Source organism: Alexandromys fortis, unplaced genomic scaffold, assembly GCF_014885135.2.
Source record: "Alexandromys fortis isolate MF-2015 unplaced genomic scaffold, M_Fortis_MF-2015_v1.1 scaffold_73, whole genome shotgun sequence".
In the NCBI taxonomy this organism is placed as follows: domain Eukaryota; kingdom Metazoa; phylum Chordata; class Mammalia; order Rodentia; family Cricetidae; genus Alexandromys; species Alexandromys fortis.
Window position 1 is genome coordinate 6,956,710 of NW_026067959.1, and position 72,089 is coordinate 7,028,798.

General features: G+C 42.4%; 1 protein-coding gene across 1 annotated transcript; it reads left to right on the forward strand.

The window, feature by feature from the left end:
• The first annotated feature begins 15,115 nt into the window (after positions 1 to 15,115).
• Emb (embigin) lies at positions 15,116 to 54,095 on the forward strand. Its single transcript, XM_050152851.1, is given in 10 exon segments — positions 15,116 to 15,410; positions 26,416 to 26,505; positions 39,730 to 39,922; positions 40,128 to 40,216; positions 46,929 to 47,056; positions 49,900 to 49,972; positions 49,975 to 50,178; positions 50,940 to 50,973; positions 53,318 to 53,372; positions 53,874 to 54,095. Coding segments are annotated over 10 exon segments (993 nt in total). The 5' UTR covers positions 15,116 to 15,301; the 3' UTR covers positions 53,892 to 54,095.
• Positions 54,096 to 72,089: the final 17,994 nt, after the last annotated feature.

Below are 72,089 nucleotides of genomic sequence, written 5' to 3' on the forward strand. Positions count from 1 at the left end.
ACATCAGGAAGTGAGTCAAGGCTCTTGGGTCTGTAGGAATGTAGAGGAGTCGTTAGAGCATAGTACTGTTAGGGTGAAATAGTCAGAAGGACGTTCAGCTATGGAATCAAAAAAGTCCAAGTTGGATGACCAGGAAGCTGAGGAAGGTATCACAACAAAGTTCAAGAATCTTTGCTTAGGAATTATCCTCAAGTATCTGCGACAAATGATTCCTGGTCCAGATTTGCCTGACTGCTAGAATCTGGAGATCCAGCTGGCAATCAGTCTCTGAATGCATAACTGTAATAACCTTATTTTGCTTTGACACAATGCCTATGCTAGATCCCCAGGCTTTGGAATATGAAGATATAAAAGGGGAGGCCCAGTAGAAGCCAGCCAAGACGGTACATCTAGCTAGTACCACTTCCTAGGATAACAGGCACCACGGTCACTGGATTCCACTTACTTCCCCAGGATTCCCGGCACCCTCAACATCAAACAAACAAACGTGTGATACCTGCAAAGTGGCAGTGTATCGTGACATGGCTGTAGAGATCATCTTAATTGCAGCTACAGTGTCCCATGGGATCCCCAAGCTAGAACAGATTAACAGGATCAGGCGAGTCCCTTGCCATGCCACGTAGCTGTTTATGTGAGCCAGTTGGAGATACCAAAACAGCACAGACTGGGTCCTTTAAACAAGAGTGTGTTTCCGAGTTCTGGGGCCTGAAAATCCCCAATCCCGGTGTTTGCTTCTGCCTGCTATCTCTCTCTTTGTCCAGCAGATGGCGATGGTCTCCCTGTGCTGTCTGTCTCTAATTTCTCCATGAGTGCCCATGCTTCTCGGTGTCTCTTGCTCTTCCTCCCCCACCCCCCTTCAATTACATTTTATTTAATATGGCTGTGTGTATGTGCGTGGGTGCATGCGCGCGCGCGCGTGTGTGTGTGTGTGTACAGCTCATGTGTAGAGGTCAGAGGACAACTTGTGTCATTTGGTTTTCTCTCTTCACCATGTGAGTCCTGGGATGACACTCATGTTTTATAACAAGCGGTCTTATACACTGACTCATCCCGCTTGTTCTTCCTCTTCTTGTAAAGACATTAAGGATGAGTGGGCAGGAGAAAAAGTCATTGTGGACACACAGGAAGCAGAGAATTCATACTGGGTTAGGACTCGGTCTCATCACCTCATTTTACCTTAATTATCTTTTAAAGGACCCATCTCCAAAAAATAGTTACATTTTGAGATACTGGTAATAAAGCTCCCATGGGAATCTTAGCCCCCACACCCAGCTTTAGTATGACATCACCTTGAGTAATATGTAATGACCAGTCTTGAAAATCACAGTCAAGGGTACTGGAGGTCAGTTCTTTAGCATAGAGACTTTGAGAATCCCCACATGAAGGTGGGCAGACATGGATGACAACACCAAATTTTCCACCTGTCAAGGCAAAGGCAAGTGATGTGTTTCTGATGTGGTATGGTCATGTGACATGGCCAACCAAATGGATTATGTTGGTCACTTTTAAGCACACTAATATTTGAATATGGCTTTGTCTTTCTAACTGACAGAGTCCAGCCTAGATATCTATTCTTAGGCTTATAGCCATTTGACCCACTGGCTGAGAACAAGCAATGCTGTGATGGACAGATGGGATGCAGAAATGGACATGTGGCCATAGATCCTCTGACGGTACCAGAACCACATCTCCCAAATCTGTCAACTTTGACATGGCTGAAACTGACAGTTTGAGAAATGGTCCCTTGAGCAGGCAGGAGGCTGTCTTGCATCTGTGCACACTTTAACCAGCCTCTTTAGATGAGCCAAGTTACCGTAAGTCAGGAGAAACCAGGGATTTTGTGGTTCTAATTCTTGCACCTCTGTGAATCTAAAGGAAAGACTTACCCAGAGTTCCCACAAAGAGTGTCACTAACTCTGAGGCATTGCTGTCCACTGGACACTTTGCCTTCATCATGATGAGAAACTGGAAGGCAAGGAGACAGTCACCACGTTGGCAAGGGTGACACTCCAGTGATCCACTCATGGTCAATGGGCTGAGAAGTCATGGGTCCTAAGGACAGTGTAGCAGAAAGGCCTCCTCTCAGATGGTTTGTGTTGTGCACTTTACGAAGAACCTGGAATCAGAACAGATGTCAGCTGATGACCAGAGGAAGTCAGATCATAGAAAATGGAGAATACAAATGTCAAGGATGCTGCCAAAACAGTGCTCTCTGCTTCCAATACATTCTATTTTACATAAATACCATAAAAAGGTTGTAGAGTATGTGTAATTAAATATGCTGTGTAATAAAATCTAACCTGGATGAACTTTGTGATCCCTGCATGCTGATGAGAGCTGAAAGCATCCCTTAATTGCTCTAACAATGAGAAAACTTTCATAGGCTAGATCATGGGTCTATACATTTGTGACTATATTAGGGCCTATATACTTGTGATATTTCATGCTGTGCACTTACTCTTGGTGCCAAGTGACACTAGAATATCAAGCCCTTGTGTTTGGCATGTCACCTATGGGTAGAATGCCTACACACAATGTTGGGTACATCACAGCAGAAGTTCTATGTGTACTGGCCATCTCTTTGCTGCACTGGAACAAGTTCCCTCTGCAAAAAGTGACTGCAGAACGCAAGTTTTATTACAATAAACTACTAGCTTTATCCTTAACTCCCATGAAACCTAACATGTGGTGAAACACAAGGAAGGGTAGCTTGGTGGGATGGTTGTTTTTAACTGTCAAGTTGGCAGAGCCCAGGATCACCCTGGAAGAGCATCTCACTCAGGAATTTATCAAATTAGGTTGATTTCTGAGCATTCTTATCAGGTAGGCATTTTGGTTTGTTTGTTTGTTTCTGATAAAGTTTGGGTGTGTCTTCTCTGTCCTGTAACTCTCCAGGTAGAACAGGCTGGCCTCAAACTCACAGAGATCCATCTGCCTCAGTTTCCTGAGTGCTGGAATTGAAGGTGTGAGCCACTGTGCCAAGCAGGGATTTTTGAACCTGGGCTAAATGAGATGGAAGGACTCACCCTGAATGTGGGCAGTATTACTTCATGGGCTGGGTCCTGAACTGCCTAAGAGTGGAAAAAGTGACTTGAGCAACTATGTATGTGCGTATGCTCCCTCTGCTTTTACTGTGGGTGTGACTAGTTGCTTCAGATTCCTGCCTTGACTTCCCCACAACAGACTAACATCTAGAATTATAAGCTAAAATAAACTCTTTTTTTCCTTAACTTGCTTTCTGTCAGGGTGTTTTATTACAGTCACAGAAAGAAACTAGGGCAGGTACAATAGACATAAATAATTTAACTAAATGGCTGATGTGAGCAAAATTTGCAAAAGCAACTAGCGAAAGAATGCATTGCTAGTTCAGGATGCACCTATACAAGCCATGGTCTCCTTTTCTAATTATTTCCTGGATCTAAGGAGATAGTTGTATTGGATGTGAATGGAAAATGTTACGGGCTGGGGAAGTATCTGCTGTTGTTTCAGAATTGAAGACAAGGAGAGTTACTACTGACAGTGTAGATACTAAGGCAGATTCCTTAGTATCTTCCTATTTTTGAGGGAATTTTCACATTGTGAATCCTGCTTTCCCCCATGGGGATCACTACTTGCTGATCAGCCTCTCTTGCAGCTAGGAGTCAAGCATGTGGCCTAGACCCTGGCTTCTCTTGCAGCTAGGAGTCAAGCATGTGACCTAGGTCTAGGCCCACAGGCACACCCTAGTGAGACTACTTTAGAGATGAACAAAGCTCTGTTCCCATCTTACTGGTGTAGGTGGTAGCAGGAAGAACCAGGTGTTGCAGCCAACAAGCAGCATCTGAAACAGAGACAGCTGTGATGCTGGCCATCAGTCTCTCTGCACTCCATGTCTGATGGAAGAGGCACCAAGGTTATCCCTTTCAGTATACTACTGTGTGATTTCTGGCTTTACTGGAAGTTTATTTTTGTATTAATTTCTTAACAATCTCAAGTGATGCCCAATTGGCTCTAAGGTGGCTCTAGTTCTGGTAGAACTAGCCAGACTAGATCTTGTCTGCCACAAGATTTGCACATAGTATTATACCATACAAAAGGTGCTTACCCTGACTAATCATAGCAGACAAGCAAATCATGCCATTATTCCATTTATAATGTTGACCAAGACCAAGAATCTGGACTGTAGGCATCAACATAAAGAAGCAGGCATTCTTTATTTTTTTTTAATTTCCATAGATTTATTTACTTTACTTTCAGAGTATGAATCTTTTGTCTGTGTGCAGGTATGTGCACCACATGAGTGTCTGTTAGATTCCACGGAACTCAGGTTATTATGGATGGTTGTGAGTCTCCATGTGGGTGCTGGGAATTGAACCCAGGTCCTCTAGAAAAGTAGTCAGTGATCTTAATGGCTGAGCTGTCTCTCCAGCTCCCAGAAGCAAGCATGCTTAGTGTTGGCAAGAATGCAAACTGAGACAAGTTTGATGGAAGCTAGTGTGGCAATATCCTTCTGAATTCAAAATACAATCATTTTTTTGGGAAAGGATTATTTTTATGATTATATTCCATATGCATATTCATATGGCCCACTAAGTAGATTACAATGGTTTAGTTCTGAATTGTTTCTAAATTAAAAAACATAAAAAAATCAATGTAAATGCAGTCAGTTGGGAACTGGCAAATAGACACTGAACAGTCACAGAATGGAGTGATATTTAGTTGTCTAAAAAGGCAAAGGTCTCTGCGGGAATCAGTAACCATATTGTTAAAGGGGAAATACAAGCATGGGACCGGAAGCAGGGTTTGCCATTGCCCTTGGGAAAGAGAGACGCACACATCAGTGTTTGCACTGACTTGGAGGAAAGCGGGTGAGCGGTGGATCCTTCTAGTCTAGGGTGTGAGCACTGTGTGGGGGACTTGTTCTTAGGAGATGGGAGCGTCTGAAGGACATGAGTCTACAGCGTTTAGCTTTTTTCCATTTGCTATGTCACGGAATGTGGCCCACCAAGGCTAGCCAGATCCGATCTCAGCATTCAGGGAGCTAAATGACAGAAAAAGTGGACAGTTGCAACCTCACGGGTTAAGAACCAGTTATATTAGCTTTCTCTTACAGTAACAAATATTGGAGGGAAATGAACTTAAAGGGAAGAGAGGTTTGGTTTATGAAGTGGCTTCAGCAGTTTTCATCCAAAGCCACGAGGCTCTGCTGCTTTGGGCCTGAGTGATGGCAGAATATCCTGGCAGAAGAACCATGGAGGACATGGTTATCTCATGGTGGCTGCGAAGCAGAGAGGGGCATAGATGAGGGGCTGAGGTACCAACACTGTTTTAAAGGACCCACTGCAACCTACGTTCCTTCCATCGGCACTCACTTCCAGGATGTTCTACCATTTTCTAGTAACTCTCAAGTCACCAGTGCATGGACTTTCAGGACGTTCTAGAAACAGACTGCATCATAAGCAACAACAGGAGGGTATGCATGTGACGCTGTGGAAGCCAGGGGAGCCTGTGGAAGGGGAGAGTCAGCGATATTCTCGGAAGAAAAGGCCATAAAGAAGTTAGAACTGAGAAAAGAGATGAAGTCCTGGCAGCAGGAGGAGGAGGAACAAGAGGAGGAGGTAAAACAGGGGGACAAAGGTGATAATAGCGGATGTTATCTGTAGAGCAAAGGTTTTGTTATTGTTTTTATTGAGCTATATATTTTTCTACGCTCCCCTCCTTTTTTCTCCTCTCGCCGTCTCCCATGGTCCCCATGCTCTCAATTTACTTAGGAGATCTTGTCTCCTTCTACTTCTAATCATGTAGATTAGATCCAGGTATGTCTCTGTCAGAGTTATTTTTGTTGTCGGAGATTGTGAATTGAAGCTGGTTTTCTTTACTTTAAGTCTAAAAGTCACCTATGAGTGAATACATGTGATAATTGTCTTTCTGGGTCTGGGTTACCTTACTCAAAATGATGTTTTCTAGATTCATCCATTTGCCCGCAAATTTCAAGATGTTATTATTTTTTTCTTACCGTGTGATACTCCATATTGTAAATATACCACATCTTCCTTATCCATTACTCGGTGGAGGAGCATTTAAGTTGTTTCCAGATTCTGGCTATGACAGATAGTGCTGCTATGACCATAGTTGAGCACATGTTCTTGAGCATCCTTTGGGTATATACCCAAAAGTGGTACACCTGGGTCTTGAGGAAGGTCATTTTCTATTTTTCTGAGATATCGCCATACTGATTTCCAAAGCAGCTGTATCAGTTTGCAGTCCCATCAGGAATGGGACTTTACCCCACATCCTCTCCAAAATAAGCTGTCATCAGTGTTTTTTACTTTGGAACCTGCCCTGAAACTTGCTCTGTAGAACAGGCTGGCCTCGAACTCGCAGAGATCCATCCACAGAGTCTCTGCCTCCCAAGTGCTGGTATTAAAGCCGTGTGCCACCACCGCCCGGCTATAGCTGTGTCAATTTAGTGTCCTTACTCTGCGAGGACTCCAGCTTGTATCAAGTTAACATAACACCAGCCAGTGCACATGGTAAGGAAGGTATAAAATAAAATGTTTTCCCTACGTGAATTTTCTAGTAAGTTTTTAAAAAAAAAGACAACACAATAAGCCAAGAACATTATTTTGAGAACATTTGCTGTTACTATAAAGAGTTCTATATTACTTGTGAAACAAGATAAAATCACAACAAACTGAGTAATAATGAAATATTTAAATTGAAATTCAAGGCAATAATAAATAAAGCTCCAGTCACAAGGCTGTAAATTATTTATCATCAAGTTAATCTTACAGACACACTGAGTTTGGAGGAGAGGGCGCAGGTTATTTATTGTGACGATACAACCACTTCAAAACACTGTGTGTACCTCGCTGTGCTCTGGGCTGGGCCTGTGGTTAGGGTTCAGCTAGCGGTTCTCCCGTTGGAAGGCACATTAACTTCACCGCGCTCAGCTGAGAGCAGGCTTTCTGTGAGGGTCCCTCACAAGGCTGGCAGCTCACTGCTGTCTTCCTTTGACTCTCCAGATGGCAGTTTATCATTTAGGGCTATTTCAAAAGTCAAAGCAGAGGCCAACATTGGTCATTTTCTTACCAATGCTTAACCCATCACGGCTTAAAAAAAATGCAAGCTCTAACCATAAACAGAACTGACATTTCTCTTTTTGTCAATGCGACAAGATTGAAAGAGTCAGTGGCAGGCGAACGGTTTTCTACAGCTCCTCTTGTCTTGAAAGGAATGTGGTTTTTAGAGTCAGTCTTGGCGCCAGGTCGGTGTACTTCCTCATTGTTCTGTGACTCTTGTGAGCTATGCATGCTTTATTCTTACCACAGCTAATGTCCCCCAGCTCCCAGATTGTTCCTTAGTGTGCACAATTGTAGTCTTCTAGTCCCCTCTGCTTCATCTGATCTGATTCTTCAGTGTCTAGTGTCAGAGGTGAGATCCAAACCGGCCTCGATTAGGCCCTAAGGCTCCAGAGGGTGACTGGGTGGATGCCGGTAACCAGAGACATTTCTCCTCACGGCTTTCCTGCAGATATTAAGTTCAAGGGCAAGTGTCTTGGGCACTCCACAGCTCCAGCTCCCAACTTCATTGTGTATACTGTACATGTTCTTCAGTAAAAAGGTCTTGGTAAGATGCCTCTTTGTCTAGAAAATAATACTTATAATTCTGTAGGGCGAGAGCAGAGTGTGGCAGAATTACCAGGTTACCAAGCAAGCTTTTAAGAAAGGATAAGATGGGGCTGGAGAGATGGCTCAGTGGTTAAGAGCACTGCATACTGTTCCAGAGGTCCTGAGTTCAATTCCCAGCAATCACATGGTGGCTCACAACCATCTGTAGTAAGATCTGGTGCCCTCTTCTGGCCTGCAGAACACTGTATACATAATGAATAAATAAATCTAAAAAAAAAAAAAAAGAAAAAGAAAAAGAAAAAAAAAGAAAGGATTAGATGGGCCAGAGAGATGGGTCAACGGCCACCAAGAACTTCCACCCAACTGTTCCCCAGGAGCACTGACTGGATCCTAACCTGATCCTGAAAAAGTACACAGAATAAATCAGCTGTGGCCTGCCTGCAGGAAAAACACAGCCATTTTAAAGGAAAGGATGACCTGTCTTTCTTGCTAATGGATGGTGCACAGGAATAAGTGACTTAAGGAGGAACCTGAGTCAGAATGGGAGGTGACCAGACAGCAACAGCTAATAGAACATTCATTAAAGAAATGGCTTCCAGAAGAAACCGTCAGACAAAAATGTGATGTCCCAATAATTATAGAGTTTTGCTGGGACCTTGACTAACTTTTCAAACCTATTCCCAAAGTTGCCCTATTGATAGAGATGCCTATGGTTACTGTAATCAGGATAGGTAGGCATTTGGGGGTGGGGAGGGATGGTGTTTGCTGAATAAGAGGCAGCTGGAATAGCCTTCGCTTTTAAAAGTCTGTGTTAATTAGGCTACAAGCAACTTCTTGGTAAGCTCCTTCCAACCATTCCAGTACATTGGCGAGGAGGAAATAAATGCAAACGGAGAAAACTGTACTGCTTTGATAAATGGAGGGGATTGTACTGATTTCAGAGATAACACAGCGTTTTTGTTTTTCCTCTTGAACATTGCCGTAACACATTAAGAAGCATTCAGAGAAGTAAAAAATACCTCAGTGGTTGGGTTTTAAGCAAGGCCAAGGCTTTTCATTACTGGAACATGTGACTGTCATCATTGCCCTGGTTTTGAGCATTAACAAATTCCTACTATGTGATCTGTCCCTGCCAATCTCCAGAGGAGACTTCTATTTTCCTAATGGAGGCTAAATAACACACTCCTCTGGAGAAAGGAGCTTAGCACTTCAAGATCCATCTGCTACCGACACTGGACTTGTCTACAGGCGACTATTAAGTCGCACAGATGCACAGACACACACCATTCTGAAATTCCTGGTGCTCCTCGAAAGAAGGCTTCTTGTTGTAGAGACGCGGGAAACGTCAGAAACACCAAAACCTCTGCAGCTCTGATTGAACCTTTAAGCAGCTTCCTAAGTTGCTTCAGTAGCTTTTGGTCCCTGAAACAATGTAAGCTCCAGTCTGGTAAAAAGAATCTAAACAAGGACTAATAACCACATGTGCTAATCCTTGAGCTCCTTCACACTTCTGTCCACAGAGCAAGGAGGGGTGTGCGTGGAGTTCTGCACAGGTTCAGCCATCAACAAAATTAGAACACCAAGATTCTCAGGGTAGAAAACCAAATGTTTTGCTGGCAATGGCAGCAGCCCGGTCAATCGTTGACAGGAGTGGGAGGATGTTTTCCTTCTTCAAGCGTTCCTGTAGATAAGACCACTTACTGATTGTAACTGAAAATGTACATCATGCATGCTGGATAGAGATGCCAGCAGGGTTATATAGTGAGTCTCTCTCTAACAGATATACTGCCCAAATAACATATATATTTATAACATGTGCACTATGTATTACTTAATTAGTTTGGACAGTAATTCCTCAGAAATTAACCAATGCTACTTCACACCTTTACATGGCATCTAAGAAGGCCTCAGCATTTGATTCTGTTCAGGGTTTAAGACTAACCGTGATGAGCTTTACTTCTGAGGAGAAATGGGGCCTTATCTATGCCTTGACATCAATCAAGGAAGCCTTTCTGTCTTCTGAAAAATATGAATATCATCCAACTGCGACGGAAGGCAGCACAGAAGATTCCTTGGACTTCCATGCAGTGTATTGAGGGCCTTCTGTCCCCAAGTTTGTACTGACCAGTTCACAAACTAAAGAGAACACACAGTCAGCTTCTCTTCAGGAAACAAGACACAGGAAGGTCCTTGATAAATTTAAAAGAGCATTGCAAAGTCCTCCTGGATTAGGACCCCCCCACACACTCTAACTCCTTTGTTCTGCCTGTGAATGAAGCAAACACACCAAGGAGACACATCCAGCCTCACATCTGAGAGATCTAAAGGATCAGATGCCAGTCTTCCGTGGAGCCAGGAAGGCACAATCACTTATCTCTTCGGTTGGCTAAATATTGGCTTTGGGATCTTGGTTTGCGATACCATCAGACTCTTGGTCCTATCTAGCTCTTGGTTCTAGTGATAACGTTTGTTGAGCACCAAGGGCTATCTCTGAAGAGTCTTAAATGCTGGCCAGTAGCCATGGACTCAGCAAAGGATGCCCCTGAGCACTGACAAAAAAAAAAAAGCTACAGGGAGTAGCAGTTTGGAAAGGCCTATTAAAATTCCCCTTTGTTATCTGCAAGGGCCTGAAGCACTTGGTGGTGACAGAACTGGTAATAGTCTGGTCACATTCTCAGATCAGCCCAGAGCGGGGACTTTAGAATATAGTAACAATGGGGGCCACAGTTTGGTACACTCCTAGGCCATGCCTACCCCTAGGAGAGGCACAGAACAGAAACTGGGCCATCTTAATTTCCTTGAACTGTGAGCTCTAATGAAACATACTTAAGCTTCTTCTTCTTGCCACCACGACAATTTGAAACAGCTAGGTTTGGACAGATGAGCTTGTAAAGCTCCACTTGCTTCAAAAGGATACAGATTTTTTTGGGGGCCAGTCCCAAGAGACATCAGCGAATTGCTTGCTTTAAGCCTTATAAACTGCGCAGAAACTCTTGAGAGTCAAACTTTGCTTCTCGTCGTCACAGACTGCCCTGTGTGTACAGCGCATTCTTTTCTCCTTTAGGCCTGGTGTGGTTTTTCAACTGTGCCTTTCTCACTGCAGGGAGGGTCTCAGGGTAACTCCTCCTCACCTGGCAGCTCTCCTCAAAGAGAAAGGAAGTGCAAGTCCTTGTGTCCTAGATCCGAAGGTTCCAGTGTGTGAAGTCAGTCAGGGGTTCAGCTCAAAAGAGAAGGCCCGCCCACCATCCTCTGATTCGCCACACCAAGAGAGCACTAAAGCATTTGTGGCTACATTTCTTTCTCTCAGGCAGGGAAAGGCCAAGTCTAAATGGAAAGGCCAGAAAAGCTGTACGGGGAAACTAGTCCATTATCAGGCTGTAAAAGATACCAAACGTTTGAAAACGTGTAACGGAGACAAGGCCAAACCAGAATATACCTAATTATAACAGTGTAACAAAGGTGCGCAGAGTCTCCAAACGCTTGGCGAAACAAGAATTATGTGTCTTTCTCGACTTCTTTTGCTCAAAGGACAGAGAAGGACCAACAGGCATTAACCTTGGGTTTTGCAAGTCACTGCTGTTGTTGATAAACGGACAGATTCGACTGAAACAAAGATGTTCTATTCGCGAGGGTCAGCTCCTGTGAAGGAGGGTGAATTCGAGACAGAGTTTTGTAGGACTAATTGAGAGAGGTCAGATGAGGTCAGGGCTGAGAAGGGCTTGCAATTAACCTCTCCCCAGGTGCAGGGAAGCGCCTGCAGTTAGCACCACTGGGCAGCTGATTGGTGTGAATTGGCCTTCACTACTCAGGAAATTTGGGTTTAGCTAGTCCACCCCAGGCCCTGGGAAGGTCGCAGTGTGTAAGGTACAGGCCTCGGGGTCTTCATCAGACTTGAAGAGGGCGGCTTAGTTATTATAAATGCACCTTTTCTGACTGTAAATCTATTCGTCCTTTCAGGAAAGAATGAATACCCTCGTGTCCCTCCCTTGGGCTAACAGACTATGGAAAATCTCATCAAGTAATTGGAATTTTCCTGGGATTCTCATGCTAGGAGAAGAAACTTGTCTCCTGGAAAGAGATTTTACTCCGTTTTGACAGCGGGTCAGACGATCTTACAGGAGATACTGGAGCTGAGTGAAAAAGACTGCAACTTAAGTCCCTTAAAGGGTCTGCTTAATTATGCATACCTCCTGCCCTTGATAGAACCCTAAATCTCAAATCAGAACCTGGGTGGGTCACTGGACCTCTTTTGTTTCTCTTCACAGTGCAATTCCATTGACTAAATAGCCTTTCTCTATTCTATGACTTATGGAGGGCAGGAGGTTGGGGCTGCCTTTATTGGGTTCTGACTGTTACTCCAATGACAGGAAGAGTCCATGCATTTGTGTGCACAGGCAAACGGCTGTGTAAGTCAGCTATTGTGTGTTATGCATTTTATGTGCAGTCCCTTTTAAACACAGCCCCTGGTACTCAGCAGATATGTCTTAATATTGTTAATATTGCTAAATGAGCTGTTTCATTCATGTTCTTCTTTTCTTTTTCAAGACAGGGTTTCTTTGTCGCTTTGGAACCTGTCCTGGAACTAGCTCTCATAGACCAAGCTGCCCTCAAACTCACAGATATCCATCTGCCTCTGCCATCTAAGCACTGGGGTTAAAGGGGTGTGCCACCACCGCACGACTGGAAGCCATATTCTTTCCTGGATTTTCCTTAAGTAATATTAACCCAGAAATATGGCTATTTTATGTGGATTACCAATTAAAAATTAACAGTGGCTCCCTAGAGTAAGCATAGTCTCTTGTTCAGTAGTGAGATAAGCTTCTTTCTGCAAAAAGTGTCTGTCCTTTTTGGGAAATCTTTCATTTTAATCTGCCTTGAATTTATGATGATCAAACCTAGCTTTATTTTTGAAGAATAAGGGGGTGTGGCTCTGAAGAGATGGCTCGGCGGTTAAGATGACTGGCTGCTCTTCCGGAGGACTAGGGTTTGAGTCTCAGGATCCACGTGAGAGTTACAACCGTCTGTAACACTAGTTCCAGGGGACCCATTACAACTCTTCCGACCTCCATGGGCACTGGGAACACACATGGTTCAGACATACATTCAGGCAAAACACCCATACACAAAATAAAAATAATAAAACAAAAAGATCAAAGTGGGGAAGAGCACAGTTACACACACACACACACACACACACACACACACACACATTGTTTCTGAGACAGGATTTTTCAGTGTACCCCTGGCTGTCCTGGAACTCACTCTGTAGACCAGGCTGACCTCGAACTCACAGATATCCCTTTGCCTCTGCCTCCCGAGTGCTAGAATTAAAGTTGTGAGCCACTACCACCCAGCTACCTGAGAACTATCTTAAACACACACACACACGCACATACACACACACACTTTTTAGGGTTGCCTTGCTGTGGTGGGAGGCCGAGGTAGAGGGATTGCTTGAGGCCTGGGACTGGAGGAAAGCCTCAGTTATACAGGCAGGTGATGTTCAAAAAAACAAACCAACAACAACAACAAAAAAAAAACCTCCAAAACAATGGTTTTTCTGTTTTGTTTTGTTTTCTGTGATCTTTACTGTGTCATAATATCCCACAAAGTCTTAGGGGCCATGATAGGAAGATAGAGAAAATTAGGAAGACAGGGGAAGGAAAGGATGCCATTCCCTTGGAGTCTGAGGAAGCCTCTCTCCAGCTAGGAGTCAAGAACTGTCTCAATTAACATTTGATGTGAAAACTGTCTACACAGGGAAAATACTGCTTTCATATACAGAAGAAACCCCCATGCACAGCAGGGGGCTCCCCGCCTCCTGGGTTAGGCATCAACAGTACCCAAACACCTGTCTTCACAGAGATCCTTTATTAAACGGAAAGAAAAGTTAAAGTGGAGGCTTCTTGAGTCAGGAAGAAAACACAGCCAACGACCTTGCAGACATAATTTTTAAGAAGAGAAAAAGGGGAGGTCAGTGTTAGGATGGGCTAGGATGGTATACTTTGATTGGATATGCCAATTGCATGGAGGCTTTTGATTGCTGGATGTCAATTCTTTGATAGCTATAGCTTGGTAGTCAGTCTCAGGAGGAGGAATTGGCCAAATAAGAGAATAGGCCTTGGGAGCTTGCTTTAGGGTTATAATCTCTGGTTTACAAGGAGAGGGAAGGAGGAAGGGCAAGGGCTGCTGGAGCCCTGTTTGCCAAGCCTGGGCCTGCTTGGGTCCTTCATACACCTTAAAGGAAAATGTAAAAAAGAGCAGCGTGTCACCTTTAACGCCACAATGTATATGGCCGTTCTCATTTTCCACGTGTAAACCTTACGCTTCCCAGGAATTTCACTCCATATACCACAAAGAGTGGCTTAACTCTCCAGTGGACTGCGTGCAGCCCCTGCTTTGATCTTATCACGTTGTCCTTCACCCAAGGCGCCAGTGGAATCACCCTATAATTCCATCTAACAAAAAAGCAGGATAAAAGAACAAGAAAGTTTCTTACCAGTCCTTTGAGCTGTAACTTTGTTAGCCACCAAGATGGTGTCTAACATCCTCCTGCCCTTTATTTAACAGCCCTGAAACACACACACACACACACACACACACACACACGGTTTTGAATTAATCCTCATATTTAAATCTGTCTTGAGAAAAAATGCCTTTTTAATACAGTCCACCGGTGCTTGATGAACACCGGTTCATTCTCAAATTCCTTCCTGCAGTGTTGCCCGGTGAAGGTCCCTAAAGGACAAAGGCCTGCTAAGTAAGGCTGCTGCGTTAAAATATAGGTTCCTTCTCTCCTGGCCAGCAAAACAATCGTTTTTAATTATATTAATTTATTTGGTGTGAGAGCAAAAAATTCCAACCTCAGGCCCCTCATGGATAAGAGATAACATTGTATTCCACAAAGTTCGACAAAGGTGAGCGGCCTTCTGCCTTTTACATAGTATTCCCTTTACTTAGTTTTTTGTTTTTGAGCTCTTTGGCGCCAGGAAAACTGTTGCGACAAGCAAACAAAAGGAGACACACTATGGGGCCTTGGGACTCTGAAACCTTAATCCGGAGGGAACTATCTAAACCTTCGGAGATTGGGTTGGGGGAGGGTGTGCACGACTGATAGGAAGCTCTGAGGAAGGCTAAGTACCGGGCTCAGGGCCAGTGGATAGCGCCTCTGGTCTGGTAAAAACAAACCTATGTAGATTTAAGATGCACAGGAGCAGAAGTATCCACTCTTTTTCACCTGCTTCCTCAAAGTAAATAAGCGAACCCATCCAATGGACGCAAACTACAATCTGTAGGGAGTTGCAACACGTCCCGGAGGTGATGGGCTAGACATCACCTGGCTGACTCGGTTAGCAAGCTGCCACCCCAACCTGGGCAAGTCGAGAGAGTGGGGGCGGGAGAGGATGCGGCGCCCGGGTTGCACAGCACATCCGGGCGAGCCAGCAGCGGGCTGCGGGCTGCATAATTGATGAGGGCCGGCGCAAGGCTGGGCTGGCCTCGGGTGCGCCGGGAGCGTCTCGGGGGAGGAGGCCAGGGCGGCCGGCCCCTCCCACTCCGCTTTTTCTCGCGTGTCCTGTCCCCGGGACTGGCAGTGGGCGCCCGGTTACCAGCAAGTGTGCGTAGGAATAAAAGGGAGACGGACCGCAGCAAGCCGAGGGCGCACCAGCGACCAGGACCGACCCGCCCGCGCCATGCGCTCGCTCACTGGCCCGAGGGCGTTTGTGGCGCCTGGCTGCCCGCTGGTGCTTCTGTGCCTTCTGGTGGCGACGTGCCCGCATCGGGCAGAAGGCGATCCCGCAGGTGCCTGGGGTACAGGGACCGGACCGGGGAGGGCTCTGGGCGCACGAGTAGGGGCGCAGTGGTCGCGACCCTCCATCCGGAGGACATCCCTTGCCGCCCGCGCAGGGGCCGCGGGGATGCGGGCGCTGGCGGCAGCGGAGCGGAGGTGGCCTCTCATTGGCTGGGTGCGGGTTACCCTAGGAGGAAACGTGGGAGAAGGGGCGGCTCCAGGTCCGCTCTGGGGGTGATTCCGGTTCCAATATATCCCAGTTTGATCCCTGGGGCTGGTACTGGGACAGGATCGGGTTTTTCCGACGAAGTGGGCTAATAGAGTGCGTGGGTTTGTGCGGGGGATGCTGGGGGCTTGACCTCTGCTACTGTGGCTTTAGGAGTCCACATTCCCCGAGGCCAACTCCCTTCACTAGAGGCCACATCGAGGCCCTCGTATCACCTTTCCTCCTGGCAGGTGTTGGCTTTGAGGATGTTTTTTAGAGCAGATGGTTAAAAAAAAAAAAATCACACCCAGCCAACTCAAGCCCATATAAGAAAATTATCCCTGTATATCTTGTCTTTACATCATGGTCTTTATCAAAACAAAACTTTTTCCCCCTAGGGTGTTGGGTTTCGTGCTTAAGGCTTGCCAACAGAAGGATTTATCTGAAAAACATTACCTAAAGTCAAGATCGAGTTTGCCGAATTAGCTCACCTGTTTATACTTTCTGTGTCGCAAGCGGTCCTTGTAACCTGTTTTTCAGCGCAAGTTCTGTGTCAGTGAAGGGTTAGCTCCCATTTAAATCACCACTAACGGCTCAAGCAATTGAGACTGGCCCACTGGGAACTAAGTCCAGACATTCTTCTACAGAAGGGTTTCAGCTATTATAGATTGTTTTCATGAGCTTATAACCTGTAGATTGGTTCAATATACTATTAAAAATGATCAAAGGGACACACACACACACAACTTGCATAAAACCTTTTGGTTTTGGATTCCTCCAGTTTCTGGATTTTCTTGCTTCACATCTGTTTTCCATCATAAGACTTAAAAATAATTGTCCAGGGCTTGACCCGCTTCCCTGCGCCCCTCCTCGGGTACACCTGATTCTTCTGTCTTCATCCATTCTAAATACTGTTTTCTTTTTTTTTCCCAGCCCACTTCCCTTCCCTCTTCCCGTTTTCTCACCTTCCCTCCTCCCTCTCTTTTCCCTCCCTTCCCTTCTCCCTTCCCCTTTCTTTCTTCTCCACTTCCCTCTCCTTTTCCTCAGTTGTGAGTGTGTAACTCTGGGCCTCCTTCACGGAAGGAAGCAGCTCCATCATGGGACCATAAATCCAGCCTCAACTGTTGTTTTGAGAATCAAGGTATTTTGGGCTAGCCGTAGAAGTTTGGTTTTCCACTTAACAGTGTGTGAGAATTATAGGAGAGCTTTCAAAAGATTGATACCCAGGTCTTGCCTTAGAAAAACCTGATTTATTTAGCATAGATGGCAGTCTTCCTTAGTATCTTCGAAAACTCCGTGTATGAGGTAAAGCAGGTAAAATCACATGAGAGGACCCTGAGGGTGTATTGTTAGATACTCTGCTAGCATTGTCTTGAACTTAACGCACAGGTTGAAGCTGTTAATACATGTGCCGGTGACAGAGGGGATCATGGGACTTCCTTACAGTCTCCACTCAGGTGAAAGTTCAGAAACAATGGGGAATTTGAAAAGCATGGCATCTGTGTCTACTTTGAAACTGACCTTCAAAGTGGTTACACTTTCAGCAATGAAGAACACTGGCTACTCTTCCAGAGGACCCAGGTTCAATTTTCCAATACCCACATGGTAGGGCATAGCCATTTGTAACTGTAGTCCCAGGGGATCCTATTTGATGCCCTCTTCTGGCCTTTCTGGGGCAAAGACATAGATCACACACACACACACACACACACACACACACACACACAGAGAGAGAGAGAGAGAGACATAGATCACACATACACACAAAAATAAATAGGTCTACAAAGCTTTCTAGATTCAGTATTTTAATGAGATTTGTCTTCTTTGCTGAAAACTACTGCAAGTTTTAATGGATGCTTTTTGTGTTTATACTTTGAACTACTTAGAGATAGGTGTTCTGCTACTTTAGGAGAAATTTCATCAACAAACTTAGAAATTTAGGGAGAATTTCATTAACAAACTGGGTACAAGTCCCTCTACTTACACTCTGTAAGAGATGTGCGCCAGCCCCTGTACTATGCCCTGGGCAGCCTGATGAGTTAGATTTTATTTTGTCCGATTTTCAAAAGAGGAAGTTGGGGCTTCCGTTAATCGATTGCCCGAGTACACATAGTTAGTTTGGTGGCTGAGCAGAAAGTTTAAGGATAGTCTGACTCCACAGCCTGTGTTTTTAAACAGTTTCTCTGAGATAACTGGAATCATTGACCAAGAGCATAGTGTGAGAGTCTGCATGCAAGTTAGGAGCTGAGGGACACATGCAGTTTTGAGTCCTGGAATGAAGTCGGGGGTAAGGCACTAGGAGTGAGTTACTGGCTTTTTCAAGTTTTTCTTTTCTTATTTTTTTTTTTATTGTTTTCTTTATTTTGTTACATGTGTGCACATGCATGGATACTACAGTCTGCTCCTGAACATCAGGACAACTTGAGAGTCGTCTTTCTTCTACCATGTGGGCTCTAGGAATTGAACCCAGGTTGTCAAGCTAGACATTGGGGTGCCCTGGTCTGCTGAGTCATCTCAGCAGCCTACCCCCTCTTTTTAAATTAAATAATAGATATAAAAATACCTTTGTGAACGACAGGAATATTGCCATCATTATCAGTATTATCACATGGAACAAACTGAGGGAATGGGTTTTTTTTTTTTTAAACCTTTTCAATGCTATAATTTGGAACAAGCATCTTAACTTCCAAAGAAATAGCTTATATGCTATTTGGTATGCTCCCTTCCCTATTAGTCCCTATATTTTCTAGTAATAAATATTTGTGGGAGTGAATCTTACTTAAATGCCCACATTTGCCTGATAACGTGTTTGCAGAAAACACTAGCAGTTTTTGTCTTTAAACTTGGGCTGCAGAGATGGCTCAGCAGTTAAGAACACTGACAACTCTTCTAGAGTGACGGCTCCCAACTGTCTGTAACTACATAGTCCCAGGGGACCCCAACACCCTTACATAAGCAAAAGCACCAATGTGCAGAAAAGTATAAAAATAATGTAAAAAATACTCTTAAAAAGGTATTTAAACTGTTTAAACGAACAGATTTATTATAAGCCCATCTTTTATAAGCACATCTTTAATTGGAATATTTCCAAATTTTGGTCATGTAAATGTTTGTTAAGAACATGTTGGGCTGGAGAGATGGCTCAGAGCTTAAGAGCATTGCCTGCTCTTCCAGAGGTCCTGAGTTCAATTCCCAGCAACCACATGGTGGCTCACAATCATCTGTAATGAAGCCTGGTGCCCTCTTCTGGACTACAGGCATACATGCAGACAGAATATTGTATACATAATAAAATAAATATTAAAAAAAAAAGAACATGTTCAACCAACTTTCATCTTGGTACTCCCATCACCCGGCCTCAGCTCCTTTGTCTTCATGGCTTCCTGAGTGGGCCTATAGCCATTGGAAGAGCAGGAGCAGGAGGGATCTTTACCTGGTCTGGTAGGTGGAGCTAGCAGCACAGAGATCCTGGTGAGGATGACTTCCAGGGAAGAGGTTAGGCTCCACACAGCGAAGGAGATGCTCCCACCAAAGTTTAGCTCACCCCTGGTCTCAGAGTTGAGCAAAGTGACAAGGGCTACTGAGCAGGGGCAAGGTGACCGGTAATATCTGACCCACACTCCAGAGCAGACCTGCCCAGAAGATCAAGTCTGAGTGAGCAAGGAGAGTGACTGGGGGGACGGATGTGGCAGTTGCTGTGGGATGTTGTATACACGGGAATTGATCAAATATGGAAATCTATCAGGGAAAGCAGATCGCAGGTTTTCCATTAGGGAAGAAGGAAATAAAGAGGAGTGGGGGAGGGAAACCTTTGTTATCAGTAAGAACTCATGACTACAAATTTGTCTCTTCCTGTCACAAATGTACAAATTTATGTATCATGTATAATGCACATGTTATATATGTGTATATTTCATGTTACAAGTATGTTGTGTGTGTTTGAGTTTACACACAGATGTTGGTAGCTCTGCCCACTGACTTCTAAGCAGTAAGTGTATTTTAACACCTAGGTGTTGGCGTCCAGCCCTATTCTTTTTGATAATATTGGAGAAATGGCTGCTTTCTCCAACGTGTGGAGCAGTGTGTAAACCTGGGACATCCTCCACCAGGAAACAGGAAAGTATTCGAAGATTGATTAGCCATGTCTGAAAGAGTCAGGAGCCAGTTTAAGGGGTTCACACAGAACAGATCTGGGAAAAGCTGCGCATCCCAATAAGTAAGGGTACTAAATGATGATGGCAATTTGCTGAGAAGGGCTTGCTATGTAGCCTGGGCTAACCTTCTGTTTATAATCTTCTTGCATTAATCTCCTGAGTATGGTATTAATGGATTATAGCTAAATAATATAGAAATTCATGAATACAGATTGATTAAAAATTAATTAAATTAGTCCACTGTTTCCTGAAGGACAAAGGATTTCCTAGTCTTAAAGTAATTTCCTTTAAAAATCTTACACGTAGGGCTGGATAGATGGCTCAGTGGTAAAGAGGACTGGCTTCTCTTCTAGAGGTTCTGAGTTCAATTCCCAGCAACCACAGATGGCTCACAACCATCTATAATGAGATCTGGTGCCCCTTCTGGTCTGGTCTGCAGGTATACATGATGGCCAAACAGTGTTACTTAATAAATAAATACATCTTAAAACAATACTTCCTTTATTTATTTATATATATATATATATATGTGTGTGTGTGTGTATATAATAAATTTTTAAAAATTATTTAAAAATCTCAGAAATAGCAAATGTTGAAAAAATAACTTTATATTAGGGAACTATGGCAGTACTACTTTAATCAAACATAGTGAAAGTCACTACAATATTTTATTAAGAAATTTTCTTTTAGGGACTGGAGAGATGGCTTAGAGGTTAAAAGCACTAGCTGTTCTTCCAGAGGTCCTGAGTTCAATTCCTACCAACCACATGGTGGCTCATAACCATCTATAGTGGGATCTGATGCCCTTTTCTGGCTTAGTCAATAGGGTACTCATATACATAAGATAATAAATCTTTTAAAAAGTTTTTTTTTCTTTTCTTTTTTTTGTTTGTTTATTTTTTTTGTTGTTGTTGTTGTTTCCTTTTGCCATCTAGTCTGATAGGACATGCTAAGAAACAACACAGCATTATCTTTGACATTGCTGCCAAGAGTGCCTATCCCAAATCTAACCATGTTACAATAGCCTGGATTTTCCTGAGGGTCAAGGTTGAAGATGTCAAGATGAGAGCTGTTGCCAGGAAAGGGAATGGAGGGACGGGAAGCCAATGGCAGCATGTGCTCCTGAGCCGCCTGCAGAAATGCCCACCAGAGAGAGACCTAGCAGGGGTTTGGCATGCGCTGGCCGTGCAGGCATGGCAGCGTCCCTACTTCAGTGCAGCCTGCGATGATGTGGAATCTCTCTGATGCAGGAAACACTCAAGTGATGTCTCAGAGAGGCCCGTTTCATCACGTCAGCAACATTCCTTTCACAAAGATCGGGGGAGAAATGCCAGTTTTTGACATTTCATATAAACCTGACCTTGTTTGAAGAGAAACAAAATTTGCTCTGCTTTTTTGGAGGAAGCTTGACTGACCACAGGCATTCCGTTCAAAGAGTAGTTGAGAACTGGTCACACGTGTGTTTGATTCCATTTTTAAATTTATGTGTAAGTATGTACCTGTGTGTGTTTATATGTACAGATAGGTGCTGGGGAAAGCCAGAAGTCTGCATTGTATTTCTTGGAACTCGAGTTACAGGTGGTTGTGAGCCACTTGGTGGGTGTGCATGCTAGCAGCTGAGCTTAGGTCCTCTGTTGGAACTGTAAGTGACCTTAACTGCTGAACTGACCCTCCAACTCTTGGTACTATTTTCTAGAGAACATGCCCTTAGGGGCTGGAGAGATGGCTCAGTGGTTAAGAGCACTGGCTGCTCTTCCAGAGGTCCTGAGTTCAATTCCCAGCAACCACATGGTGGCTCACAACAACATGCCCTCTTCTAGCATGTGGGCATACATGCAGGCAGAATGTTGTATACATAATAAATAAATCTTAAAAAAAAAAAGAACATGCCCTTAAACAGAAACAGATGTGTGTTGAGCCTGCCTGCCTGCCTGCCTGCCTTCCTTCCTTCCTTCCTTTCTTCCTTCCTTCCTTCCTTCTCCTTCTCTCCCTCTCCCCCCCCCCTTTTCCCTTGCAATTCCTAGGAGCTACTCTTGGCTGCCGGCATCTCATATTCTCATATTTTGCAACAATAAGGACAACCTTGTGACTAAACCACTTTGCACACACACACTAACATAGACGGGAAAGAAAAGACTCCTTTACAATATTTTGTTAAAAATAAACTCCTCAAGGTACCATCATCATTCAGGCATAGTGGAATACCTCTGTAATGTTATTACAGGAATGAGAGACATTGTCTTTAAAGATGGTACTGTTTGTTTTATTGAATACATTTTTTTTTCTGTTTTTAAAGTTATGGAGGTTAGCATAACTAACCTCTTAATCCCCAAACAGAGTCTTCTCTGTTTGGTTTTGTTTTTATGGGGGAGGGTTTTATCTGTGGTTCGCCTTAGACTCACTGGGTAGCCAAGAATGAATTTGAATCCCTCATCTTCTTGCCACCACCTCCCCAGTGCTGAGGTTATAGGCGTGTACCATCACATCCAGGCCGAGATAAAATCTTTTTTGGCCTTTGAGTTGCACAAGTTAAGAACCCGAAAGGGAGTTCTGATTGATCTAAACACTCCAAGTGCCTCTGTCATATATCCAGGGGCAAGGAGCAAGCCATAGCTGGTTTCTTGTTTCACACTTCAGTCGCCCACCCAGCAATGGGGTTTCTTCCTAAAGCGATCCTCAGAGTAGACCTGGGGCAGGGGCAGGAGGCTGTTAGTCATCTGTGAATGCTGACTTGATATCTATGCTTTAAAATATTTATGTGTAAACTCTGCAGAACAGGACCTCGGGGTTACAGGGATGTTTGTAGATTCTAAAAAGCAGTCATACCAAATCGGGACCAGGGGTTGAGGATGTAGCTACTCAGAGCCAAGCTTTCTCAGTCTTTGCGCCATTTACTTTTTGGTCTGAGAAACGCTTGGTTGTCGTTGGTGTTATTATGGAATGCCTTAGGAGGTCATGTAAAAGTACACATTGTGCTTGTCAGGGTTTTATTCTTTAAAGCTCAATGATAAATGGCCTTTCTGTCCAGTAATTCTCTTATTATCTGTACTATAGTAGTTACCTGCCTGGAATGTTCTTTGTCTGGGACTGTTAAAGGTTGACTTGTACCCTTGGCAGCTCAGAATTTCCTCAACAGATTCTAGAATATGCCCACAACTCCGAGTATCCTGACACAGCACCTCTGCTTCTTTCCCTCGTACTACAGTTATGAAAGGGGATAGAAATACTAGATGCCTAGAAATGTAATTCCAAATGCATTGTTTGTGAGGAGGATTTTACCTGGTAATTAGATGTCTTAAAGCTGTAGGTAAGCCATAATATTGCAGTCCTATTCTTGCATATATTGTTGCTTCCATGAAAAAAATATACTGATTTTTCATATTTTAGATTTTTCAGTAGTATATTTTACCTGTTCCTAAGTTGTAGTTCTTATAATTGTGTATTTATACTATTGTGTGTCAGAATTTTAAAATAAATATTTATCAAAATAATCTTAAGTATGCATACTTACAATAATAAAAAATGCAAATTAAGCATAAAGAATAATATATTTAATTTAACAATAACTTAGAACTTCTTTTTGGCAGTCCTATAGATTGAATATTACATGCTAGGCAAATGCTGAGCCCCTGAGTTATGCCATTTTAAACAAAAAGTATTAAATCCAAAATATTAAACTGTAACGAGGAGGACCTAGAGAGAGGCTCTGTGATTAAGAGAAAAGTACTGCTCTTGCAGAAGAACTGGCTTTGTTCCCAGCACCCACCCAGCGGCTCATGACCATCTATACGCTCAGTAGGGCCTGATGCCTCCTTCTGCTCTACACAGGCTCCTGCATGCATGTGGTACACATAGTCACACAAGCACACATGCATGCAAATAAACTTTAAAAACAATCTAGAGAAGATGCAATAGAGAAATATTAGACTACAATCTTTAATTTTTTTTTTTTTTTTTTTGTAGTGGGGGTGCAAGCCAGGGTTTTTGCACATGCATGGGAAGTGATATCTATCACTGGTGTCTCAGCCCTCTTTTCATTGAACATCTTGAAGCAGTAACTCATGGATTTGCCCAGAATTGGCAGTCCTCCTGCCTCAGCCTTGTGAGCCATGGGAAAGATTATAGGCCTACACTAGCAAGCCCGGCTTAGAGGAAGTAGTTATTCTTATAGGAGATGCACTTGAAGATTTCCTTCCAGAAACAAACAGTTCTTAAGACTCCTCCCCGTTTTCTAGCATTTCTTCCTTGTTACACCCTCTCCAGTCTGCTTCTTTTAAACAAAGCACACAGTTAAAGATGTGAGACACTGTAACCTTTATTCCACTCCATGGTGGTACTACTGTAAATTTTAAGCCCTTCTAGCAAGACCTGTTTTTCTTTTTTTCAAGGCAGGGTTTCTCTGTAGCTTTGGAGCCTGTCCTGGAACTAGCTCTTGTAGGCCAGGCTGGCCTCGAACTCACAGAGATCCACCTGCCTCTACCACCGGAGTGCCGGGATTAAAGGCATGCGCCACCACTGCCCGGCACAAGACTTGTTGTAAAACGTAATATAAAACCATATTTTTTTTTCATCAAGTAACAATGGGTTGAAAATTAGTTTGCCTCTCAGTTCTTTGATTCAGTATCTTTACGCACCATCTCCCCTCAGAGGGAGGAAGAGCAGTCCTCTAATCTCTGCAACAACCACTATTTGTGATTCTTTTAGGCTGGCGTTTCATCAGTTACCTGGAAGAGAAAGCCAGGTGGAAAATGTCCAGAAATGATTAAGAAAAGGGTGATTGTAATACCCTGAAGAATGCATGTTTTGAACTTGGCACCATCACTCAGGATTTGTGTGACTTTTCCTAATTCCCTCCCCGCCACTTTCTCTAAGAACTGAGGTTTGTGATGGAGACATTGTCATCAAAGTGCTGAGCTATTATCAGTCGCATTTTGATACTTTAGGTCACCAGCTACTGACTGGCCCAACTCAGCTTGGGACATGCAGTTCCTACCTCTTTATTTTTATTTCCTTTTGTGACTCAGCCTAACCCTTTCAGGGATGCATCTGGACCACATCTGTCTGAGCCTTCCCCGCCAATTTCTTTTACATACACATGCTTGCTAAATCTGCCCCTCACTGCCGCCTGTCCTGGTGTAGAAGCCGTGAGGTTTACAGCCTCCCTTTTGTGATTACAGAATATCTTGTCCAAACTGAGAACTCACCCGTCCTAGCCTCCTTGCCTGCTTTTTATACTCATAGCAATTGCTCATACTGCTTCTTGAAGGAATCCTTTTGCATGTTCAGTGGAAAGTAGACCCTGATAATGGCTGATGCTTAGCCAGGAGGTGGTGGCACACGCCTTTGATCCAACACTGAGGGCAGAGGCTGGCAGATCTCTGTGAGTTCAAGACCAGCCTGGTCTACAGAGCGCGTTCCAGGTTAGCCAGGGCTACACGGAAAAACCCTGCCTTCGAAAAGCAGAATAAAATAATAAAAAGATTGCCCTTTTAACGAAGATGTGATGTTAGTGTCAGCTAGTGACAGGTTTGCAGCTCTCTGAGTATATCTTTTAATATGTGAATTGTTAGTTAGAAATGGCCACAGCAGCTAGTATATTCTGGAATGCTCCAGATTCTCTCGCGTCAGGTGTCTTGTTTTCCCTTCTCTTATTCTTTCAGCTGCGGTGAGCTGAGATTTTGGTCAACTTCAGCCTTTGAAGCCCTTTCCTCTCTTTGTTTTCTTGTAGCTCTAGATAGGTTCTTCCAGAGTTGGTACCTGGAGGTGAAGAGGGGAAAGCCCTCCCAGCCCTGATCTCCTTGACCTTCATGCCATCTCCAAGGTCAAGCTTACCCTCTGTAGATCCTGTGCTCACTTGTATGAAAGACGCAAGCTCACGACACTAATACCAGGGATAAGTGCTTCTGAAATGTTAATGACTCAATCACTTGGGGGCCCAAGCAGTTACTTTATCGTCCGTTAGCTTTTAGGGATCCCGTTGACCCCACGTCCTGCTCTGTGCCAGCACACACTGTACACCAGGTACTTTTATCCTTGCTTAAGTGGAGTCAGGATGAAAGTGACACACGGCATTTTCCCCGACTGCTGTCACACCGACGGTGTGAATGACAGTCACCGCCCCCAGCATGAGTGATGGTGGCCATCTGAAGGGGTGACGTGCTCCTGTGAGGACTAGGACATGCAATGAGAAATGTCATAGTAGACCGCGAGGCCAGGAAAAGAGGGCTTCCAAATGAGGGGACGTATGCTTTGCAGCGGTCCAGATCAGATAGCAGTCACCATAGCTCTTTCTGACCCACTTTTTCTTCCTAACTAGCACCGACTGAGTGGCGTCTGTCTCGGACGGACTTACTGCATTATTTCTTTAATATAATCTCTACATGAGTCATGCCCAAGAGTGGGACTAAGTCATTTTTATTAGAAAAAAAAAGTTGAACAGACTTTTTTTTAGCATGCATATATATAGCATGCATGCACTTGTGTGTGTGCACGTGTGCATGTGTGCATGCCCACACACACCCAAACTCAGGTCACCAGCCTTGGCAGCCAGCACCTTTATCCACTGAACTATCTGGCCAGCTCCAAGCTGGTTTTTAAATAATCATCTAGTCTTGGCGAGGATATTGTAAATGTAACCACATGTAATTTGTCTTACAGATTCATCTTTTACAAGTCTACCTGTTCGAGAAGAAATGATGGCAAAATACTCAAACCTTTCCTTGGAGAGCCATAATATATCCCTGACAGGTAAGAGGATCACGTCTCAAATAGTAAAATGCCAAAAATAAGTTTTTAAAAGGTGTCAAGTCACTGTTTTCGTATTTCCCAGCTTTGGTTTTCTGAGACAGGGTTTCTCTGTGTAACAGCCCTGGCTGTCCTAGAACTTGCTTTGCAGACCAGCCTGGCCTCGAACTCCCAGAGATCCTCCTGTCTCTGCTTCCTAAGTGCTGGCCTTAAAGGCGTGTTCTACAACTACCTGGCCCAGCTTTGGTTTTCAATATGTGAAATGATTACAGAATTTTTAAATTAATAAGAGTGGTTTGTTCCAGAAACATCAAAACAGCACAATTGGAATCTAAACTCTTTCAGCCTGTTTATTACATTAGTCACTAGTATTTTGTTTTTTTTTTTTTCAGATTTTTTTTTTTTTTTTTTTTTTTTTTTTACTATTTCACCAGTCTTTTGAACTGTTTTTTACTTTGTTTCATGTGACCAGAAAATGTTTGGGGCAAATTTTCCGAGCCAAGGCCAGTGAAATGTGTGTGCTGAGTTTTTTGATAGAACACGAAACAAAAAACAAAGAACTTCATCAGCTCTTGTTTTTCCCCAGATATTCTCGATCCAGCATTTGGAATTTATTCTTGTAAAAGTCAGCCCCATATTCCTGTGTCGTGACTCGCTCCTTTTGTTTTGTGTGTATTCTAGTTGTTGGCTGTCTGTATGAGAGGATGAATCAGTTGTTTAAGAGGGACGCAGGTGAGAAAGATCTGTTTGCAAATTCTTTGGCCAGGCTGGCAGAGCGGATTGGAGGACACAAGTCTCACTCAGCAGAGCCTGGTGCCAGGAAATCAAGGGTTAAGGCTCAGGGCCACAGCAAAGAATACTTTATTAACTAAATTGTGCTAAGCTACCGAGGGTTTCCCACTTAGCTTTTCTTGATTTAACTCTTAGCTGCTCTATCTGACGGTTCACCTGAAGCCAGATTCCTCCTCTCATGAAAGGGCTCATTGTTCACAGTCGCCCGTGGTTTGTTTTTTTGCCCTGATTTGTGCACATGTCTGCCTGGCTTTTCCCTTCCTTGTACCCGCCGCACTTCACTTTGTCCAAGCCTGAACAAGCACCAAAATGCATCTTAAGAGCTGGCGCCGAGGCTTGTTCATGACTTCTGTGTACTCGGTTGTTCTTCTACGCTCCCCCTTACCGTTTCGCAGTCTGCCTGTCGTCCCCATGAAAGAAAGCCTTGTTTGACATGGAGACACTTGAAGACTTTGACTTTGAAGCTTTCTTCTGTCGCTACAGTTCTTACGAAATAAAAAGCCTTTATAAAGGTCTGGATTGATGTTTATTTAAGACAAGCAAAGATCTGACAGCAGTTTTGGAATTCTGACTCTCCCGAGCTGTGATTATGTTTTCATGTAGCTTTTTTGCTTTGGTTGCCATCCTGTCAAAAAATTCTCATGTTGGGAGCTACGTTTGCTGGTTCATGGAATTGAAATAGGAACCATAGGCATTTTCTTACTGCCAGGACTGACTGACTTCCTTCCTTCCTTTCTTTCAAGAGTATGCCTCACGAAAATCGGTTGATCTTAAACTTCACCTGTCTTGCCTCCCAAGTGCTGGCATTAGAGGTGTGGGTCACCATCGCTAATTACTGACCAAACTTCATGTTTTCCATGAATGGTCCATTCTCCCAACAATGATTTCTTCATTCTCCTTGTTTGTAAATAGTACTCATTGCATTTTCCTATTGTTCCTGTTTCCTTTCCTTCTGGACATTTAGAAACTGACATTTCTATTAGTGTGTGTGTGTGTGTGTGTTTAATCAAGCAGAATATCTTAGTTACAAATCCTGGATCAGAAGGACAACTTTGGCTGCACTCAACAAATTTATTTAGTGAGAAAGGGGCCCTGTGCCTGGAGAATGAGAAAACATGGCCTTTGGTTTAAAAACAGAGCAACAACAAAAAAACTGGTTGTTCACTTTTTTAACGTAACATATTAGTTACTTGAGAAATTCATCCTGTTGAGTGTGCGCTGTGTGCATTTTTTTCTTTGTAGGTTTTACCCTTTCATAACAATTCTTGGAGGTGAGCACTGTTGTTATTTCAATTAGTTGAATACAGAGACACACAAAGAGATTGAGGGAACTGACCAAAATCCCAAGTGGGAATTGGGTTTTGAACCCAGGCAGCCTGGCGCCAGAATCTCTGCTGGGCCAAGTAACTTTTTAATGCCGGATTATTCCTTTCTTTTAGCAGTATTGCTCAAACAGCTGTGCCTGCTTTAAGGTGGATGATATAGGAGCTTTGAAGTGATATATTCAAAATCTATGAAGTAAGGTCATAGTAAATGCTTTAACCCCGACCAGGTTAATTTTAGAGACCGTGTTTCCTGAAAAGCAAGTTTGTAGTTGTATAATTGATGTTACTAAGGAGAGAAAAGTCTCTTCCCCTCTCTGTGTCATTCCTGGGCTTTTAAAACCCGTCTTTGCTAATGGACTATTTGGCAGTCCTTGCTTCCACACGACTGCACGTTAGAATGTTTCTATATTGTTACTTTCAGTGTTTTCTCTTTTCCTCTGCAAATGGTGCTGGTTAGTGTATCAATGTTGTCCTTTAAACAAGGCGATGAAAATCCAAACATCACCCAGTGAAGGCTGAGGTGAGCTTTTTACATTGTTGACCCAACCCACGTCGTGTTTACCAGCTGACCTGGCAAGGCCCCCAGGAGGGAAGGAGGAAGCATAAGCAGAAGTTGGAGGTGCGCATATGCTAATTTAGGTGCTGTCAGGTTTTGCTAATGTTACCAGAGATGAGGAAATACAGCCTTGTTGCCTAGCCACAGGCAGGCAGGACCGCACAGGAGTTGTGGGGTCAGGAGTGGAGGAAGGCGGGGGAGGTCCTGCACATCTGGTCTCCCGGACTGCTTGCTGCAGGGAAGATCCTAGACTACTTTAATGGCTGGAAATTGTTCATGACCTTTTCTGGATCTAGTCTTTTAAGGACAACAGAAAGACTGGTGATGTACAAGGAAGGAAAGCATGAGTGGGCTTTAACATCCACAGTGAGGGGAAGAGGAAACAGGACACAGCTCCACCGTAGCTGGTGATCCCTGGTGACACACAGTGGAAGATTTGACCTGAGGGGACGAGCATCGGCTGACAGCACAAAGGGAGGACAGGCTGGCTTCTTCATTTTGGCTTTGTGCAGTGCTAAAAGCACAAGACTCCTATCGCTGTCAAAGAGTAAAAATGCGAAAGTTCTCCAAAGCCCTCCAAAGTCCCCTGGTTATTCATAGACATGAGCCCACATCAGAGAGATCTGGGGTGCCAATTTCTAACAGTTGCACTGTCTAGGTGCCTCCAAGCTGAGATATAGCCCAGGAAGGAGCCCTTGGGGGTGTCTCTTCCCCAGGAAAGCCATGAGCACTGCAGGAAGGCAGCACCTCCACCCAGCTGTGCAGTCAGTGTTGAGAATGTGACGTAAGGTGTTCAAGGGGCTTGGGGACTCGTCTGACGTCCTCCACCGAGGAGCAGCAGGTTTAGCACTGCAGAACTACACTGCAGAAAGACTGTATAGGGCTGGAGAGATGGCTCAGCGGTTAAGAGCATTGCCGGCTCTTCCAAAGGTCCTGAGTTCAATTCCCAGCAACCACATGGTGGCTTACAACCATCTGTTATGAGGTCTGGTGCCCTCTTCTGGCCTGCAGGCATAAACGCAGACAGAATATTGTATACATAATAAATAAATTTAAAAAAAAAGACTGTATAGACACGCGATGGGAACTGTTGAAAATGTGAGGAGCATGCTTTTCATCGTTCAACATCAGTTCTCGAGGATCTAGCCATAGTGGATACATGCTGCTAGATTGTATCTTTACTTGTATGGACAGTAGTGATGGCCTAGTTGGCTAGGATATTCCCCACCCCTTTTTCTTCTTTTCTTGGAGCGGGTGGTTTGTGAGACAGGGTTTTTCTGTGTAATAGCCCTAGCTGTCCTGGACTAGCTCTTGTAGATCAGGTTGGCCTCGAACTCACAGAGATCTACCGCCTTTGCCTCCCGAGTGCTTGGATTAAAGGCATCCGCCACCACCGCCTGGCTGGGTATTTAATGAGCTTGCTCGTGTATGTTTTTCTGTTATAAATTTACACAATGATGAACACGCTACAGATAACTCCAGGGATGTAGCTTTGCATGCGTTGTGTAATGAATACTGTGAAGCAACATTACTGAGTTAGACATTATGTGCACTTCTGATAGCTCCTGAGAAGTTGTCCTCCAGCATAGCCGAACAGCTTGTTCCTTCCCACACCCACGGTGGAGCCTCGTTTTCCCTGTGTCTTCACTCACACAAGATACTATCAGGCTCGTTGAACTTTGTTCTTTGTGAGTAGCAAAACTGAAGCACTGTTTTCATTGGCATTTTGGATTTAGGCATAACAGTTTGGATTTAGCCAAACCTCTCTAGGTTGGCGGTTTTGGAGGACTTTTATGTTTTACTCTCTTTAATTGATGGTGATAGGAGCCTTGTGCTTTTAATACTGAACAGAACTAAAATAAAGAAGCCAACGTGTCCTCCCTTAGTACTGTGAGCTTTTGTTCTTGTCTGTGTATATTTGTCTATTGAGATCTTTTAATTAATTTTGCTATTTTTTAAATTTGATAGAAAAGAGGTAGGAATGCAGAACATATTTCTGTGTATGCTTTTTATAAAAAATTAAAGTATTTTTTCCTATTACATAGTATTCTGTGTGTGTGTGTGTGTGTGCAGAATTGCATATGGAAGCCAGAGGTCGATGTTAACTGGCTTCCTTAAACTTTGTCCACCTTATTTTTATGGTACTCTGTCTTTAATATTTATGGCATTTGTCTGCATGTATGTCTCTCCTGGTGCCAGTGGAGGCCAGAGGAACACATCAGATCCCCTGGAACAAGACTTGCAGACAGTTGAGCCCCTATGTGGGTGTTGGGAATTGCACTTGGTTCTACTGGAAGAGCAACAAGTGATCTTAACCAGCGAGCCCTCTCTCCAGCCTCTTTCCACAGGATTCCTTACGGAGCCTGGATCTTGCTGATTGTCTAGACTGGCTGGACATCAAGCCCAGGATCCTCCTCTCACTCCCCAGCCTAAAGATTAGAAGCTTGTCCCACTGCATCCTTTTTGCTTTGTGTGGGTGGGATGAATTCGAGCTCAGGTCTCCATCCTTATATGGCAAACTCTCCACAGATTCAGGCTTTTCTCTCAACCTAGTAATTTTTGTAGTTCTTTCTTTTTTTAAAAAAAAATATTTATTTATTATGTCTACAATATTCTGTCTGCATGTATGCTTGTAGGCCAGAAGAGGGCGCCAGACCTCATTACAGATGGTGGTGAGCCACCATGAGGTTGCTGGGAATTGAACTCAGTACCTTTGGAAGAACAGGCAATGCTCTTAACCGCTGAGCCATCTCCCCCAGCCCCTGTAGTTCTTTAAACATTTCACCTATTGCTTTCCTTGTTTTTACCCCTCCCTTAAGATTTTTTTCTTTTAAATTTATTTTACGTTTAATAATGTCCGTGTGTTCATGCATACATGTGCACATGTGAGTGCCATAGAGTTCACGCAGAGGTCAGAGGACAACCTGGAGTGTTTCTGCGTGCTGTAAAATGGCCGGCGGGGCGAGCTGAGCCAGTTGTGGGGAGCAAGCCTGTAAGCAGCACTCCTCGGTCTCCACTTTTGTCCCTGCTTTGAAAACCTGCCCTCACTTTCCTGATAGACTGTAATAAGGACACGAAAGCCAAATAAACTCTTCCCTCCCCAGGTTGCATTTTGTCATGGTGGCTACCACAGCAGTAGAAAGCAACCTAAGAAAAGTAAATAAATAAATAGATAACTAGAGTAATCTTTAAAAAAAAAGAAGGAAAAAAAGAAGAGAAGAGAAAAGAAAGAAAGCAATCCAAGCTAGTGTGCAAACTTGAAACTTTGTCGTCAAGGTAGAGAAAGTTGAAGTAGATAAGAAATTGGAGACAAGATAGTGGCCTGGGAATTTTTGTTTTGTAAAAGAGAGGGGAAAGTGTAGAAAGATGACTTCCAGTTCCAGGACAAATACTGGGATGGCCCAGGGGCACAAGGCCCAGGGACAGGTCCTGCTCTGAGCCCCGGATAGAAGCCTATTGGGTTACAGACCTTCCGCCTGTCATGCTTTCTCTCCCAGAAAGCTTGCCTTGTCCCCCCCCTTGGCTCTCTTTCTTCCAGGAAAGAGAGAGGTGATGAAGCTTGATTGCCCCCTCCCCCCAGTGTCCTCCTCTGCAGAAGGCAGAACCCCTGGAGCTCTGCCCAACTTGAAAAAGCTGGCCAAAGTCATACCTAGCTGTTGTTTACCACATTCATGATGTGTCGAAAAGTTCTGAGTTTCTAGAACTTTCTAAATTTTGATGATTGAAGTCCTATTTTTTTTTCCTTTTTTGTTTTTGTTTCTTTGAGACATTGTTTCTTTGTGTAACCTTGGCTATCTTAGAATTTGCTCTATAGTCCAGACTGGCTTTGAACTCTCAGAGATCTGCCTGCCTCTGCCTCTGCCTCTGGAGTGCTGGGATTAAAGGTGTGCACCACCATTCTGTACTTGGCTTCTGAAGTCTTATAAGAGGCCTTGCTCCTTCCAGGAGGGGATGCTTCAATTTATTGGACTTTTAAGTCATATTCGAAAGCACTATTTTATGTAGAAATTTTCAGTAATATTCTTGAAAATAATGTCAATACTGGGTTCTAAAGGGTCAGAATAGATGTACTCATCCTTCCTCTTAAGATGGCAAGTTGCTAGAAGTTTCGCCCAAGAATGTATGACTACAAGAGAATATCTGTGCAGCTATAAAGTATTATGTTGCATTACTATTAAGAACTGAATTTATAATTCTTGCTGGAGATACATTCTTGGAATGTAGCCTAGGCTAGCCTTAAGATTATGTTCCTTCTGCCCCAGCCTCCCACGTAGTGGAAATCACAGAAATTTTCAGATATTTCAGAAACTAAACATATTTCTTCACTCCTAGAGCTGCGGACGTCATGTGTGTTTTTGCAAGACTTCAAGACGGCGGAGAGGTGTTACTCTTGTGCAATGCTAGGGAAGTTGAAGTGTTATTTTTCTGAAGCTCACATTCAGTTTTTTTTGGTTAACCCCAAAAGATTTTCAGGGGAGGGATAGAATTTCCTGCTTGGAAAGCAAACTGCAGAAATGTCCTCGGAAACAGTGAAGTACCAGGTGCGGAGGGCGGCCTGGGACAGGCCATGCTACGGAGAGGCTATGCTATACTTAACACCGTGGAAGAACATTTAGTTGTGAGAATGCAAGTGCTTTGAATGTGTTTGTCTCGGCGGTCAGCTCTCATTTTGCTCACTTGGGAATGCTGCTGTAATTTAAGTTCTGTTTGACATCTACCATTACATTGAAATCTTGGGTTTGAACCGTTTGATGGTGAAGAAGTTGATGGTCATTTCTTTTTTTAATATTTATATATTTATTATGTATACAATATTCTGTCTGTGTATATGCCTGAAGGCAAGAAGAGGGCGCCAGACCTCTTTACAGATGGTTGTGAGCCACCATGTGGTTGCTGGGAATTGAACTCAGGACCTTTGGAAGAGCAGGCAATGCCCTTAACCACTGAGCCATCTCTCCAGCCCCCAGTTGATGGTCATTTCATAAGAATTCTGGATCTTTGAGAGTTTGTATGGACTCTTGGTTAGGGGAGAATCTGGACTTAGCCACACTTACCTTTGAAGGTCGGTGCTGCCTGTATCTTGATGTGTCACTCTGGGTGAGGGAGTTTCCTCTTTGCCTCATGTGTGAAATAGGAGTGGTTGCTTACCTCATCGACGTTGTCATGACGACTAAGTGATGCAGTCAGCATGCAACTTTTCGCACCACGCCCGGGTGTGTTGCGTTCTGAACCGAGACAGTGAGAGGGAAAGTGCTCACTGAGCACGGCTCCCCTGCAGCCGCAGTGCCCTTTGTAGACTTCATGTGGATCAGCCCATTCTGATATCAAAATAAGGACACGAGGCAAGGAAACTGGGGGGCGGGGGTGCTCAGTATATAGTTGATAGTAAAACCTTTGACTAGCAGCCTAGGATACGCAAGGATCTGGATTGATTCTCCATCAACACACACAGACACACACAGCAACCTCAACAACCCCAGACAAACATGGCTCTCCAGCAATACAAACACACACATACACGCTTGCGCACGCGCACACACACACACACACACACACACAGACACACAGAGCACCCTGAACAACCCCAAACAAAATGGCTCTCCAGCAAAACACACAATGCACACACACACCAAACAGCACCCTCAACAACCCCAAACAAACATGGCTCTCCAGCAACACACACACACACCACAGCACCCTCAACAACCCCAAACAAACATGAAACATGGCTCTCCAGCAACACACACCCCCCCCCCCCACACACACCCCACCCTGAACAACCCAAAACCACAATTGGTATCCATTACAAATATCCTTTGCTTCGCAAATGAAAGGTGTCTAATCAATTGGATAGTGAATATTTTTGTTTGTTATAACAAAATCTCTGACAAAAGCAACTTGAAGAAGCATTTATCTTTGTTCTTGGTTTGAGGGTGCAGACCCGCATGGTGGAGAAGGCTTGGAGGAGGAGGCTGCTTTTCACCTAGCTTCCCCTCCTGAGTGCAGCATTAAAGGCCTGTGCCACTACATCCGGCTGAAGAGAAATTTTCAGAAGTGTGGAATCATTCTCCTGGCCCTGGCAAAAGATAACAAAGACATAGATATGGAAGTGCCACACACTGACCCGCTACACCATGGAGCTTTCCTGCCGCTAAAGAAGACTTGCCTTGGTCTGAGGTCTTGACTTTATTAGCTACAGACTCTGGATAAGCGGGACTGGTCAAGAGTCTTATCAATCTCTTCTATGTGGCCAGATTTATGGGTAGGAAGATCTTTGTTTACAGGTTCCTGGAAATAACCCAACCAAAGACAGATTGTCAAAGAAAGAGATAGGTTTAGTTATAATTATAATAGTCATTGGAGAAAAGTGACTTGAGGGAGCAGTTAAGGTTTATATCATGAATACATTTTTTTTAAATTAGAAATTTTAATTGCTACAATAATCGTATAGCTTACCAGATACAGTGAGATATTTCAGTGTGCATATATTGTCAATCTAAAATAATTTTGCTTAAAAGGAATTTTTTTGAGGTAGTTATGAGAGGCCAGGGTGGCCCAGAATACAGATTCAAGTTACCCTAGGTGAAGAACTCCATAGTGGAAGACGGCACATAAACTTGTGTAGTCACACAACAAAAGAAAGTCGTGAGCCAGTGTATGTCCTGTGTGCCTTGGTGGAGCCATTAGCTAGAGCTGATCATCAGAGTAAGGAGGGCATCTTCCCTAGGACCCACATGTTATTCTGTTTTTAGGCTTCAAGTCAGTAGAGACTAGCAGTGAGTCAGGATTCACTGAACACCTAAGATTTTTATCCAGACACAGAGGTATCAGGTCAAATGCAGTGGTGGCCAGTGAGTGGTTACCAAAGGAAATAAAGATGGCCCAAATAACTTTGCTTTTTGGTTTGCAAGACTCTGTCTGTGCAAATGGACAGATGATGTTCAACATCAGAGTCAAATGGTCTTGATGTTCTTCAGTCTGAATGTGGCTTAAGAGACCTTTTCACGGTACAGGTAATCGAGTCAGGGTAATTGCCAAATCCATTCCCACCTCAAACAAAAATCATGTATTGGTAGCATTTAAAATCTGCTAGCTGTTTTGAAGGTCACAGTTAATTGTATTTTCTGGTTATTCTGAACAATAGAGCATTAGAATATCTACCCATACCCCAATGCATGTTAACTGTCCTTTGCTCTCCCCTCGCCTCCACCCTCCTCAGTCTCTGATAATGATATTTGTGTTGAATTTTTCTCAGCTTGTTACAAACTAGAGTCATCAGATAGGGGATCCTCTGTTGAGGAGTTGCCTCCTTTGGATTGGCCAGTGGGTGTATCTGTGGGGCATTTTCTTCCTTGATCATTGACATGGGTGTTGTTACCTCTGGGTATATGTTACCAGGTTTTATAGGGAAACAGCTGATCAACCCAGGGAAGAGAAAGCCAGTAAGCAGCATCCCTTTGTGCTCTTTGACTCAGTTTCTGCCTGGCTCCTGCCTTGGCTTCCTCTAATGGTGGATGTAATCTATAAGCCAAATAAACCCATTCTCTCCTAAGTTGCCTTTGGTCAGAAAGTTTAATCCCAGCTACAGAAAACAAACTAGGATTCTATTCTCTGTTCTTGAATAAAGTCAGCATTTCTTTAGTTCACACAAATAAACTGTTTCAATCTAAATTTGCATTTCAATTCTTGGGCTTGACATTTTGTTTTAATATTTTTTTCTCCACATTTATGTGTTTAACATCTTAATAGTGGAAGGACAGGGAGTGAAAGGCCATTTATGGGAATGTAAAAGTAAATCGTCTCTAGGAGAAACAACAGGGCACATGATAGGCTTGTGGTCATGTAGGCTCAGGCGTGGTGTAAGAATTCTCTATTGCAGGAGCCTAGCCAGTTTGGATGTCCACCTTCCTAGACCAGGATGGAGCGGGGAGGACTTTGGACTTTCCACAGGGCAGGGAACCCTGACTGCCCCTCAGACTGGAGAGGGAGGGGGGAGAGGAGTGGGGGCAGGGGGAGAGGAGAGGGAGGAGGGGGAAAAGGGAGACGGGGAGGGAAATGGGAGGCGGGGAGGAGGCGGAAATCTTTTTTTTTTCAATAAAAAATTATATTTAAAAAAAAAATAAATAAAACCCAGTCCAATTATCTTAAAAAAAAAAAAAGAATTCTCTATTGCAGACTGTTTCTTTGCCCAGAGGAAAGGACTTTCAACAGTCAAGTCATTTTGAGTGTTTACTTAAAAGATTTCAGAAACTCATATTTTTTTGATCAAAATAAGTTTTGTATTTTATTGTTATATTCTTCAAAAAGTACATGTGTATATATTTGCATCTCTATCTATCTATCTGTCTGTCTGTCTGTCTGTCTGTCTATGAATAAACACTTTTCTGTGATAAATACATAAGAACAGGAGGAAGGCGTTATTTGGCTTCATGGTCTGAGAGGCTGGTTCCCTTGTTTCCGGATCATGGTCAGGCTGAACGTCATAGGTGAGGAACTTACGGGAATGAAATTGCTCACTTCCTTGTGGTCAGGAAGCAGAGGTATAAAATGGGACCAAGAATAAAGTTTACAATCCCAGGGAGCAGTGACATTCTCTCAAAGCCTTGGTGACATTTACTCCAGCAAGGCTACACCTGCCCACACAGCACTGCCAGCTGGAGACCAAATAAGGGGATACTTATCATTCCGACCAGCACAAAATAATGAGACTCTGCAGGGAGCCGGTTTGGGAGTCACAGTAGTAGATTCTCACCTACAGCCTATATCTGTCTCCCCACAGAGGCTTGGACCTGGTAATGCTGCCAGGTTTGGTTTGTTTCATTTGAGGAATGGGCCTTAAGTCCGTCACTAAGCAACGGGTTACTCCCACCACATTCATGCTGCTGTTGTGCCTGTTGGTATCCCTTGCCAGGCTGGTTGTGATGTCAGCTTGCGGCTTCCACAGCTGGGCTAGACTGATTTCTTTCCTCCTCCAGTGGCACGGATAGCAGCTTTCAGCACTGTGAAAGCGAGCCAGTAACGGTGAAGCTCCAGGTCAGAGCCGAGTTTTTATTCCGTGACTCAAATATATGATGTCCCCAGCAATAGGGTTTTACTGTCGAGCTCTGGAGCATAACCAAGAGCAATGGCGATATTTGAGGGTCGGTGTTACCTCACTGGCCAACCAATCCAATAAAGTTACCCATTCCTGTCATGAGCCAATATTATCCTAAACAGAGAAAAAGAGACCAAAAAAAATTTTTCTACCAAAATTAGGAATAAGTCAAGGACATAATCTCCCTCGTCTCCTGTTCAACATGGTACTTGATGTCAAGTAAAAGAGATGGAAGAGATACAAAAAGGAAAGAAAGAAGCCAAAGTATCTTTATTTGCAGATGATATGATTCTTAAATATAAGGGACCGTAAAGACTCTGCCAGAAAACTACCCTTGATAAACACATTCAGCAAAGTAGCAGGATACAAAATTTAAACAAATAGCAACAACAAAAAAAAAATCTGTATTTTTAAAATATATATTGATGATAAACACACTGAGGAAAAAAGTCGGGGACTTTTGAGGATATTAACCTCAAAAAAATTAAAGTATCTTGGAATAAATCTAACAAAGGAAGTCAACAACTTGTACAATGAAAATTTGAAGGCACTGAAGAAAGAAATTGAAGGTGCCAGAGGACAAAAGACTTTCCATGCTCGTGGTTTAGTAGGATGTATACTGTGAAAATGCCATTAGACTAAAAGCCTTCTTCTCCAGGTTCAGGGACATCCCCTTCAAAATTTCAATGCTGTTATTCACAGAATCTGAACACACACACCACACACACACACACACACACACACACACACACACACATATTTTGAAGACAGGGTTTCTCTGTGTAAACCTGGCTGTTCTGGAACTTGCTCTGTAGACCAGGGTAGCCTTGAAATCAGAGATTTTGCTTGCCTCTGCCATCCGAGCACTGGGATTAAAGGAGCGTGCCACCAGTACCCAGCTGAAAAAAGAGACATCTTTCATTTTATATGGAAGCTCCAAAGACCCAGGATAGCCGAAACAGTTCTCCGTGTCTTATGAAAATGGAGAGTGGGGGAAGCCAGCGCATCAGTTCAGTCTTCAAATCTCACAGTAACTGCCGAGGGTGTGCACTTCCTGAGCGGAGAGAAAACAACGCTCGGGTCTGCCCCTGCCAGTGCATGTCACCTCATGTGCAGGACGCTTCTCAGAGCTCTTTCCTCTGTCTCATTCAGGAGACAGATATGACAGCCTTAGGCTTTTGGGCTTCTATTAATGTCGCAAGGGATCATTGCTTCAGCTTTGCTGATAAAGGACAGTAAGGAAGGGCAGCAGAGCTGCGTTGCTGAAGACGCATGAAGGGTGTTAAGTGTTTGTTGGTAGACCACTGCTGAAAATTTATAATTTGTTATACATGTATATATAACATATATATACATGTTACTTATAAAAGGCAGTCATATATACAGAGCCATATATTGAATTCGCCCGCAAAGATAACTTTTCATAACACATTTCCTTGTCTTTTTTTTGTAATGAACAGACGAGTCCAGTTCACCAGTAGAAAAAAACATTACTTTGGAAAAGCCTTCTGACCTGGAGCTCTTATGCCAGTTCACGCCATCTGGGGATTTGAACTCAGTGAACGTGACTTGGAAAAAGGATGATGAACTTCTGGAGAATATTGATGTTTTCAATACAACCAAAGTGGGAAACACCTTGTACAGTCAGTACAGGTACATACGCGAGGGTCTCCATAGCCAGTTTAACTACCCGTTTCTGCTGATGAAGCATTTGTTCTTTTTGAGGTCATTTGAATGTTATGCTTAGCATTTCGATTATTACAGAATTTTTTCTGTTTTAAAAGTTTGATTGATGACTTCATTTTTATTAAATATTTGTAAGAAGCAAGCTTGTATTAATAATTCTTATTATCACTAGGTTCATCATTTTTAACAGCAAGCAAATGGGAAATTATTCTTGCTTCTTTGATGGAGAAAAGAATCTCAGAGGAACATTTAATATCAAAGGTCAGTATTTATAACTACGACATTACATTCTTAGATTTCTGTGTCCCTTGAGTTTTAAGTTATTGCTATAGTAATAAATGTAGTTACATTGAAAGAAAATTATTTACTTTGCATAGGCTCCTCCAGGGCCTCTGACCTCCCAGCCACAGGTTTTTTTTTTTATTTTTATCTATTTCTGAGACAGGGTCTCGTGTAGCCCAGACTGTTTAGCTTCTGATCTTCCTTCTTCAGCTTCCCAAGCAATGACCAGCATGCACCACCACGGTTAACTTCATGGCAAGTTTTCATCATCTCTTTCAGGACTGGAAAAAGCTATTGCATGTCTACTTTTAAAATTTGCTTGAAGAATTTAATTCAACTCATTTATTTTAATGCCTGCTTACCATTAATGTAGCTTTTAAGTATGTACTATATCCTGAAGACATTTGTAAAATCAGTAATTTGGGTCCTTTCAGAGATTCCTTGATTAAAAATAATAACTCTGTGTAATTTACTTAAAATTGAGTATTGTTTAGAGAAATAATTTTATTTGAGTAGAATTTAAAGACATCTGCATAACAGTTTAAGTCATAGTTATTATTTTATTAGGTCTATTAAGCATATATATAGTAGTGAATATTTTTATAAATATTATCTCCATGGCTTGCTTATGGTTTTCCCTAGGGAGAATGATCTTTGCTTATCACTATTACGAATAAATATGGATAAAAAGCTAGTTTCATCTTCTGCTGTAAATTGAGTCAGATTATTCTTTTTATTTGTTTTTGTCTTTGGAAACAGGGTTTATTGTGTCCAGTCCATTGGCATTTGGGAAAGTTGGAGAAAGTACTGTATTATCTATCCTACCTTAGGGAGTTCAGATGTTTATACCTAAACCACTTTTTATCATAACTTGTATTACCATCCTAAAAAACTTTAATGGCTCAGTGGTTAAGAGCATTGCCTGCTTTTCCAAAGGTCCTGAGTTCAATTCCCAGCAACCACATGGTGGCTCACAACCATCTGTAAAGAGATCTGGCGCCCTCTTCTGGCCTTCAGGCATATACACAGACAGAATATTGTATACATAATACATATTTTTAAAAAAAAACATCTTTTTAGATTAACAACTTAAGCCTTTCATTACACCAATTAAAGCAGTTCACTTTTACACAGTGTACAAATATTCTACAACAATGTTACTGATGAGCATGACCAAAACTCTATCTATCTATCTATCTATCTATCTATCTATCTATCTATCTATCTATCATCTATCTATCTATCCTGCTGATTCTGTGTTTATTGATGCTAACCAGAGCAAGAAAACGGAGCTGCTAATATGCTGGTGATCATGTCCCACCCACGAACGATGGCATGAATGTTTCTTAGTGGGAAGTCAAATGTTATGAGAGAGAGAAAACTTCTGTAATATTCATTAGTATTGAAAATCTCAAATATGCCCGGAGTGGTGGCCTATGCCTTTTATCCCAGCATTCAAGAGACAGAGACAGTGGATCTCTGAGTTTGATGTCAGCCTGGTCTACAGAGCTAGTTCCAGGACAACGAGGGATACACAGAGAAACCCTGTCTTGACAGAAACCAAAGCAAACCAGACAGAAAAATGCCGAAGTGAGCCTGGTCCTGCATCAGTTCTCTGCCTTCCCTAAGAATTCTTCCCATGTGAAGTATGGGAAAGTAGCCTAAGAGCCGCCTCACGGTGTCTTCACTGCCTTTGCTTCCTAGGGTCAATTTTAATTGCCCTTGAAATGAGCATGGCATTTGGACCAGCGATCTAGCCTGTGAGTGAACAAATTCAGAGCTTCACTTTTACAAATAGAGAGCTGCTACTTTCACTGAGTAATTCGAGCCCCTCTTTCAATAGTTTAGAGTTAGACATTTTCACCCTCCCGTCTGAGACTTCCATGCACCCCACTTTGTTCAGTTTCAAAGCACTAAAATGGAGTCTCAGAATACCATCACCCTGTCCTTATAGCAGTAAAGGTTTCTAGATGGGAGCGTGGCCCAGAACAAACTGATCCTCTATACAGATGAAAATAAAATACTTCTGGAGACAGAGGCAGGTGGATCTCTTCAAGGCCAGCCTGTTTATGTAACAAATTCTAGGCCAGCCAGGGCTACCCAGTCACAACCTCTATCACAAACACACACTCTGTATCTATCTATCTATCTATCTATCTATCTATCTATCTATCTATCTATCTATCATCTATCTATAATATAAGTATATGTCTAATATGTATAATTCCATACAGCCCTAGAAACCCTAACTAAGGCCCATGCTGAGTTTGAGAAATAGAGTGTCTAGAAGGTAGAGAGCTTGGGATAGCAGGACCGTGGCCCTGGCTAGTTCTAGCTTTAGAAGCTGGGCTCTGGAGCAGTGTTTCCCTACTGGTGAGCTGAGCCTGGCACAGGAAGTGAATGAACCAATGCTTTCCAAGTACCATTTCTGTGTCTCCACATGGGCCTTGAGAGGTGTGACTCATCTTCATTTCAGGTTTGGAGGGGACCTTGTGGTTTCAGAAAAGGATAGGCAAGGTCTGGTCCCCATGCTTGATCTGTAGTTCTTTAACTGAAACCTTCAAAAACAGTGGTGAGCCCTCCGCTCCCTAAGATGAACACCAGCACTCATACATTGGGGTATTATTACCATATTTCACATCAGTTAGAGAGCTCACCAGATGCTGGGTAATTTGTAAAGAAGCCCTGTGAGAAGGTGGTGTGGAGCCGGGAGGTTGAGGGCTTTGTCAGGACGTCTGGGAAGAGCTGAGTCCCTCACTTTCCAGTCTTCCTTCTTCATAGCAAAAACCACAGATAGGGAACTATGCTTTAAAAGGGAGCCAGGTCATGTGATTATTGGCTAGCCAGGAATATAAACCATGCTTGTATCAATTCTTGGGAAGACTTTACTCTATGTGTAGCTTCCTTCCTTCCTTCCTTCCTTCCTTCCTTCCTTCCTTCCTTCCTTCCTTCCTTCCTTCCTTCCTTCCTTCCTTCCTTCCTTCCCAGCTATGGCTTACTTAGCTTCAATCAAAGTAAAATACTACAACCCAAACTCAGTTTAGTGTTTACGACTATGGAGAAGGGAGTGCATTCATCCGAACTGGGAAAAAATAAGAGTCAACAGGGATGGAATTATTTATGTCTCTCAGTTCCCAGTTCTAGAAAACAGAGGAGTCCGCGTGCTGCAGTATGAGTAAGTCTTGCCAGTTCTTCTCTCTAAGGCTAGAAACCGGAGGAGTGTTAAATGAAAGGAAGGGATTATAGAATTTAATGGAGACCTTGGTCCACAGACCATTGCCCAGCCTTAGTGGCTCTCAGCATCAGTTTTTAGCGAAGAAAGTGACCCTGCCATACGAAACAAATCAGAATAAAATGTTCTGGGATTCCACCCAACTGAGCCTTTAACATTTTGACATTTCATCATTTTCTTTTCCTCAATAACTTAAAATGTCCTTGTTACACCAGCATCAAGACAGACGCTCTGCTATTCCCTTGGATCTGAGAACTGCTTCCAATTTCTCCTAGTGCGTGTTTTCCTCAGCTTCTGAACCATCTGGATTTGTAAACGAGTTCTGAGGCAGTAGACTGATGATGCTGGCATATAGTAGCCTAACTTAGGTTAGAACACCTACAGGAGAGACTCCTCTTAAACAACCCCTTTCCATTTAAGTACATTTAGATTGAAATTATTTTCTTAAAATTTTAGTTCTTGGTTTTATCAAATTGCTATCGACTTTTTTCCTGTCTTTTTCTCATTATAAACAGTATGTTGTAAGTGGGGTATTTCTGTTTTACTTTTAGGTTTCATAATCATATATAAAGTGATTTTTTTCCCCTTGTATCCTATCAGTACCACATATTACATATGTCTAGAAGGAAGCTTGTTTTGATCTTTTTATCCAGTTTGATTTCTTGTTATCGGTCAGAACCTAACTGGGCATCCTGGTTTAACCTGTTATAATTTATCCTAGACTACAACATGCAAACATAATCTTACCTAGCACTTGCTGTGTGGCCAGAACAGTAGGAGAACTTGTTCCATGGCTTCACTGAGGGGGTTGTCTCCTTTGTGGTATTTGAATGGACTAGGGCTCTCACCGGGGTCCGGAGCTAATATTTTCCACTCTTCTCTTTCTCCTATTTATTCATCTTGATTTGTCTTCGTCATCGCCTGTTCCAGATGGTGCGGGTGATTCACGGAGAGACTCAGTTTAAAGTTCCCCCTGTTCTTGGGTGATTTCAGACATTGTCACAGTTCTAAGACATATATAGATGAATTTCCCCTGTAGAACTTAGCTCTCCTCTGCTCCAAAAATGCTAACTGACCTAAAAATCGCACAGGACAGTAATTATTCTTATTAAGATGGCTAATGGCATTACATATAAAGGGCATAACCATTAATAATGGAAAGCTTGACTTAAGGGAGCTGTACCATGGCATAATCCCAATATGTACTAAGCACTTTCCATTTGAGGAACTCTTATTTAACCCTGTACAACAACATAGCAAGCGTATAATGTACTACCCATCAGATACCTTTATTTCAAAGCTGTCATTATGTATCAGATATTTATTTCCTGGCCCTAAATCTCTTCATCACGATATTGGAACATTGTGTTGGCTTCCTTCCAACGCGTATACACGATCTTTGAAGACAGTCCTAAGGATCGTGCGAGGGAGTCAGTTAGCCAAAGGAATGCTGAGCTCCTCCAGGGGGTCAGCTCTGTTTCTTCTGGGTGGGATGATTGGAATCCCAGCTCCTTAGTCTGGTTACACACACCCATCTCTAATCACGTCCCAATAGTGATAAGTAAAACTCCTGCGGTAGTGAGTAAGTCAGTGCCTTCGTTACCTCTTATCAGTGTGGCAACACCTTGACCAGGACAACTTATACACAAAAGAGTTTACCTGTGCTGGTGACTTTAGAGGTGTAAGAGTCCATCACAGCAGGGAAGTGTGGCGTCGAGCCTGGAGCAGCAGGTGTGGCGGCTGGAGCAGAAGGTGAGGGCTCTCACCTTAAACCTCAAGCAGGAAGCAGGAAAAAAAAAAAAAAGCAAACCTCCAGGTGAAAGCCTTTAAGCTCTCTAAACCTGCCTCCTGTGACAACTGCCTCCAGCAAGGCTACCCTGATCCTCCCCCCCCAAACAGCCACCAACTGGGGACTAAGAATTCAAATGCCAGAGGCTATGTAAATGCCAGAGATTCAAACCTTCACACCCTCTGATTTAGAGATTGCCTTAAGACATTGCTGTGTCTGTCAGACGGTTCTGGAAGCACGTATATCTTTCATGGGTGGCCTCCTTCATCATCCACGCCATTCTTTATTTAGTGTTGACATTGCCTTATGACACACTGCTGCTCAGTAGCCTTAAAGAGGACAAGGATGAATATATTTGTATCAAAACCAACAATTTTGGTTCTCTTTAAACAGTAAACTACAGCAGGCTGGTCTCTGGCACTAGTGCATTGCTTACCTGAGGACAGAACCCAGAAAAGAAACTGGTTTTGACCCTTGCTCCTTGCCTGGTTAATTAACATCATAATTTCTTTTCCAATCATTACTGATTTTAACCCCCTTTTCCATCTTCACAGTTCATGCATCATGCAAACACTCAGTTACATCAGTAGTAGAAAATTTAAGAACGCTTGGACAACACGTTTAATCTAGAGACTTCACTATGGCAGCTGAAATCTTTCTAATCTCTGCACTGAAAGTTAAAATTACCTATAAATTTTCACACCATAATATGGTGTCGAATATGACATTTAGACATTGTAGTTTTATCTGTTGCTGATTAATTATATCTGGCTGAGTTAGTTTTATCTCTCCTTGCTGATTAGTTTAATAAACCGCTGGGAAACACAAAATTAAAAAGAACTTAAAATTAGAGAAACTAGGAAAAAGGAAAATCAACAAAGTATCTTTTTTGATCCATCTTCATGGTCAGTGTGGAAACGATGAGGGACGACATTCACCTCGTGACTTTTCATTGAATGCTCCTGTTCCTAATTGTATATGCTTCAAACTTTCCTGACTAAGGAATTTACTATAATAATGTTGGTATGTGTCCTTTTGACATGATATAAATATGTATCTAAATCTCATTGTTTTTAATGCTCTTCTTTAATTTTCCCCTTGACCCTGCTGCTATGCAAGGCGAAGCTGTGTGCACACTAGGCAAGCACTCTACTGTTGAGCCACAGAGCCCATCCTCTTCCCCTTGACTTTTCCTTTGTTCCTTTGCGTTATCACTTCTTTAGCTCTGCTGGCTATTTACAAATTTGCATCAATTAAAAGATTTCCTAGCCTGCACCTTTTGCCTTATTACTCTATGCAAGGTGGGGGTAAGGCTATGAAGAGGGGTCCCACTATCATTGTAAGTGAGAAGAAAGGGCAGCCTTGGAAACAGGAAGCTTCTTTCTTATCTCAAGCATGTCATTGTTTGTTGCAAGCTTGGAATGGTTCTAATTTTAATCACTGGAGGCTGTTCCTTCAGTGGTACACTGCAGACAATCCCATTGGGGTTATCCAACCACTTCTACTATGACTGCTGCTATCTCGATGGCTACGCGGTGCGGTATGTACAATCAGAACTGTGTGACGAAAACTGTGCATTGGTTAGAAAATGAAGTAGGGAAAGTCAAGTTCAGTACATTTCTTTTGATTAAACAGTCTCAGTAATAAACACTTTTCTCCCTTCTTCTTAGTACCCGGTGTTCATGGGAAAAACAAGCCGTTGATCACTTACGTGGGGGATTCTACCATCCTGAAGTGTGAATGCCACGATGGTCATCCTTTAAATTGGACTTGGTACACGAGTAATGGAAGTGTACAGGTAAGATCGTGTTTGCTGGGGCTGGGAAGGCTGTTCAGTTGGTCACAATGCTTGTCCTTTAAGCAGTATGGATCTCCTGTATCCATATAAGAAACGGGGCATTCCAGTTGTGGTTGAGGTAGATGGAGACAGGATGATTCCTGGCTTGCTGAGCCAGGCTAGTCTTGCTGGTGAACTCCAGATTTAGTGGAAGACAATTGAGGAAGGGCACTTAACATTTATCTCTGGCCTCCACATTCATCACATGTAAATGTGCTCAAAACACCCACCCGCACAGACATACAGACATGTATACACACGTGTGTATACACACACACACACACACACACACACACACACACATGGAAGATCTTTTTTCTCGGGGTTGAAGAAAAGAAAACAAGAAGCCATTTAGTTCATGAAGAGGATTCTAGCTGACTCAGTCCTAGGGAGACAAGCACTCCTGTTAGCGCTTATAGTTCGCAAGAACACACAGTGAGGAATGGAGTTATCCTTGGATGCTTTCGGCACGTGGCATTATACGTGTGAAGAAGATCTTAGTGTTTTATTGGCTCCTACATCGTTTTCTTTTTAGGTTTTGAAATTTATTTAAAGTCTTTGAAAGAAAATCAAAATTCGCTTTCAGGATGGGCACAGTGGTGCGTGCTTGTAATCCCAGTACCAAAGAAACTGAGAGAGGAGGATTGCCAGGTGTTTGAGATAAACCTGCACCAAAGAGATGGTGCCAGGTAAAGCCAGAAGAGCCAAGGTTACACGGCAAGGCTGTGCTACAAAACAAAGCTAAAAGTAAAAGGAGAGAGGATTTTTACCTGGTTTAATGGCATGTGCCTGTAATCCTGGACCTATGGGAAGTTGAAGTTTTCACTGTGTTTTCAAGCCATTTCAAGGCCATGCGTAAAGGTTTTGGTGTTATCCCAGACTCCATAATGAGGCAAAACCAAAACATTTTTAATTGACCAGGCTAGAAGTAATTTTATCAGAAAAGTCCCGCTTCTACTTCTTGTCAATAACTGGGGGGGGGGGGGGGGGTCCCAGGCTCTTTTTCCAGTTTGTCTCCTGAAATATCTGACGTGGGAGGCAATGCCTCGGCACCATTTGGAAACAATGAATGGAAATTTGGTCCCTTAAACTGAGGTCTCAGTTGTTAAGTGTCCTCATCCCTTTGTACTTCACACATTGGAAAGAAGTGGATTTCGAGGCTTATACATCTAAGACAATTGGCTTCGCAGAGCTGATCTGAAGAAAACAAGAGTATTCAATGAATAAATTATCGCTGACGTCCTGTCCTTTCCCAGAGAGCTTCAAAGAGCATGAAACTCAGGGCATGGTGCTTGGGGGTGCCCCTTTCTTGCCATGCTGCTAATGAGTATTCGAATTAAAGTCCTATTAGAGAAAAGCTGCAATTCTAGATGGGACACAGGAAACAGAACCAATCTTTCAATGAGGGATTCGATTACCACTGAAACAAAGTTGCAGCTGTGGACGATGGAAGAAGGGCTTTGGAAGGAGCACGGTTTATTTCTGTGCTAACGTTGCTTTAATGTTTCAAGAAAAGAACTCTAGATCATGCAGGGGTCAGCGTAAATAGTGAATCTTCTGCCCTTTGTCTTATTGGTGATCAGGACAGGTATCTACAAATGTTTTTAAAATATTAATTGTAAAATCAAATACCAGTTGTGATGTTTAGAATATGTAGCCTGATTTATTCATGCCTGTGTGTTAGCAAACAGGCTAGAGCCTAAGTCATTTTATATTAAAGTTGTGTCCTGGGTTTGCTGTATGAATCATTATCCTCTTCTTCATTTAGCATTGAGTCTGATCAAGATCAGCTGTAAGACAGGGGCAGGGAGGGGGTCACAGGTCATCATTTTAGGTCAAGTCACCATCTGCATCACAATTAGCTCTGTGCTTTCTTAAAATTCAGCCCTTTGATTTACTGTCTCTGATTCATATGGTGGTTTGTGTCATGAATATTACAGACTGTGCTGCCTGTGTACATATTGATAGGTCATGGTCTTCCTTCCTTCCTTCCTTCCTTCCTTCCTTCCTTCCTTCCTTCCTTCCTGCCTGCCTGCCTGCCTGCCTGCCTGCCTGCAAATATATTTGCAGAGACTTCGTCCTTGAATCATCTGAGAATGTTTGTATGCAGATTAGCATTTATTGAGCATCTCAGTTGAATGATAGAACAGTGAAGACATCAAATGTCCTGAGAATAAAGTTTAATTTTGATTAAGTATAACAGCTTCCCAGTATGACCTTATGAGCCGGAGGAAAACCCAGCAGCTCCCAGAAGCCAGTCTACCTAAGAGAAAGAAACAGGGACATGAAAGGAAAGAACAGGTGTCTGGGACCAGAGAGCTGGTCACTGGAGGGCATCAGCTAAGAAGCCTTGAGGATTTCAACTGTAGTTTCAGTGTAGGGCACTCTGGTGGTCAGGATGGTAGTCTAATATCAGATGACTGACCAGAATAATATCTTTAGAAGTAGGTGTTTTGTTTCCTTATGTGCTTGCCTCTGCCTGTGAAGAGCTAGTGATATATGAAAAAGGGAAGCCAGGATGGTTGGAAATTTTCTGCCTCGGATTTTCACCTAATATTTACTAATGACAACCTAGACATATATTTGTAGGTCCAGACATTCAGGGCTGAGTCCACATAGCGGAACAGACTTTTTCCCTTGCTGCTGGAACACTAGCTTCCTGCAAAGACTCATAAATTTTAATATGCCCCTTTCCAGTAAGTGGCTTCCTTGGCTCTGACTTATAGCTTTGCCCAGAATGAGATCTCATGGGACATGTATCTCTTTTTGCATTATGTAAGGATTTTAATGTCTCCTTGCATTAGGTTCCTATTGATGTTCACAAGAATGATAAGTATGTTATAAATGGATCCTATGCTAATTAGACATGACTCAAGGTAAAGCATTTTTGGAGGAAGATGGAGGCTCCTACTGGTGCCGGGCAGCCTTCCAGTTAGGTGAGAGCGAAGAACACATTGAGCTGGTTGTGCTGAGCTTCATGGTGCCCCTCAAGCCGTTTCTCGCAATAATTGCAGAAGTTATTCTCTTAGTGGCTATCATTCTGCTTTGTGAAGTGTACACACAGAAAAAAAAGAATGACCCAGGTAAGATGTCTCACTTTTTCTATTACATTATCACTTCATTATTTGTTTATTTTAATTAATTTATTTTCTTTAAATGATCTTTTTTCATTTTACATACCTAACCCAGTTCCCACTCCTTCACCTTCCCCCCACCCCACTCCCATCCACTCCTCAGAGAGGGTAAGGCTTCCCATGGGGAAGTCAACAGTCTGGCACATGGCTTTGAAGCAGGACTAAGGCCCTCCCCATATTTATCCTGAGCAAGGTATCCCTCCAAAAAGCTCCAAAAAACCAGTTTAAGCAGCAGAGATAAATCCTGGTCCACTGCAAGTGGCCCTACAGACTTCCTCAGCCACACAACTGTCACCTACATTCAGAGGCCTAGTTTGGTCCTATGCAGGTTCCCCGGCTGTCAATCTGGAATCAGCGAGCTCCCACTAGCTCAGGTCAGCTGTTTCTGTGGGTTTCCCCGTCATGGTCTTGACCCCTTTGTTCATACTATTGCTCTTACCTCTCTGTCTGATCTCCGGAAGCTCAGCCCAGTGCTTAGCTGTGGATCTCTGCCCCGGTTTTCACATTATCACCTCATTAGGATGTATATTATGACCAGAGATTCAGATAGTGTCTGGTGTCCTGTTACAAGGGAACTGAGGGAGACACAGCTGTCAAAGGTGGCACTTCTCTCCTTTCCATGGAAAAGTTGTTAGGAGCAGGTTGAATTGAACATGTAACATAGTATTGCATGCTTAAATATCATATCCTTTTTCTTTGTCTTTATACAGATGATGGGAAAGAATTTGAACAAATTGAACAGTTGTAAGTAGTTTTTTTGATTTTTTTTTCTCACTTGGGTAAAATACAGATAAATAAGAAATTAGGTAAAATCTTACAGTTAGAAACAGAACAACAAGAACGTGCATGTTGGTGTGCATGCTGTTTCTGTAAACATCTTTGTGATATTGAAGTGATACCCAGAGTCTACCCCTCCATCAATAGCTGTTCTTTGCTTCTGGTTTCATCTCTGCAAGATGGGTTCATCATGGTGCTCCTACACACATTTGTTGAATTAGTGATAACTTATGTATGAATACTTTGGAGCACAGTAACCAGAATGTTTTATTATTTAAGTGAGTCTTTACCTTGGTTGTAGTTTTGATCACTGAAGCTTCTTAATACAATGTTCTTGAGGCTAGAGAGATGGCTTGGTGGTTAAGAGAATTTGATGCTCTTCTAGAAGACAGGGGTTCAATTCCTGGCAGCTGCATGACAGCTCACAACAGTCTCTAGCAACAATTCTAGGATATCTGTTGTGTTCTCTTCTGGAGACATGTGCACACACATGTTTCATGGCAAAGCATCCCTGGAGGAGAGAGAGATAGTTAGTTCAGTGTTCAGGCCTCACTAGACCCCCCAGATCAGAAAGAACAACTTAGGTTGGATATGGAACCTGGATTTTCTAAAAACATCTTCCAGTGGTTCTGAAGATCACTCACCTAGGATTCTATGAGAATTACTTTTGAGAGAACTCATGTTTTTTTTTTTTTTTTTCTCTTACAGATCTCTTTAGAGATAGCTGGGAATAACTCTGAGTATAGCTGGGCAATTGATAAATAAAAGGGCAATTGATCTACTTTGGTTTGGGGATGGTGGACTACTTCCAAACTGGAGAATAAAGGCTGCCAGGGAAGGAACTAAAATCTGAGAAACAGAATAAGAGACCAGACTAAGACAACTGAGAATTTGCCCTTGAAAGGGGACCCCATGCCCAACAAGATGGTGGAAGTGTGATCCTTCATATACTTGCAGCCATAGTCAAAGAGGCTTTTGGACCCAGTTCATACATAGTAGGTAAAAATAAACCAACAGGATATGTGCTTCCAAGTTAAGGACACAAAACTATAAGTTGAAGTTTAAATCACCCCAATTCTTATTTATTTATTGGTCCTCTTTTTTATTTTTATTTTTAAAGATTTATTTATTTATTATGTATACAACATTCTTTCCATGTGTGCTTGCAGGCCAAAGAGGGCACCAGATCTCATTACAGATGGCTGTGAGCTATGTGGGTGCTGGGAATTGAACTCAGGACCTCCTTTAAAGAGCAGTCAGTGCTCTTAACCTCTGAGCCATCTCTCCAGCCCCCCCCCCAAACATCTTAAAAGCAATGTCAACATGATTCAATTTATAATATAAAGTTATTTTATACCTTTTACTTTAAATTGGAATAATATACATGTTCTTCATCTTATGCTCCATTGCAGCCATCACAATGAAAATGTTTTATTTTAGGTATAAATTAACCATGGTATTTTAAGCTTTTTCAGATCAGCCCTTGTTGCAGTTCATTTTAGGTAGCGTAGTTAATTTAGTTAGTAACTAATTTTTTTCACAAAAAATATTTTCGTGTGTTATATAACTGATATATTTTTACATATATTTATGTGCTTTGGTAACCCTGGTCTTTTGTAGTTTTTTGGTAAAAATGATTTTAAAAAATAAAAATAAATATATAACATCAAAAGCAATGACTTCTCTCGAGGAACTCAATGAAGAGTAGACTCATTTATTTGATCATTGTTCTACCATCCAAGACTTCTACACTTCGGTTTTGACATGCATGGTTGGTTGGCTGATTTTACTTGATGACAACAGCCTCATGAGCGTGGGTCTGCCCACAGCATCTCTACTGATATTCACTGTGCTCAATGGTTTTCTCATGCAGTTGTGCTGAAGAATCCACGGCTATCCTTAATAGTCTTGTTTGGAAACAAAAGGTCATATGCAGCTTCTAATTTGATGTAATAGCCGTCAAATTATGAGTTCTCTCATACAAATTGGCTGAGCTCCCTATTGACTGTTATCTTGCATGTTTCAGAACACTGTGAGAGATCACAGTTGCATACATGCCCATGACTCTACTCTTGTAGTTCTCCCTCTGCTTAGATCACGCAAGTCTTTGTTACTATGCCCGTGGCAGTAGGTTCTCCCTAAGCAATGGCATGAGAAAAATCTACATTACAAGTAGGACACTGTTAGGAAGATTGAACTGAGTGTGCACTGACATTTGAGAGTTTGCATCCAGTATGGTGTAAAATATTACACTGACTTAATTTTATGCATCGTGAACATCTGGTGATTCTCCTTTTTGTTTCTCACACAGGAAATCAGATGACAGCAATGGTATAGAAAACAATGCCCCCAGGCTCAGAAAAAATGTAAGTTACTTACTTCTAAACCATAGGAAAAGGCGAAATTCAATATACCAGGCTATTAAACTTTACTCTTTCCAGATTCATAGAAGACCTAGTTCAGTGTGCTTGAAGCACACTTATTTACACAGTAATAGGAGAAAATATGGACGTATGCAAAAATTAAGGGTATCCTTTTCTACCAGAGAATAGGTGGTAGTTCTCCTTTCTCAGCTCCCTGAGTGCTGGGATTAAAGCTTTTGTGTAATTTTTAATTTCTCAGCTCAGACTTTCTGTACTCTTTGATTTTATTCTCATAGACTTCCATATGGTTGACGCGATGAATTTGTCCGTCACAGATAATTTCCTTAATTAATTCTTAACTGTCTTAGTTCATCAGTGTTAGAACTTGCTCTGCCAGTAGATGGCAAGCTCACTTTCTAGTACTCCTTTGCTTTGCTAAAACAATTGGAAGTTATTATAGAATCGCGCGGCAGTAACTGTTGACTTCTGCTTTGTTTAACTCAGGAGTCGGTGGAACAGTGAGCGAAGAGTATTCTGCCTTGAGAAGACGTACAAAGAGTTTGTATTCCTGCTTCCTCTCAAGAACGTGTGAAATTTAGATTTTTAGAAGACAGAAAACTTCCTCAGCACCCACAGCGGTAGCTTTATAAACAATATAGGCCATCTCCTACCTAAAGATGTGTTTTCATTTTGTAATTGCTTTTCATTAAAGCAAGGTGAATTATTTCAGATGTGTTCTGCCTGTTGTAAGCTAGATAATAAATTTTATCCTGGTCTGGGAGATCAGGGGCACGGGACAGACAGCAGCAAAATCAGTGGCTAGTCCACAAAGAAATATCACTAAAGATGTGTTTATTACCAAAGAATTATTAAAGAGAAAGCTTTTACCTGTTGTCTTACAAGTGTTGCCCCCACTCATGCATGACTACCTACAGAAGTATTGATAACAGCTTTTCTGTGACGTGTATTCTGCCGTGGTATTGAAAGTCTTTTCCTTAGGAAATAGGAACTATACTTTCGATAATGGTGGCTTCTCTGTAGGCTCTACGGTAAGGTATACTTTTGCTCCGTGAGTAATGGTGTCGACTAAGGGAGTACAAACCGTCTATGCTAAGAAAAAGGGTCTCTTAGTCTTCAGTAGGACATTTTCCTCATTCTTTGCCACAGCATCTGGGCCTCATCTGTCCTCCTGGTGTTGACGTTTCAGGGTACAGATCCATGTGGTCACAGTCCGACACTGCTGCTTGCATGGCTTTGGCTCGTGGATCCTGGGGACCTTGATTTGCTGTCTGGTTTCTCGTGCCATCGCTGTCCAAATGTACAAAAATGCGTTATTACTGCTTTCCGACAATAATTCCTTTGACTGATAAGCAGGAGCGCTAGTGCCCTATTTTTATGTTGCTGCAAATGCCTTAGACTTACCTTTCGAAATGGAAGGATTTCATTACATACATGATTGCAATATTTTATATAAACTCAATAAAACCAAATCGATTCAACTTTGAATGGACATAGCCAGTTGTCACTGACTTTAAATTAAATTAAATAAATAAATAAATAAGCAGTGCCTTGGGTAGTAGATTGGGTGTCCCTGGTGTTGCCGGGTTTTTGTGACACACTGTTCCCTGAGAACAGAGTTAAGAACAAGGACAACAACTTGGGGTGGTAGTAAAAAAAAAATCCATGGTTCTTGGGGATTGAAGGTTTAGAGGTTAGGTAGAAGAAATCCACTGATTTAGCATTGAAAATTCGAAGTGTATGCCTTGCACACTAGCTAAGGAATGTATCAAATTCTGATAGGGAAAATTCTGTAATATCTCAGCTAACGTTTACCAATATCACTAGCTAGAATAGTACATATAAAATATTATGGCAGCTGCTTCCTGTTATGTTGATGCAACAAAGTTCAGTATTTTCAAATACATGTTAACTGTACGTGTAGATTTTATTAAATTAGAATGCAACTCTTGGTAGTAGATGTCCTGTTTTCTTCCTTAGTCTCATGAATGATACTTTTGTGTTGCTTTAATTCATGCTTAATTTGACAAGATCCTCTTGATGAGCTCATGGCAATCAATATAATTATTCTAAACATTTTGAATTCAGAGAGCAAGTCCCACTCAACAGTATAACTGTGACTGGATACATACAAAACCCCAAGTAACTTTGCTTACAAGATTCATTCATTTGCTTTGCCACGACTAAGTATTTAAGTTGATATGGTTTACATGGAAAAGAAAAGCTACCCAAAGGTAAAATAATCTGAAATACTTATGTGATACATTTGAAATGCTAATGGGTTATATTGTGTTATTTATTTTTATAAAAGATAAGTTACCTAAGTAACTTTAAGTAACTTTTGGCCTTCCAGGGTCTCTCTGGAGTACTTCTGGAAAATTATCCCATCCCTATTAGATTAAAATGGACTGCTTCTGTTGACTAGCGTCACAGAGACGATGAATGGATTGTCTAAGGACCCCTTGTAAACTGACTGCAAAACCAAAGATGAACGCAGGAAAACTACCCTGACTACGTCGTAGACACCTGGGAAACTACCAATCTTTTCAGTTGATGGGTTTTCAATATAATAATTAGATGTAATGATGCCATAAAAATGTCCAGATAATCTTAAATTCAGTTTGCATTGAAATATAAATTTCCTTTTGCAATCTTTTCCTTTTTTTTTTCTTCCCTAGCTGGTGAGTCCTTCAAGCCCAAACCTAAAATTGTTTATGATCTTTTCTTCTTTATTGGCCAGGAATCTAATCTATCCCTCTTTGATTTTCTTTTTCTTTCTTTTGGAGGTAGGGAGGTTTGAGACAGGGTTTCTCTGTATATCTCTGGCTGTCCTGGAACTCACTCTGTATACCAGGCTGGCCTCGAACGCACAAAGAGATCCCCCCTGCCTCTGCCTCTGCCTCTCTGAGTGCTGAAATTAAAAGGCGTGCGCCACCACTGCCTGGTTTCCTTTGATTTTCTTAAGCCATCATTAATCCTTTCAGAACCTCTCCCACTTCACCTTCACCAGCTGCAAGGTTGTGGTGTAGGTTCCCCTACCTTGGCCTCATTGTCCATTCCTCCAATTTTCACGGTGCTTCTCGGTCTTTCTTCTTAAACACAAAGGTCTCACGTGACGTGTCAGGTTTCAGGCCAAACCTTAGGCAGCACATTGTTGCCATTTCGGCATGTCACCTAGGTCACCTGGTTACCTCTCTCCTCCCAGTGTCTTGGATTAGCCCAGAATGTGTCTCTGATGCTTACCCCGTCCTACTAACTCAAGATTAGCCTTCAGTATGGTAAGCTTTAGGGGAAATTCACATATCCATGGGGTAGGGACGATCCCATGTGCTAACGACTCCATGTTGTTGTCAGGGTAGTTTTCCTGCTTTAGTTGTGTGCCCGGTATTTCGTACAAGGAAAAAGTTCTAGGTGATGTAAAATGTGTGTGCCTATGTTTAGAAAACTAATTTTAATTATGACAGTTAAAATTGTAAAACAATTTTTTTTTTTTACAGAAGAACCCAAGTTATGCAAATCCTCCAGTTGTACAGGGTACATCACACCCATTCTGATGGGGTTAATTCCTGTCACACTTAGAATCCCATGGCCAGTATGCACAGAAACCCTTTTATTTAATAAGGTGACACACTGGCCCTAAATATGCAGGATTTTAATGATTAGATTCCTTTGGATGGCGCAGAGAGCTGGCACTTGGGCTCACCCCTCTAACATACCCGTTCCACTTCCCCAAGTTTTGTACATCTTTGTACATCTCAGAATTCGCTTCAGAATTTAATATCAACAGCAGCATGTGACAGAAAGATTTATTATTACATTTTGAACACTGAAAGCATACTTTTTGTCGAATTGATCAAAAGAAGGGGAAAAAAACCTTTCATTTCAACCTTTTTGTTTCTGATCCTCATCTTTAAGACAGTTTTGATTATTTGCTTTCTGTTAAACTTTCCATAGGAAAGTGAAGGTTTGGTAATTAAGTAAATCTAGGGGAAAAAATGAGGGAATTCCTGATCAGTGGATCAGCTCTCAGAAAGGTGTCCAAGTGCTCCGGTATTAATAGAACAACATGGCGACCTGCGTGCTGTCCACACTTAGAAAAATATTGACGGCATGAGTGGAAGTGGGAAGAAGACTTGATTGGTTTGCAACTTTAAGCCACACACACTTAGGTACTTAACTAGTTTGTTGAATGCATTGCGTGCTAGGCACTCACTTTAACACATGCCTTGAAGTTCTCTGTTTATTTTACTCATGTTGTAAAAATGGTCCTCTGTTTTCCTCAGTGCACAATCTCAAGCTCAGAGACCGTAAGAAAACCACACAAACCCACGATGTACATGATCACAACTGAAATCCAGATTTAGGCTCAGCTGACCAGTTCAACAGCACTGAATGACTAGATGTATACGTCCTAAAAAGTGAGGTCATTATCAGTTACCTTGTTTTGTTTTGTTTGTTTTTTAATTTCACTCTTTTAGGTGGCCAGTCATAGCACAAGATCCATAATCTTACTGTAGTTGGGACCCACTTTGTGTCAGTCTGTGTCCCCACACAGGTGCTGGGGAATCAACACATACTTAGGACTTTTTTTTTTCTGGTTGTATTGTCAGTCGTGAGAATGACCATGAAATTTATCGACCAGACATAAAACGAGAAAGATGCTATGTATAACTTCGCTGAGAAAGCAGGCCCTCTGGTCTCACCTTCAGCCCCTAGGGAGGAGGCGGCTGCTCTGTGTGGGTTCTGTCACAGAGGCAGCAGCAAGCTGGAATGATTGACAGAAATGAACTTTCAAGGAACTAGCCAATTTTAGCTATGCGGGGAAATCACCATTTTCAGTAGGTGTCGGGTGAGTGCCGCTGTGGAGAAGTGCCTATAATGGCATCATTTACTCAGCGTAAAAGTTTTATTGCTCTAAGTATCTCAGGATGACTGTGGTCTGTTGGCATTTGGAAGATGGATGCGCGGGTCCTAAGAGAAGTTGGCGAAGAACATCTTGCTTGCTCTGCTGGGTCGATGAACTGGCCAGTTCCTTGGACTTGTGCACCCCTTGGTTCCTATGTGGTAGTAGCCATGTTTGTGTGAATCCAGTGAGCCAAGAATGGCAGATCCTTTGGAACAAAGTACTTTCAGTTCCACGAACGATTTATGGTCTGCATTTCTTGTCCCTTTACAGCTCAATGGGAGCATGTTATGGAAACCTGTTTAGGGTCTTGGTTAAAGATAGTGTTTTTGTCTGGTGTGTTTAATGTTCTAAAGCATTTTATTAAAACATATGTAATTTGTGGAAAATTATCACATTATTTTTCTAAAGTTTGTTGATATGAAAGTAATAGATTTATTACATATGTGATTAACTGTGATGCTACTTAATGTTACAAAAGAATAGCTACTTATATTTTTAACTTTTAGAACAGATATTTAATCATAAATGTTTAGTTTTGCTTAAATCAAGGGCCATTGATTATATTTTTTTAATAGCTATGTTTCTTTTCCGTGTGTGTTTAGATTCTCATCGCCGACTTTCTATATCAACACCAGAAATGACAATACAGGAACATTGTGAAAATTTCCATGTTGTGTATGAATTTAATAGACAATTAAACTCAATAAAATGTATTCTAAGGATTTAAGCTTTAAGTATCAGGGAATGTGTTTTCAAAGTTTTCACTTGATTAAATCGTGTGTGTGCACACGTATGTGTGTGCACACATGTGTGTGGTGTGTGTGCACGCGCATGTGCACACCTGTGCAGACCAGAAGAGGACCTGGGAATTCTTGGAGCTGTAGTAGTTACAGGATGTTGAGAGCTGCCACCACCAGTGTGGGTGCTGAAGACTGAATTCTAGTTCTCCGCGAGAGCAGTAAGCAGTTCTAGGTACTAAGCTACCTCTCCAGCCCAATATATATTTTTTTATTTTTAATGATTTAAAGGTGGTTATAAAGGCATTAGAGAATAGAAAACACTGATTATTTTTGTGTACCAAAAAAGTTTTACTAAACAACTCATTGTTCTCAAGCCTAACACACAAAAAGACTTAGTTGAGTCTGTGTTTTAGCACACTAAATTGAAAGTCAACCAGAAAGCCATTTTCAAAATACTAAAACATGTTTTGAAAGTTTCAATGACAACTATGAGCGTGACTTAAAAAAAGAAAACATTTAAAATGAAATTGGTGACTAGATTAAATTTGCTTGATTTCCTGAGTCATTTCCTTTTAGCTTTTCATTATCAAGTTAGATTGATTCAGCGAAAATTATTGTAAAATGCTTCAGGTTTTTATTTTAAACTAAAAATTTTCAAACAATCATTCTATGGAAACATCTAATGTAATAAAAGAATCTCAAGTAGGGCAAGCTAATGACTTATAGTTACAGAAAAAATTATTAAGCAATACAGTGGATTAGTTTAGTACATATTATATTTGACTTTTATCTTTATCAAAGTAGCTACATAGCAGCATGATTAATAGCTAATTAACAAGTGTTCATCCCTAGCATGTGAGGACAGTTTACTGGATATGACTAATTATGATTAATTTAAAATTATGATTAATTTAAAAGCTAATGGTTGGTGGTCAACTTGTAGACATACAGAACAGGCATATTTTTACTTATTTTACCTATTTTTTATTTTGCTTATTTTTATTATTTTACTATTATATTTTAGTTATTACATATTTACTTATATCTTATTCTGGTAATTGCAGCTGATAATCTTGGGCTTTATAAAGCAAAGAAAATGATTCTCACTTTATTCAAATGCTACTACTAAAATAATTTCTCAAGCTGGTTGTGGTAACATGTGCCTGTAATCCAGCTGTCAGGAAGCTGAAGTAGAAAACAGGGAGTTTGAAGCCAGTCTTGACTACTTCCCCAAAGTGAGACCCGGTTCCCCAAAACAGAACTAAGCCAACTTAAGTGAGTAAACTGAACATATTCGGCTAATGGTCTTCATTTACATATTCACCAAAACGAGGAAACCTCAAACAGAATAAGTGAAGTGAAATGGACAGCAGGATACATGGTAATCAAAATCGTGGAATCTACATAATCTCTCAAAACGACTTAATTTTTATTATGTCTCTATCCTGTAAATGCACATGCTTTTATGTTCCTGCAGAGGCCAGAAGAGGACATTGCAACGCACACCACGCCAGTCTGTGCTCTTTGCGCTACCCTACAGTTCACGAGCTTTGGGCACGGGGCTGGAGGTTGAAACACACAAACTCACAGAGATAGACAGAGAGACAGAGACACGGGCCTCTAGTTACTGATAAGAAGCCCTTAATTCAGTAGCACCACGGAGGCTTATATACCCAAAAGTCAGGTGGGCGGACAGGTGAAAACCTCCTCCTCTGATCCTCAAGGCAAGGCAACGCGAGCTCTTGAAGCAGAACTGGTAAACAATTTTGACACAGCTTTCAGTAACTCAGATCAGAAGGAAGGTAAAGATCTCTAGCAGGGAAGAGCAGCTGGAGGTCAGGACTCCAAATGGTCCCAACAGGACATTGAGTCCCCTGGAGCCAGAGTTACAAGTGAGTGTGGACTGTCCAAGGCGTGTGAACTCTGATTTTGGGGAAGAGCCTCAGGCACTTTTAACTGCGGAGCATGTCTCCAGCCCCAAGACAATAATTTGGACCGAGGCCTTCTCTGGTATCTCTTGGGAAAGGATAGATTGATCAACAGCAGGTTTCTTTGTGGTCAGAGGCCATGGCGTGCCAGCAGAACTGTCACCATGTTGTGATCAGGTTCACACTGTCGATTCAGAATTCTGCATGTCTGGAAATGATCCTTCAGCCATCAAAGGCAAGCAGGACATTCTAGTGGAAGACCACAGGGGTGACGCTCAGCGGTGGGGCACTTGCCAGCTGTAAAATCCCTGGACTCGGTCCTCAGCTCTACAGGAGAAACAACTGACCTCAACAAGGATCAGCTAAGCACCTTCATTGCTAGTAGGCCAGCCTGGGAAAATGTCTAGAGAAAGTTCTCTTGTGGGAAATGGAATGACAGGGAATCTTGGAACAACAGGAGAGGGGGAGAGCAGTAGACAGGAACAGTGGCCACAGATAAAACCAACAGTCCCGTGTTTCTGTTGTGCTCGCCTGGGGAAGCACAAATTGCAGGCTTGCCCTGCTTGTCATTGCAATACAAATGGAAAGGGAATAGTTAGTGTTCTTACCAGCAGAAAAAGGACATCCAAGAAGTCAGAGTTCCCATAACGCACTTCAGCTAGTAAAATGTCAATAGTAGATGGAAATCACGTAACCTGTGATGACTTATATAGCCCATAGAGCACCTGCTAAAGGAAGCTGTTTAAAGCCTGTGGCAAATTCTTACGGATAAAATGAAACTATTAGGGGATGGGATGGGGGAGATAAGGGAAGGTGTGTGCGAGAGAATAAGCAGGAAGCATAATGTACATGGATAAAATTGCCAAAGCAACAAAATGATCAATTCTAGATGTTCTAGTTATCCCCCTGTAATGCAAGTGAAAAAAAATAACACCAAGAAGAAACATAAGACAAGAAAACTTGCAAGCCCAGGCCTTAATAATATCAATAATACTGTAAATCTCAGTAGACTTTTATATCAACAACACGGACATTTGCAGACCATAGATAATTAAGAACCCAACTCTCTGCAGTGAGAATCTGAAAGTGAAGGCCTGGAAATGTATGTCACGTGTAAAAACCCTAACTGAAAGGAAGCAGGAGAGGCTATGATGATATTCGATGTATTACTGGATGTTCTGTGAAGACAGTTGCCAGAGATAGGAGGGACACTAGGCACTAGTAAAAAGAATTGGCGCACCCAGACATGCGGGCCAAATGAGGGCAGTGCAAAGCACACCAGAGACTCAACAGTCACTGACAGGACTGAAGGAAATCTATAATTTCAGTCAAGAACCTCAATAACAAATTAAGAGAACAGCAGCAGTTAGCTGCCTGTAACGCCAGCAGCTCAGGAGACTGAGACAGGAGGATTACTGTAAAATTGAGTTTATTCTGACCCACTGAACAGGACTATTTCAAAACAACACACACAGCTAAAGAAAGAAACAAGGGGGAGACTATATGAAGCCCCACACGTGTGTGCTCACACACGCAAAGCTGTAAGCTACAGAGAAACTTTAAATGGAAATTTTTTAAAAAAATACATTTGGCAGAAAAACGTGTACGGTTCATCAAAGGCCACATCAAGAGAGGCATTTGTGGCCTTAGATTCTTTCATTAGAAAAGAGGAAAAGTCTCAGATCAACCTTTAAGGAAGCTAAAAAAAAGAATAATATAATCCAACAGAGTTGGTTTTACTTTCCCAGCTAGTGACAGGCATGGCCGCATTCTCGTATTGCCAGGCAGTCCCAGTCAGCAGAAGAAAGCAGATAACAAAGACAAGGAGAGAAATCAATGAAGCTGAGAACACAGGCCATACAGAAAATCAATGACATAAAAATCCATTTTAAAGATAAAGATGAATAAAATTGGAGAACTATCAGTAAGACTAAAAAGGAAAAAAAAAAAAGAAATAAAAGAAATGTCTCAAAGATGAACCAGGCAATACTGTTGTAAAAGACAATAGAGAGTACAACTAAGTCTTTAAAAAAAAAAATTAAGATTATATCATTTCCTCCCTCTAAACTGTCCCATCTACCCTTCCACTCTCTTTCAAACCCATGGCCTGCTTTTTACTTCTAGTTGTTATGGTGTGTGTGTGTGTATATGTATGTGTGTATATGTGTGGTATATATATCCTAAATATAGCGATCTCGGTCCGTATAATGTACATTTATCTTCAGGACTGACCATTCGGTACCGACAAGCAGCTTTCTGAGGAAGACGGCCTTCCCCACTCCCAGCTTTCCTCAGTTGTTTACAAAACAACTCCTAAACACAAATTAGCAACATAGATGATAGGAACCTTACAGCTACCACACAGCCTGACTACCGAGGGCCAGGCAGCACGCGAAAAGTAACTGGAAAGCTGTACCACACCAGGTGGTCTTCACTCAGGATGCTGGAATTGGCATTTAGCACCTCACGTGTGCAGGCAAGAGCTAAACCCCTATTCCTGAGGTCAAAGATTTTTTCAGCAATGCTCAAACTGGTTACATCCATCTAAAAGTGCATGTGCAGTTTTGTGATGTGTTCTTTCCTGGGGCTGCTGGTGCAGGGTGCGTTGTGCTCAGCCCACACTGAGCATGATCAGTGAGCCACAACTCTGCTACCCACAGTGGACACTTTGTACTGTGCGTAGCAAGCCCATTAAGTCATATGGTCTTAGAAAATTAGCTTCGTGGGGACTGGAGAGAGAATTCCGTGGTTAAGAGCACTGGGTGCTCTTCCAGAGGTCCTGAGTTCAATTCCAGCAACCACATGATGGCTCACAGCCATTTGTAATGAGATCTGGTGCCTTCTTCCGGCCTGCAGGCAGACACGCGTGCAGAACACAGTATTAGCTTTGTTGTAGGTGGTTTCGCCCAGCTAGGCTTATGCCAGTGCTCTGGTCACATTTCAAGTCAGTTAAGCTTAACCCTGATGAGCGGCGGGTTAGAGCTGTTTAATGCATTTCTCTTCGCCTCGCCATGAGTTTGGCATCGTCCCGCTGTAATCAAGCACTTGGAGATGATGTGTAAATAGAGCGAAGTCATTCTGCCTTCTAGTTGTTAAGGAAAGGAAAATTAAACTCTCAGCAATCACAGCCATTGTACATACAACAGAAAGACAAGGAAAACACACCGAAAAGTCAATATGGAGTGAGGGTTCCCTGAAATTATGTCTCTAACACACTGCTTGTGGGAAGATGGGGCCACGGTGGATGGTGGTCTGACTGGTTCTTAAGACAGTAAACACACTGGATGACTGAGCAGTCTCACTTCCGGGCATTTATTTCAGAGAAAGGAAATCATGCCCCCCACAAAAAGCTGTTTGGGACTGTTCATAGAACCCCAATAAACTGTCTTAAAATAAATAGGCGACTTGTAAACAAATTATAGTACATGGCCAGAGTTTAAAATATAAATGTTCCCCAAAGGCCCATGTGTTAAAGAGCACGATCCTCATTCTTTTGGCCCTATTGAGGGTGGTGGAGACTTTTAGAGGTGGTTGGTGCTTTGTGGGATACTGTCTCATCAGAGCCATGTCCTGAAGGCAATATTGAGAGTCCATTCTCTGCTTCTTTCTTCTTCATTCATAGCCACGAACAAAACAGTTTAATCATGTCCTCTTTGCCATGTTGTATTATTTAGCCACAGGCCCAAGGTGGCTGGACCAGCTAATCAAAGACTAAAGCTTTCGAAACTACGTGGAAAAAAATGAACCTTTTTTCAATAGGTTATCTCAGGTGCTTATTAGAAACTTGACTTGCATACCCACGGCATGTACTGCCCAACGAGAGGGAATAGATTGCTTAGACACACATCACATTAAATGTCAAGAATATTGAAAGCCCATCCCAGAGGCCACGGTTGTATTTACACAAGGTTCTCGAAATGACAAGGCTGTAGCCACAGGAGTTTTCCAGGGCTAAGAAAGCCGGGGCAATGAGGCAGACGTAAACCACAGCACAGTAGCTACAGGGACATCTTTATGCTGATGGAGTAGTTGCAGATTTGGGTGATTTTTGTGAATCTGTGTACATGTGTTATACCAATGCTATACCAATTTCCTTCTTTTGATATTGAACTATAATTACTGAAGCAGACATGTCACACGAATCTAATTGGTCTAATTAAAAAAAAAACGGAGACAGATATTAAGGGTGAAAGCTGAAAGATCAGAGAAGCAGAGCAGCCAGCCATTAGTTCTTACCTGTATAAATTCCTGAGACCGAATTTAAGAGTCCTCAGACTGAATGTCATCTCTGCAAAATCTCAGTCTGAATCCCAAGCTCCTGTCTCCTCCTGTCTTATGTTCCTCTCTCTGCCCAGCCAGATCACTTCCCACCTCCACCTCCCTAGTGCTGGGATTAAAGGTGTGAGCTGCCACCACTTGGCTCTGTTTCTCTTTTAGACTGATTCAATTTAATGCAGCCCAGGATGACCTTGAACTCACAGAGATCCACCTGCTTCTGTCTCTTGAGTGCTGACATTAAAAGGTGTGTGCCCCCACTGCCTGGCCTCTCTAGCTAACTAGTGTGGCTAGCTCTGTACTCTGATCTCTAGGCAAGCTTTATTTTTTTTTTTTTAGCACAAATAAATTAGCACCACATAGGAAAGCAAACTGAAGGATATTGTACCTATAAGAATGATCTCTGCAATTTTGTAACATTTCAAAACTAACTGTTTAAAAAATATCTGAGTAGGGCTGGAGAGATGGCTCAGTGGTTAAGAGCATGGCCTGCTCTTCCAAAGGTCCTGAGTTCAATTCCCAGCAACCACACGGTGGCTCACAACCATCTGTAAAGAGGTCTGGCGCCCTCTTCTGGCCTTCAGGCATACAGACAGAATATTGTATACATAATAAATAAATATTAAAAAAAATATCTGAGTAACTAAAGCACTGGATAACTAGCACCAGATGGGAAAAATGTGATAGAAATTTTTGCTTCTTAATGTTTCAGGCAGAAGATCAACCTCAAATATTAGCTAGAAACATTGGTAAAAGCAAAATATAGGATTAGCAGCAAGTCCCAAACATTAAGATTATGAGGTCTTACCAGTTAGCCTTCGCAAAAGAAAACAACACATTAAATGTTCGCCTTATCATTGAATAATTGACAGTATCAATTTAGTAAAAACAATCTGGGCAAAGGGTTTTTATTCTATGTTATTATAGTTATATACAAGAAGAAGATAAAATAATTTAGGTTTCTCACACTTTGCCACAGCTGCAATAGACTCTTGACGATGAAGAAAAATGTTACTTTATTTCAGAAATAAAAGAACTCTTAAGGGTGAATTCAAGCTGTGCACATCTACAAAAATAGATCTGCACCTAAAAAGCAACAGGATATAGGTATCCATATACACATCCATGTCACTCCCCATCATAACTGCATCTATTCATGCTTGCTTCTTAAACACGATTCTGCAGCTATTATGTAGGTAGAGTGTGGAACAGGAGACAGGGTGCACTGTGGGCTCACAGTGGCTTGCAGAGGCTACAGGCACTTTGTGGGTACCCACAGCACCCCACAGTATGCTTGAGAGTGGACAGACATATACTGGATGAGGTCGTGACTATTTTATGATGACTACTACAGCAATCATTTCAGTTCTATACAATAAATCTGTTCAATGCTTTAAAAATTCCCCAAGATTCTGAAAAGGCTTACTAAATTATACTCTAGTTCTGCTCTTGAGTATGTTCTCGAGTGTCCTGGATTGGTAAAAGAGCCTTTATCTGAAGAGTAAAATGTAGTGTTGGTGTGCTTATGTATGTGAAGAGAACCCAAAGTTCACGGGTTTGCTTCAATTTTTCCTCCTCAGTGTGGGATGATAGAAGACCTTAGCTTGATCCTGCCCTGTGGAAGACATTTGCAAGTGCACATTGCAGTGTTAAGTGTAGGTACAATATGTGTCCTAGCTTTGTGATTTAGCCATCTTATGAAATGGAAGATTTATAGCTTTTGAACAGCAACTCATTATCTTCCACTCCAGCTCTGTTGCTAGGAAATTGTTTGTGTTGGGCATTTCATATAAGTGAATCAAACAGGACTCCTAGAACTTGCCTCTCTGTGACTGTCTCACTTAACATGTGGTCCCCAGATTCACCCATGTTCCTGCATGTCAGAATTTCTTGCATGTTTGTCTTTGTTTCCTTTCGAGTTACTGGGGTAACATGCCCTGACAGAAGTAATTCAGGAAGAAAGGGCTTGTTGTAGCAGACAGTTCCAGGTTCCAATCCATCATAGCAGGAAGTCAGAGCAGCAGGACAATGAGGAAGTTGCCCCTCTTACGTCTGTAATCAGTCACAGAGTACTATATGTGCATGCATGCATACTTGCATGGGAGTGCTCATTTAACTCTTCTTACTCTTAAACAGCTTAGGACGCCCTGTCTAGGGAATGGTACCACCCACAGCAGGCAAGTAATCAAGAAAATTGCCCATAGAGGTGCATCCGTACCAATGCAAGTCTAGATAATCTCTCACTATGACTTGACCCCCAGATCAAGCACTGGGACCCCATCTCGTTTAGACCTGTGCGGGCCGTGGGCACAGTTTTTGCAATTGAAGAGGTGCATTAGTGCTGTTGCGTCTGGAAGACAGTTTCCTTGATGTATTCCTTCCTTGTTGGCTCTTTCAACCTTTCTGCCTTCGGATATGCAGAGTTCCCAAACAGTGAGGGAGGGATTTAATGGAGACATCCCATTTAATACTGAGCGCTCCAAAGTCTCTCATTCTCACGCGTTGTCTGGCTGTGGGTTTCTGTACCTGCTCCCATCTGCTGCAGGAGGAAGCTTCTCAGATGATGACTGAACAAGGCACTGGGTTATGAGTATAGTAGAATGTCATTAGGAGTCATTTTGTTGCTACATTCCTTTAGTAACAGAGTAGAGTTTGGTTTTCCCCTAGGTCTATGGCCCATCAAATCTGATGCTCTTGGCCACCAGGGCAGTGTTGGGTATGAGCTCCATCTGATGGAGTGGGCTTTAAATCTAATCAGACTTGGTTACTCTCACAACTTTAATGGCACTATTGCGCCAGCATATCTTGCAGGAAGGTCAGCATTGTAGATCACAGGGTTTGGAACTGGGTTGGTGTTTATCTTTCTCTTCTGGTAGAGCGCAGAGTACCTTCCAGGACTGTGAAAACTAGTCATAGGGGTGAAGGCTCTAGGTAGGCAGTTGTAAGACTTCTCTGCTTTCAGTGATTTATGTTGGTGTTATCCTCCACAACACACCCTTAACATCAGTTTATGGAGAGGAATCTATAGCCTTGGAAATAATGTGGGATGGTTGGGGGTTTCCATGGTACCCCTTTGGCCTACAACTCAATTAGATGGAACCCATTCCTGGCACTGGAAGCTTCATCTGCTGGGGAGAGATGTCTAGTTCGGGCTTTGTCTCCCCTGCTATTTGCTGATTCTGTTTAGGTGTTGATCATCTATGCCTGTATCTTAAGAAGCATCTTTGTATTGGGTTTCCATAATACCTCTCTAAAGGCCTTGATTTTTGCTGTCCCTATTATTCCCTCCCTTATCTCTCCTGTTTCCCCTCCCCATTAGATCATCCCATCCAGTCTTGCATGTCTCCTATCCATTCACAACTACCTATTCTATTTCCTATTCCAAGGGAGATTTTTCCCTCTCACTTGGACCCTTACCCTAACTAACCTCTATGTTTATATGGATTGTTGCCTGCTTATTGAAGACTTAATAGCTAACACCCACGTATGAGTGAATAGGTACCATATTTGTCTCTTTTTGGTCTAGCTTACCTCACTTAAAATGATTTTTTCTAGCTCCATACATTTACATATAAATTTCATGATTTAATTTTTAATTGCTCAGTAATATTTCATAGCGGAAATGTCTCATATTTTAAAAATCTTTTCATTTGTTGATGGACATCTAGGTCGCTTCCAATTTCTGACTACTTCCTGTGAATAACAATAAACACGGTTGAGCAAGGGTCTCCTGTTAGGATGAAGTGTCCTTTGGGTATATGCTCAAGAGTGGTCTAGCTGAATCCTGAGGTGTATCGATTCCCATCTTTCTGAGGAACTGTGGCACTCATTTCCAGAATGGCTGTACAGTTTTGCACCCCACCAACAACAGATTACTGCACCACTTACTCTGCATCCTTTGGTCAGTGTTTCTGCAGACCAGAAGAGGGCACCAGACCTCATTACAGATGGTTGTGAGCCACCATGTGGTTGCGGGGAATTGAACTCAGGACCTTTAGAAGAGCAGGCAATGCTCTTAACCACTGAGCCATCTCTCCAGCCCACCATTGATAACTCTTATATTATTCTAATAGGTCTGCCTTTATATGTTGCTTGGTTGTTTTTTTTTTCCCCGCCTTGCAACTTTGAATAGTTTTTTTCTCTTTGCGTTTAGTGTTTTATTTATTATGCAACAAGGGGACTTTCTTTTCTTGTCTAGTCTATTTGGTGTTCTGTATGCTTCTTGTGCCTTGATAAGCATCTTCTTCTTTAGGTTAGGGACATTTTCTTCTATGATTTTGTTGAAACTATTTTCTGTGTCTTTGACTTGAGTTTCTTCTTTTCTATTCCTATTATTGTAGATTTGTTTTTCTCATAGTGTCCCATATTTCTTACATTGTTTTCTTAAGAGTTAACATATTCTTTGACTGAGGTATTCTTTTTTTTTTTTATCCTATCTTTGATGTCTGAGATTCTTTCTCTCCATCTCTTGTGTTGGTGAACCTTAACTCTGAGGTTTTTGTTTGGCTTCCTAAAGTTTTCATTTTGAGTTTTACCTCAGTTTGGGTTTTCTTTGGTGATTCTATTTCTACTTTCCTGTCATGAATGGCTTTTATCATTTCATTGTACTGTTTGTGTTTTCACAGATTTCATTAAGGGATTTATTTGTATCCTCTTTAAGGGCCTTGAACATATTTGTAATAGCTTAAGTCCATGTCTTGTGCTTCAGTTACCTTGAATTTCTCAAGGCCTACTGCAGTAGGGTTGTTGGGTTCTGGGAGTTAATGATGAAGCTTTTGCACTGCTGTAGGCATTTGGGTTTGGGATGACTGTAATTCTTGGTGTTATATCTGGTTTTGTCTTTTTGAGTAGGTGTTCTCTTCCTTGGCTTTGGTTTCCTTCTGTGGACCTTCAGAAAGTGTCCTGGCAGGGAGTGTCCCCCCCCCCAGTCATTGCCAGGTGTGGCCTCTGGGGGTCCTGGGGAAAAAAAAGGAGTCTATGTATTGTGGATTGACATAAAGGGAGGGAGATGGGCTGGTCAGGATGAGGCTGAGAAGGTCACTAGGTTTGGCAGTTCCCTGCAAGCCATCTGCTATAGGGCTGGCAGTGAGGCTAGAGGATCGGCAATGGAGGACCGGGAGGAGCGTGTAGATTAGGGAGGGTGAAGTCTACCTGTTCCCCAGGCTGGGATAACCAGATACTTCCCGGTAGAGAGTGCCTCAGGGTATTGGCAGCTGACACAAATGGGTGAAGGAGGGGGGCTGGGTCTGCTGAGAGGTCCTGCTAGTACCCAGGGAATTGAGGCAGTGGAGGACAGGCTCCTTCAAGTGGTTTGCTCTGGGGCTCGAGATGAGATTCTAATGGAATCTGTTCCCAAACACCAGTGGTGAATTTTCAGTTAGGTTTCAGTTAGGTCCTTTAAAATAATTTTTATCTTTCTGTTGATATACTTGTTTTTGTTGGTGCACTCATTTGGTTTATGTGGTTTGTTTACCGGTTTGTGTTTCATAGCAACTCATGGGCCTCTTTGAAGATGAGTATTTGGATTCTTGGGAAGGCCTACTTACATCTTTTAGGCTCACCTAGGTACATTTTGTTCTTCCAGTTCTGTCACGCTTTCCTAATTCTTTCTGTTTCTTGGCAATTGTTTTCTACACATTTGAAGAAGCAAGATTTGCTCAGAGGACTTCTCCACAGATTGGCTTGCACATAAAAAAAAAAAAAACCAGCCTAGTTTCGGGGCATTCACCTGTCCCCGTGGCACTGGGCAGAAGCTAAGCACCCTTAAATACTGCTAAGTAACTGTTCATGTTAATGGCGTCCTTTTTGTAAGTTCTCTTTTAATGTGTACATTTCTTTTAGGTGAACTAAGGTGCTGGCAGCTGGAATGATTTGACTCCCATCCTCGTTGACGACACTTACTCTCTTCTTTGGAGCTTCAGCTTCCATGAGCAATACTTTACGTGTCCACCAGCCAAATTGCCCTGACACCCTCTGCTGCTTTGCTTGCTTCATGGACGCCTTGAGGAAACTACATCACAACCTATGGTGGCTGTTTATTGTTGAAGCCTAAGCTCAGCCCCAGATGGTATCATCTTATCCACAGCTGTTTTAAATCGCTTACACCGGACTTTTGCCCCCGCCAGCTACGGCGAACACTAAATGATGCCGCAGGCATTTTTCATGAGACTAGAAGTGCAGCGCTTCCCTTGTTAGACCAGCAGAAGGCCTTCACGGGAAGCAAACAGTCTTCATTTGCAGGTCTGATTCGTCCAAACATCCTTGCCTTAATCCCCCCCCCCCCCACCCATAAATGACTGTCAGCTTCCTTTGCAGCTCAGTTGGAAAAAACTCTCCTGTGCTGTCTCCTAGTGCCATTTGTCGATATGAGAAGCATAAAATTCTTCTCCCAAATGGCCTTTTCTTGCTTTTGATTCTAAAGGTAATACCGTGGGCAGAGTTTGTGACACGCGGTAAGGATTGTGGAAGCTGCAGCCACAGTGGTGAGCAACGGCAGTGAAGAAGGGCGAGGCGCGAGGGGCGGAAATGATGGGGACCAAGGCCAGAGAAGAGCAGAAATGACGGGGCGGAAGGACAGCGAGGAGACTACAAAGAACGGCGACAAATAAGGCAGAAGAGGGTAGGGAGCCAAGAATGAAAAAAGATAGAAGACGAAGAACCAGGGGGAGAGAATCTGCAAGTTCCACTTTCTGAAGTACTGCAAGGAGCAATTAAGGTGAAAGGTCTCAGATGCAAGAATTCAGTCCCAAGAGCTGTCACTAACTGCTCAAGAGCCGTGTCGTTTAAGGTCGTAGGGGTGAAGGTTCCAGCGCCTGAAGCCTATTTGCAAAGCTGTAATGCTAACTGCCCTTCT